The 61,651-nt window shown below is 50.8% G+C and overlaps 4 protein-coding genes across 11 annotated transcripts; 2 read left to right on the top strand and 2 right to left on the bottom strand.

Moving 5' to 3' along the window:
• Positions 1-5,059: 5,059 nt before the first annotated feature.
• Positions 5,060-11,904, top strand: OSER1 (oxidative stress responsive serine rich 1). 8 transcript variants are annotated; one of them, XM_042883697.1, is made up of 5 exons: positions 5,083-5,120; positions 5,658-5,858; positions 8,410-8,524; positions 10,270-10,377; positions 11,089-11,904. In XM_042883697.1, the coding sequence occupies exons 3-5, from the start codon at positions 8,445-8,447 to the stop codon at positions 11,780-11,782; spliced, it is 882 nt and encodes a 293-aa protein (XP_042739631.1). In that variant the 5' UTR covers positions 5,083-5,120; positions 5,658-5,858; positions 8,410-8,444; the 3' UTR covers positions 11,783-11,904. The 8 variants fall into 8 exon arrangements, with proteins under 8 accessions (XP_042739633.1, XP_042739631.1, XP_042739634.1 ...); XM_042883696.1 differs by lacking the exon at positions 5,083-5,120 and adding an exon at positions 5,274-5,386; XM_042883699.1 differs by lacking the exon at positions 5,658-5,858 and having other exon boundaries at positions 5,060-5,120.
• A 2,503-nt stretch (positions 11,905-14,407) lies between these two features.
• JPH2 (junctophilin 2) lies at positions 14,408-39,618 on the top strand. The gene is made up of 6 exons (XM_042883644.1): positions 14,408-15,013; positions 20,988-21,771; positions 30,800-30,918; positions 34,160-34,941; positions 36,123-36,220; positions 37,098-39,618. The coding sequence occupies exons 1-5, from the start codon at positions 14,635-14,637 to the stop codon at positions 36,201-36,203; spliced, it is 2,145 nt and encodes a 714-aa protein (XP_042739578.1). The 5' UTR covers positions 14,408-14,634; the 3' UTR covers positions 36,204-36,220; positions 37,098-39,618.
• Positions 39,619-43,657: 4,039 nt separating this feature from the next.
• Positions 43,658-48,580, bottom strand: LOC122186774 (thyrotropin-releasing hormone receptor-like). The gene is made up of 2 exons (XM_042883693.1): positions 47,792-48,580; positions 43,658-44,050 (listed from the first exon to the last, which is right to left on the bottom strand). Exons 1-2 carry the CDS (start codon positions 48,563-48,565, stop codon positions 43,658-43,660), a joined length of 1,167 nt encoding a protein of 388 aa, XP_042739627.1. The 5' UTR covers positions 48,566-48,580.
• A 5,945-nt stretch (positions 48,581-54,525) lies between these two features.
• Positions 54,526-59,084, bottom strand: LOC122186792 (osteoclast stimulatory transmembrane protein). Its single transcript, XM_042883727.1, has 3 exons — positions 59,009-59,084; positions 56,778-57,807; positions 54,526-55,263 (listed from the first exon to the last, which is right to left on the bottom strand). The coding sequence occupies exons 1-3, from the start codon at positions 59,050-59,052 to the stop codon at positions 54,964-54,966; spliced, it is 1,374 nt and encodes a 457-aa protein (XP_042739661.1). The 5' UTR covers positions 59,053-59,084; the 3' UTR covers positions 54,526-54,963.
• Between the last annotated feature and the right edge of the window lie 2,567 nt (positions 59,085-61,651).

The following is a 61,651-nucleotide window of genomic DNA, read 5'->3' as shown; positions in this document are numbered from 1 at the left end:
GCCCGTTGTACAGGTGGGAATGCTGACTCCGGCCCTGGGCACCTTGGGGCATCACATGCAGCCCAGCATCCTCCTCTTCTGCTCTTCTCTGTGCTCGCTGTGAATGCGCACTCAGAAATCTCACTTCAGGCTTCCGAGTTATTGAGAACACGTGACCTTTGTGACCCAAGTGTGTCACACAGGCAAAAAAAGCCTTGAGGGCTCGTCGGAGAGCCGTGCCTCACAGAAGTGCTGAATGAAGGAGAATTGCATGTTCTTCTCCAGCTGATGGCAGCTAAAAATGCACCTTAACAAACATGGGCATTTCTATGAGTACGTCAGAATTCCAGGGGAATTAGTCATTAATTATTAAATAGCTGACAAAATATTTTTTTTCTTTTAATGTCAAAGATAGAAAAGCCAGGTTCCATCCATGCAGATTGTCCCTCGGAGGGCAGGAGGATGCTGGGAGCAGAGCCCAACAAGGGCTACCGTATCTCCCCTCACTCCCAATCCTTTTCACCACCAGTACCTTGGCGTGGGGTGGCAGGGGCTGAGGACTCCCAGGGTGCCCTGAAGCGGGGTCCTGGGGCTGTCAGCAGCAAGAGAATGAAATCATCCCTGTGGCAGCCCCTGGAGCTCAGGTGGATGGGATAAGCGCCGTGGCCCTGCTGCATCAGGCGCCTGCAGGTCCTTTGTGCGCAGGGCAGATGGGGACATCCCTGCCACTGTGGGGCTCCAGGGGCCTCTTGTTGGGATGGCTTTGTGCTCCCCGGGGCCCCCGGCAGCTCTCTGCCCACCTGACATTGATGGCACGGGAGTGGTAGAAGGCCCGGCAGATGGCCAGCTTTATGGCACTGCTGCCATGCTGCAAAATGAGCATTGGGATTGCTTGGAAAAAGTGATTTGGGGACTGCTTTCTCCTGTGCTTTGCTCAGAGATGGAGGACCTCTGGAGTGGGATTTCCAGGGCCCTGCTGCAATGCTGGGGCAAATTTCTCCCGGCACGGGGCTGTGTTTCCCGGGGTCGCTCCCTGCGCTGGCTGTGCGAGGTCCCCACAGCTGCAGGGTGGTCCCCGGCTCAGCCTTTGTCTGCGCTTTGCTTGCGTTCGGCTGTGAGCGAGCACAAAGCAGAGGCGTCTCCCGCTGCAAACCCCGGGCTGAAAGCAAAAGCAGGGTTTGGCTGGGCCCCCCCTCCCTGGGGAGATGCTGATAAAACACAGGAATACGGGTACAAAAGGGCCAACCGGGTGCGTGCTGCTCCCCTCGCCCACCCTGGGAAACGGCTGCGTGCGGAGCCGTCCTCCCGAGCCAAGGGTATGCCCTGCCCGGAGAGGTGATTCCTCCGGGAAGCCGGCCGAGCTGTTACCTTTTGGGAGCTGAAGGACTGGGTCCAGTGGTACAAAACCAGCCTGTCCTGGGATCTGAGAGCGGGGTCTGTCGGATCCTGATTTTCCTCCCCCTCCTTGGATTTCCCCGCGTCGTTCTCCAGCGCCGAGATGGGCCACCAGCTGCAGTTGGTGGGAGTAACGTTATTGGGAGTCGCCATGACAGCCTGTGAGCGGAGGGGGACGATGGAGGAGCCGCGCTAGCCCAGCATCACATGGGCTCGGCGAGCAGCATCACTCCCGGGGCAGCTCCATCTCGCTGTGCTGGGGCTGGGAAAGGGGAGCGCGGCCTCACGGCTCCTGGCAGGGCTCCCTGGGGAGCGGGCATGCTCGTGGCATCGCTGCCGTAGGAGGATGCTGCTCCCACTGCCTGCCCAGCGATTCAGGGCAGCCCTGGCCTGAGTTATTTTGCAGCAGGCATTCAGGTTTTGTGCTGCTTTTGATATGGTAGATAGGCAGTGAAGAGCTGCATCAAGAGATGCTGGCTTTAAAACGTCCAGCGGGTGCCTTGCTGCCTTATAACGTTGCACGGGAAAAGCAGCAGTGGTTCTTCAGAGACACGCAGTGATCTGGGGAGGGGACGGGTTGGTTCCTGCCTGATGGGTGCTGTGCACTGAGGCTGGAGCCCCGTCCTGTGCCAAAGCAGAATTGACCCTGGGTTATTTTCAGAAGGTCAGGGTGTGGGGACATGTGTCGCACCTGGGGAGCCGTGCTGCCTGCAGCTTTGCCATCTGAGCACTGCAGTGTTCCAGCACAGGTTTGCACACCCCTGCACAGCAGCCGGCACATCTCTGGCTGCACCAGCGTGGAAAAATGTGCTGTGTTCAATGGCCTTGGGGATGCCCACGGGGAAACAGTGATGCTCCAGGGCTGCAAAACCACGCTGGTGGCACTCACTGCTGCAAAGCAGATCGGTGAGTGGGTCAGAGCTGGCTCCAGCGGCAGACAGTGGTTTTTGGGTTCCTTTAGCTGGAAAAGTGCACCTCTGCGTTAGGAGAGAGGAATACTAGCATTGAATCATCAGCAGTGTCCTCCCGTGAATCTGTGTTCAGAAAGCTCCATCTAGCGTCCATCCCGGGACTCGTGATGGGACCGGTGCCATTTAACATCTTTACAGGCAACATGGACAGTGAGATCCTGTGCACGGTCATCACATTTGCAGTCGATACCAAGCTGAGTGAGGCAGCTGACACAAGGACATGGAGCCGTTGAAGCAAGTCTAGAGGAGGCCACAAAGATGATCAGAGGGCTGGAACGGGGTGCCCAGGGAGGTTGTGGATGCCCCGTCCTTGGACGTGTTTAAGGCCAGGTTGGACGGGGTCCTGGGCAACCTGATCTAAATGTGTATGTTTGGTGGCCCTGCTAGGCAGGGGGGTTGGAACTACATGATCCTTGGGGTCCCTTCCAACCCGGGTGATTCTGTGATTCAGTGATTCTGTGATTCTGTGAACAGCTCCCCTAGGACAACGGGGTGAGAGAGCTGGGGCTCTTCAGCCTGGGGAAGAGAAGGCCCTGAGGTGACCTTCTAGCAGCATTCCTGGACTGAAGGGGGTCTACAGGAAAGCTGGGGGGTTCTTGTTATAAAGGCGGGTAGTACCAAGGGGAAATGGCTTTGAACTGGAAGAGTGTAGGCTTAGACCAGCTATTAGGAAGAAATTCCCTGCTGTGAGTCTGGTGAGGCACTGGGACAGGTTGCCCAGTGAAGCTGTGAATGTCCCCACGTGGGAGGCCTTCAGGGCCAGGCTGGATGGGGCTGTGAGCAGCCTGGTGTAGAGGGAGGTGTCCCTTCGTGCCGCAGGGGCTGGGAATGAGATGATCTTAGAGGTCCCTCCCAAAACAAAGCAAACCATTGTGTGACTGTATGAAACTGTATACAGTTTTTCTTTTTATTAGACAACTAAAGTGTGTGATGTTAGAAACTGTTTGATGAAACACAAAACAGTAATCTTATGGCACAAACGTGCTGTGAAATTTGTGATAATGGTTAGCTTTGTGATCGGCACTGAGGTTCACTTAGGAATACATCATTTGTGCCACGGCAGACATTTTCATGGAATATATAAACAGTGTTCCAGGTATCCTGTGACATCTTCCACTGTTACATTATTTACATAGGTGTGAGCCTGCTCAGAGTAAGATGTGGGAGAACCCCAGGAGGCTGTTCAGACAAGGATCTGTTAAGCACGGATAAGGAATGGAAAACATTTTCTTTGGAATGTCTAAATAGTGTTCCAGGTATCCCGTTATGTCTTCAGCAGTCGTGTCATGTACGTAAGTGTGGGCCTCCTCAGAGTAGAGCACAGGGAACGGGAGAAGGCTGTTCCGCACAGGGATCTGCTAGGCATGGATAAGGAAAGGAGATGCAAGGATGATCCTTGAGGTCCCTTCCAACCCGGGTGATTCTGTGATTCTGTGATTCTGTGAACAGATCCCCTAGGACAACGAGGTGAGAGAGCTGGGGCTGGTCAGAAGAGGTGAACTGGTAGGTAAATATGGAATCTGTGCCATTGCTCACAAAGCTCTGTAGCACAGCCAGGGACATCTCATGTAGCTTTTGGTTTGTTTTTCTTTGCTTAGAGAAACGAGACGACTGCTGGTGTAGTTTGTGCCAGGAACGGTGCGAGAGCCTGAAGAAAAACGGGGCTCTCCCAAAGGAGAGATACGTGCGAGCACTCCTGTTTTAAAAGCGCTCCCCCCCGGATCTTTGGTGATTAATAAACTGTCCTTTACTTAAGGTGCTTTGTCTTGGCCACCGCCATTCCATACTGAACTGCAGCGTATGGCATGGATATCAGAGCTGGTGGCAGCACAGCACTGAATATCCAGGTACTCTGCAGCACGCGAGAAGGTGGGAAGGGGAGGGCGCGAAGGTGTGAGACTTGAAGGGAGAAGGTTTGCGGTAGAGGGGCGAGGAAAATGTACTCAGAACCACTTGTGTGAGAACTCTCACTGGCAACAGCGAGCAAGTTTTAAGTGACCGAAAGCAGAATAAACGTGGAGTGCAACTGACGCTGTGCTTTACCCATTCCGTGTTTCCTGGCAGACGGACGGTTGCGGGGCTCCGTCTGCATCTCTTCTCCTCGGCGCCGTGAGAACCGTCCCGTCGCCCGCAGGCTGCGCCGCGATCCATCTGCTAAAAGAGAGAGCGCCGCGTTACAGCCGTGCCTGAGCGCGCGGTGTCAGCATCCCGATTCGGCTCCACGGCTTCAGGTGCCGGGCTGCGACGCTTCCGTGTGCGGCCCCGAGCTCCTCTGCAGTCAGCGGTGAGGGACGGGACCGGGCAGAGCTCTGTCAGAGCGCTCTGTCTCTGCTGACCGCGGTACCGGCAGCCGCGCACCGCCCCGCGCCGCTCACCGCGCCTCGTCCAGCCGCAGCTTCTTGAAGGCCGTCCGCAGGCTCCGCTCGGCCTCGTCGTCGTCCCGCTCCTCCTCCTCGTGCCGCCTCTCCTCCGCGACGCGGCGAGCGGGGCCGGCCGTTAGCGGCGATCGCGCGGCCCGCACCCGGGCGGCCCAGGGCCCGGGGCTTTCCGGCCCCGCACGGCCGGCCCCGCACGACCCCGAGACCCGCGTCGCCCCGCCGGCTGCGCCGCCCGAGGCGCGGGGAGGAGCCGCCCGCAGCCAATGGCCGCCGCGCACGGCGGGAAGCGGGGCCAGCGCCGCGCCGGAGGAGCGCGCGTGCGCGGGGCCGGGCCGGGGCCGCTTCCGGCTGAGGGCCCGCATCCGGGCGGCGCCGGGCCGCGGAGAGGCGGAGAGCGGTGAGCGTGGAGATCCGGAGAGCCGGAGAGCCGTGAGCGTCCGTTGGGCTCCGTTCGCGTCGCCGTCGGCGTTGCTGGGCGCTGCGGGTTCGTTGCGGGGCGCGCGGAGGTCCGCGAGGGGTCGGGCGGGACGGCGCTGCGCCTCGAGGCGCGGCCCGGTGCTGGGGGCGCCGCTCCGTAAGGCGAACCTTGCGGCGCGCTTTGCTAAACGTGCTGCGGGCTGAGAAGCGCTCCTGCCGCCGTTCTCTTAGCGGAGCGAAGGAGAGGTCCGGCTGGGTATCGGCAAGGGGTTCTTCGCTGCGGGGCGGCGGGCGTGGGACGGACTGCCCGGGCGGCGGTGGCGGCGCTGAGCTGCCGGAGTTGGAGGGGCATCGGGACGAGGATGTCAGACGGGGGTCTGAACTGGGGCGTTCTGTGTGCAGCCTGGAGTCGGACTCAACGGGCCTTATTTGTCCCATTCTTATTTTCTGCTCTATGTAATACAGCGTTTGTGTGTTTCAAAGGTAGAGATTACAGATTAATGTCGTATTTGTGTAGAAGCTGCTTCTTAGCCGAGGAAAATGCTTTGTGGAGCTGGAGCTGCATGTGTTACCACAGTCGGGGCTCTTACCACTGTGAGTGTCTGAATAACACCGTGCTTGGATGAGCAGCACACAGTCAGGCTCTGTCCCAGCCTCTTTCTCCGGTGTTTGTTTGCTGTGTGACTCACAGGACAGCGTGTGCCTCAGTGTTTTTGTGGTACGTCATCCTTCTGCATGTGTCATAATGGCTGCCTGCAGTAAGGCCTGTCCAGCTGGAATGTGAGCAGAGCAGGCAGCTGGAACGGCAGCATGGGGAGCTGTCTCCAAATGGAGTTAGAATGTGCAGGAGCAGGAGTTGCCAACTCATATCTGCTTAAGCAACTAAACCATCGAGGTGCTGATTGCTCCTCTGTCCTTCCCTGCACTTCTTATTTTCTGTGCTTCAGAAAAAGTAGAGTATTTCCTGATTTTTCAGGCAGGGCCTTGGTGTTCCTGTTGGTACCCATCACTTCTGGTCGGGCACTTGGTGCTGCTGAGCAGAGCCTGACTGTGATGTTTGTACCCTCTGTTGAGGTACTTGAAGGCATTGATGAGAATCTCCCTGAGCCTCTTCCAGGCTGAGCAGCCCCAGCTCCCTGCCTTTTTTCACATGAGAAGTACTTCACTGACCAAACTTGGTTGCCCTACATTGGACTCTTTCCAGTAGCTCCATGTTTCTCTTATACTGGGAAGCCCAGAATAGGGCTCAGTGTGAACTGGTCAGTGCTGAGCAGAGGGGAACAATCACCTCCCTCCATCTGCTGCCAACACTTTGCCTAATGTAGCCCAGAATATCGTGAGCCTTCTTCACAGCGAGGGCATACTGTGGGCTCATTTTTCCTTTGGTATTCACCAGGAGTCCTTGGGCCTTTTCTGTCACGCTGCTTTACAGCTGGGTGCCTGGAAGTGCTCTCCAGGGACAGGACTTCACAGCTCCCATGGCTGAGCTGCAGTGAGGTTGCTGTCAGACCATTTTTTCCAGCCTGTCAGGGTCTCTCTCAGCAAAACCCTTGGGTGTATCTACCCCTCTTGTCCATAAGATCAGCAAACTGAGGGTGCAGTATAAGCCATGGATCCATAATGACGATGTTAAGCAGGAGTGGACCCACTGTTGACTCCGGGGTACATTACATTACTGGCTTCCAGCCTGACCCTGCACAGCTGTTTGCCTCTTACTGCTTGGCTCATCCAGCCCACGCCTCATCAATTTCTCTGTCAGGGTCTTAATTGGAGGTGGTGCTTATAAACCTTGCTGAAGTCAGAGTTAAAATATCTACTGCTTTCCTCTTGTCTGCCAAGCCAGCTATGTTTTCATAGAAGAAATTGGTCAAGTATGATTTCCTCTTGCAAGTTTAAAATAAATAAATAAACCAAAAGGCCTGAGATTATGATCTGGTCACAATCCCCACAAACCTGTGCAGTGTGGGAACCACCAAACAGCCCTTATTTCCAAAAGTACTCAAGTCAATCACTGGGACTTGTATCCTGCTATAAGGTAGCTTTGCAGAGACCGGGGTAGCAAAACACCTGTGTGCAAAGAATTTAACGTGTGGCAATGGAGGCTACGTTGATGAAAAGGTTTTTTTTGTTTCAAGCGTGAAATGAGACAGCAGTCTTGGCTACCAGGGTGGTTATGAAAGTTTTTTTGGATGGCTTAAGCAAAGTTGGGGTTGGCAGTTGAGATCCTTTCTCAATTTTGACCTGTTTCTGTTACGAGTTTACTGCCTCTGATTTACTTAACTCAGAATTGTGCATCTACATCTTGTAAACGGAAAGCAAAGGCAGGGTGAACCAGAAAATGTGTTGAGTGGGTTGGTCGGGTTTGTTAGTTTGTTAGCTTTGTTGGGGTTTTGTTTTGTTTTTATGTCAAGTACTTAAGTTAAAAAAAAAAAGATCCTGTATAGGCTGAGTGCAGCATGCAGAGCAATCACTTCTGAGTCTTGCTTTCCTGTTTCTTCTTCCAGCAGTTCAGGGTGTATAATCAAAAACAGCTGCAGTTTAACTCTCTTAGAGTGTTCTGGGATAGTATGAATGTAATTGAAGTGAAGTATAGATTGTCTAAATCTGAACAGCTTAAATAAAAAGCTAATGCCTTTTGAAAGCAGTCTGTTCTTTTGTTCTTTTCCTTTAGTCCTCCACGGTGGCAGTAGCTGCAGCAGGTCATAGGGCACATCCAAAACCTGCGGGTCTAACATGAGGCACTGCACTGCTTCCCCCACTTGTAATGGAGGAGGAGAATTTAACCAAACACCTACCAAATGCTTACTTAGCAGTCTTGTCTTCAGAGCAGTCTATTTTTGTGGGTTTTTTAAGTATTACTCTATGTATGTATAATATCAAGCCTCACTGCTGGAAATAGCTGTAGAAAGCTGTGTGTTTCTAATGAGGTTGTTTTCTTCTCACCATTTCTGGAGGTATTCTGGTAGCATCTCTGAGACAAATGGAAGAGTCTGCCTGAACTTTAATAGATGTGCAAGGTGCTGTTGACCAGACTTTACTTTAAATTGCTATTTCACCAATGCAAGTGTACAAGAAGTGACTGTTCCATTCCTGGGTATCATAAAGCTTGTTCTGAATTGACTTTGAAAAACATTCTACTAGAATGACCTCAGCTGTGTGCACTCAGTTTGCTATTTTGAGTTTATTTTCATGTATCATGGTGCTGCTGGGCAACTAATCTTTTTAACATGGCATTTGTTCTCATTTTCATGTTTCTTTTCTGTTTTTAGCAGTATATGGTAAACCAGCAGTTCTGACCACCTTAATGATGAAAACAGAAGCTAAGGATGGAGAGGAGGAAAGCCTGCAAACAGCATTCAAAAAGCTGAGAGTTGATGCAGCTGGGTAAGTAACAGCATGGGGAGGTACAGAGTTAACCTTACAGAGGGACTGAGAGGGGAACACCCCTACTGTTACATCTGAACAAGTGAAGTAATTTCAGAAGGTCAGGCACTGAAAGCCTTCATTGTAGTTCGGTTGAAATAAATTCACCAACTGTAGGCTGTGTTTCTCAAGAAGTCATGATTTGTTAAATCATCCTTAGCTCTCAGCAGCAGACCTAATGATAAGCAGCAGTTGACAGCTTGCTTGATCTGAATTTTGGCAGGATTCTGGCTGTCCCAGGTTGTGCCTGCGGCTCTGGAAGTCAACGTATGATCACTGCTGTACAGGCTGCCTTGAGATGAACTGTTTTTCCCAAAAGAGAGATATTCCTTCCATATCAGTGAAGGAGAGCATTAGATGCAATGCATGATTCCCACACAAACTGTTATCGTTGATGTCACTTTCAGGCTTTCTGTTTATGGCTAAAAATGCTAACTGGAAAAGAATGCTTTTTTGGTCTTGCTTCATGGGAGATCCGATGTGTGGCACTTAACCCTTGCTGTCCTGGGCAGAAGACAAGCAGTTTGTGTCTTCTGTTAGCAAAGCTCTTTTTTTTTTATCAAGAATAAGCAGATAGTTTCTATGTAGTTCTTTTGCTGCTGATGAATGTGTATTGTTACATATGGGGCACTAATTTCAGTGGGCTGCAGGCTGTAATGCAGTTATACTGCTGACCGAAGTACAGCTGTAAGGCAGAATGTAAATATCAAGTTGGTAGTTGGAATTCCCTTAGAAGCTAGGTGGCAAGAAGAGAGACTTCTAATATTATCTTTCATTTAAGTAATTAAGCTTGTTAGAAATCTGTCACCACCCAAGTGCCTTTCATTACTTCAATATCTCTAGTCCAGAAGCCAGGTCAGGCATACTTTAATAGTGGTGGTTTTTGCTCTTGACCTTCAATTTACTACTGTGTTCATGGTTGTAAAATGGAAAACAGCAGGTGCTTGAAGAATAGGTTAGTCTCCTAAATACCAGTTAATGCTGTCCTTCAGTGGCATGTGAGGACTTATTTCCATTTCTTGGGAAGTCAGTCCTGCTTAAAAAACAATTTAATGTAAGATTACTTGATCCTTATCAATGCCAGATCAATATCTGAAGTCGCAGCTTGAAAAATGGCTTGTGCTATTGTCACAGATTGTTGGAAATCTCATTTTGGGGTGGATTTATAGCACTAGAGAAAGGAGTACGTTTTCTGTTTTGTCTGACTTGAATAAAAGTTGAAAATTTGTCACAGTTCTGTTGTTCAAGTGGGTGAACTTTTGGTAATATGAAGAGTTTCAGCTTACATTGTCCTAGACAAAGGCATAAGTGTTCTTCAGATAAACAAAGTCTATTTATGTCCGAAGAACATTTATTTTTAGGAAAGAATGGTTTATTTGTCTCTGAAAAAGAGGCACATCTCTTCAGTGATGTTTTTTCCCCTCTCCTGGGGGAACTGAGGTTCAGCTGTTCTGTGTGCTTCCACACTGAGGAGTGGATTTTGGATGTGCAATCTCACTGCTGTATGGCATCAACTTTGGGGGCAGTTTGTTGTACAATTTTCTGGCATAGAACTGCGTAACGCTGCCTGAAGATCTGTGTTGTCTTTGTGGGCAGCTCTTTTGAGCCATGTCAGAAATGATTTGGGTAATTTTATGGGAAGAAAGGTCACAGGCATTTCCATGCTTGCTAGCTAATCTTTGCTATTAATTGTTCATTTTTCACAGCTCTACTGCTTCTCTTTCTATTGGTGAAGGGACACGAGCACTGGTTAGAGCAGCAGCAGATGAAACCAAACCTAAGAATGCTTGTACTTCTAAGGATACCTGGCATGGGTAAGAGAAGTCTGGGATTGTCAGGCTACTTCAAATGTGATTATGATGAAAATGAATTTTAAATAGCCAGTTCTTTGGGTAACCTGGCCTCTAAGTAAGAGCTTTACATTTATTTTTATTAAAGAGCTTGTTTAAAATACTCTGCAGTACTTTTTTTTCCTTGTCATATGACGGCTGTTCTTATTTACAATTACATGAAGTGAAAGGAAATGCTGGTCAGCTAAACGTTGTAGATGATTTTAATGTAACTGTGGACTACTGTTTTTCAACTACACAGTCATGAATGCGTCTCTTTCACTAGCTGTTAAACTTTGTGGAAGATGTCAGTGTGCTACAGATGCTAAATTAAAAACAATTCTTGATTGTGTATGCAGAACTTCATGCATCTTTGATTGTAACAAAGATGTTCTTGTTGATTTGTGCTATCTTGTGCTCTGTCTTTCTCTCAGAGGTTATCTTACATGCTGTACTCATCTTTTTTAACCCTAAAAGCACACACTTCAGGATTCATTTCTCAGCTGTTCCTTTTGTACATTTTACAGGTGCTTGACTAGAACAGTGTCAAATTCCAAGATAGTAGAATACCCTGAGCAAATACTCCGAGCTTAAAGCTCCTGCATGCAACACTAGATATTTTGCTGATGTTATCCTTAGTCCAACAGTGAGTCATTTAGTGAAACTTCACTCACTTTTTGTATCTTTCTCTGTTAGGTCTGTGAAGAAACCTTCCAGAGGAGCTGTGAGAACTCAGCGTCGCAGGCGTTCCAAGTCCCCAATTCTTCATCCTCCAAAATTTATTCACTGCAGCACAAAATCACAATCCACGTGCAGCCAACTGATGCACAAAGGCCAGATTGATGCCCCAGCTGATGGCAGTGCGTTTGGAATATTAGTCCCAAAGGAAGCTTGTGCACACGAACGATGCAGTATTGCCTCAGACATTGGCCAGAAAAGAGATGGCGTCGGTTGTTCCGGAGCCTCTGTTGCACAGTCCACGTCAGTGAACACACAAGAAAATTCTCCCACTGCCATTTCTTTAGTATCTGAAGCAAGCCTAAAGACTGCAGAGCTCTCTGACTTCCGATCTGTGTCCAAGCTGAACAAGCATAAGCCATGTGCCTGCGTAGATAAAGCCTGTCAGTGTAAACGATGGCAAGAAATGGAGGTGTATAAATTCTCTGGCTTGCAGAACACTTTCACGTTGGCGTCTGATAGAAGAACAGTTGCAGAGGATCACTCTCAGTCTTTGCCATCGAGAACTCCATCGAGTTCCCCACGCTCTTGCTCTGAGCAAGCCAGAGCCTTTGTGGATGATGTGACTATCGAAGACCTTTCAGGATACATGGAATATTACTTGTATATTCCAAAGAAAATGTCTCACATGGCAGAAATGATGTACACCTGAAAACAAGGACTGCTAAAAACAGAAGGGTGGGTGGTTTGTACATGTCCTTAGTCACAGTCATGTGAGATGGAACCTGATCATTGCTCACTGTGCTTGCAATAAAATCCTTTCTTCGCATCTTAGCTGATGTTCATTATTTCAGCTGGACAAATGCTAGCTTCAGCATGATAGTTTAAACTTGGAATAGATAATGAAGTAAATACAGACAATGTGTTTAGAGAGTATCTGTCTATGCTTGAGTCCTAACATGAGAAATTCAACTTAGTTTTCAAAATCCTTCTGTTTGTTGGAAGGGGAGTGTCTAGGTTCTTAGTGGTTAGAGCTGTTGGAGAACTTGGTGTAATTCAGCTTCTTTGAAATTGCTTTGACCCCAGATTGTAATATCTAGGTTTGTATTTCTGGACGTTTCTGCCCCTGGTTTTATTTCATGAAGGATCGTGACCATCTCCTGTCTTCTCCTTGATATAGTTTGTACTCTTGGCAAATCCAGGAGGCAGAATCTGCTTTTCATGGGAGAAGGAATTCTTAGTTCTTTGTGCCTGAAGAGAGGCTTTACTTCTGATCACCTAAACAGGCATTCTCCTTCACCTGTCTGATACTGAGTTAGTCCCTAGGTTAACAAGGGAAGACTGACCGAGTTTATCCTGATCTATGGAGCGTATTTTAGTGGAAAATGTAAAGCAAGGGTAGCTCTTTATTGAATGTCCTGCAGGCCTTGGAGGTTTATCTGCAGCACCAGAAGCACCTACTTTCTTCAGGGGTGTTGCTTCACTTTATTGTTACTCTGTTAAACTGGAGGACACTGGTCAGTGCGTTTTCAGGAAGGCCAAAACAGTGCTTGTTGGCTTCAGTGGTCCTCACTTACACAGTGTTTTTTAGCTTTGTACAACTGCTGTACAGCACCAGATGTAACTACCCAAGCATAAAGACCCATGGAGCAAACAGTTGCCAGCTGCACAGTTGGGGAAGACTTGAGCGCTGTATTTTCTTCCTCCTCCAACCTTTACTCAACTGCTGTCACTTCAGATGCCCTGTCCAAGTCCAAAGTCCTGGTGCTCTTCCTGAAACGTACTTCAGAAATAACAGCTTGCTATACTTAATGAGTCAGTACAGTCTGATACGTCAGTGTGTGTATGGCAGGGAAGTGTCCTATCAGATACTGTTTGGTGAAGGAGAGATGAGCTGCACTGTTTGTCTTTGTTTGCTGCCTGTGAGATCTGGAGAGGAAACAGGCAAACATTTCTTGGGTGTACCTTTGGGTTGTTTGTTGTCATCAGAAGTTCTGACATCTGTCCCTTATGTGTTGTTTGCATTTCCCTTCAATTCCCCCGTGCTCAGCTGTATTTCTGCCACTGGGATTTTGAATTCAAGGCAAAGGATGAAAGGTATTTCCAGTCCAATATTGCTGTTTCCCATTTCTTAGACAATCACTGCAGACTTGCGCTTGCAGGGTTTAGGATTACAATATCAGGTGCTCAATATCACTGTATAAAGTGGATTGAAACCCAGGAGGAGATATAAAGAAGATACAGAGACTTGAACCTGTGCTCACTGGGACAGGAAGCGAGCGCAGCTGTGCCGCTAGAGGTCCTCCGTTCCTCCAGGCTGGATGCAGCTGAATCCTCACCAGCCTTTGCAGGAGAACGCTGATTTTTCTGCCGAGATGAAGAAATCAGGCAAGATCTGGGTGGTGCCTGATCACACACAAGGTTTGAGCGTTGTCTGAAGTTGGATTTAGCGCTCAGTGTAGACTAAATGCCAACGTGTGTGTAAGTTATTTATACAGTGGTCCATCGGTTCACAAGTGTGCTATGCAATTAGGAAGAGTTGCTAAGTAAATAATTACACGCTCCTGAACTTGGCATCTTCTTATGGCAGTTACAACATAGTTAGGCTGGCAAATCCCAGAATACTACAAAATAGAAGGCTGTAGGCAGCTGCAACTGCTGCCTTAACACTTCCAGTGCTGTTACTATGAGTTGTTTTGGTCTACCCAGGAGCCGTAAAGCAAAAATGTGGACATATATTTTGCAGCTTACATGCTGTTTGTATATGTGTAAGTGCAAGAAAAGCCATATGTTTGTTTGTTTGTTTTTTAATGCATCTTCTGAGATGCAAACATGCAGCCTGGTGAGGGCTGGGACAGCTTTGCCCAGAGGCAGCCCATCCCAAAGAGGTGTGCAGAACCTGCGGCAGCACGCTGCCATCCTGTGCTGCAGCTGCGTGGGGCTTTGTGGGCTGTAAGGGGAATGCCGTCTGCTTGTGGTCTTGCTTGGACGCTGTCTCCCAGGTAGGACAGGTGTGACTGGAAGCCCCTGGGCTTTTGTTCCTTGTCCTCCCTCTGCCATCTTCATGGGATGACGTGAGGAACCAGGCGCCCCTTCCCAGCCGCTATTTTCGGCAGGCATTTACTTTCCCAGCCTCCGCTGGCTGCCTGCCCGGAGGTGGGGAGGCTGGAGCGGGGGGGCTGAATCTCCCTCCTCCTTCATAAAAGGGCCCCGAAGCGGGGGCCGGGCCACGGGGTTATTTTTGGGAGCAGCTCCTGGGATCCGATGGCCTTGTTAGGGCAGTGCTGACCTCTCTGCAGGCGGGGAGGAGAGCAGCGGGGCGGGGGCTGTCTTGGGACCCCCCCCCCCCCATCCCTCCCCTTCCTCTGGCCACGCTCGGCTCCCCGGGGCCCTCCACTACCCCTTGCCCTCCCTTCTCCTCTCCCCTCCTTCCAGTTTCTCCTTCCTCCCATCGCAGTCCCCTCGGGCGGGTGAGGAGCACCCAGAGCCTTCTGCCATGGGGCAGCCGTGCCCCCACCTGCTGCTGCTGCCCGGCTGAAGGAGCAGCCTGGGAGCGGGGGAACCATGAGCGGGGGCAGGTTCGATTTCGATGATGGAGGTGCCTACTGTGGCGGATGGGAAGGGGGCAAAGCCCATGGGCACGGCATCTGCACCGGCCCCAAGGGCCAGGGCGAGTACTCGGGCTCCTGGAACTATGGCTTTGAGGTGGTGGGCATCTACACATGGCCCAGCGGCAACACCTACGAGGGCTACTGGTCCCAGGGCAAGCGGCACGGCCTGGGGATCGAGACCAAAGGACGGTGGGTGTACAGGGGTGAGTGGACCCACGGCTTTAAGGGACGGTACGGCGCGCGGCAAAGCATGAACAGTGGAGCCAAGTATGAGGGTACCTGGAACAACGGCCTGCAGGATGGCTACGGCACTGAGACGTACGCAGATGGAGGTGAGGGGCTGTGTGGGGTGAGCGGGCGGCTGTGGCTATGGGGTGAGCTCTGCTGTCCCCATGGGTGAGGGCCGGGCATCGGCTGCCTCTGGCATCCCAGCAGCAGACCTTGCATTGCATGGCCTTTGGCTCCTTTTCCCACTGACTGATCGTTGCTGTTCACAGCTGAACCCCGGCCCCAGCTCCACAGGTTCGCGCCTGCGGCCGGCCTGTCCCCTCCTCATTGGGTGGTGAGCTGGGAATGTTTGTGCATTGGATAGAAGCCACCTCCAGCATCGTAGTGCACTTTGCCTATGTATTAAGTGCTCCTCACACGCCTCCGGCTGGATGCCTGGACATCTGTTTTGCTGAAACGTGGTTATCAAAGCCATTTAAAATACTTAGCTGCATGTCTCTCCCTAAAATAAACCCTTTTGGTTCCTTTGGAACTCTCATTCTCCCATGGTGCGGATGTGTGCTGTGCTCTGTATGGGCTCAGTCTAATTGTGATTTTGCTTTAGTAGTAATTTTGGGGTTAGAAACATCACAAGAATCTCTGTGCAAGTAATTCTGTAGCTCTTCAGTACTATAGCGTTCCACGCTGCCGTATTTAGGATAGCTAAATAGAGAGGGTGATTTGGAAGAAATACGCTGCAAAATATGTATCAGAATTACATCTATATTTATCCAGGACGTACGATGGAGCTACTTTGTAAAGAAAAATAACAGTAATGGTGCAGGTCTTCAGAATGAAGAGCATTGGATTTATAGCCCTTAGGAAAAGAGACCAATTGAGGGCATGGCCGTGGTGGTGCAGATTGCTGCGGGTTACTGTTAGCACCAGTCACTATGGTGTGGTACAGCCGTCAGGTAGCTGTAAGCAGCATGGAACATCCTGTCTCAGCAACTGCACGAAGATCTCGAAGTATCACAGATCCCTCACTGCTCACTTGAAACACATCCTTCCCCGGGGGTGCAGAGCTGCTGAATTTTGAGTTCATGTCACGGAGGGCAATGTAAAGAGGTGCCAGAGGAGTTTGAATGGAATTCAAGCTTTCTGTAGGAGTCTGAATTAGGTCTTGTTCTGAAAGCTTGGGGCAGAAGAAAGGTGAACACGAGGCTGCAGGTGAAGCCAACCTGTTGTTGCCAGCCAGCAAATCTGCTACATGGAGGGGGATGGATGTGACTAGGGGTTGGAGTCACTTCCAGCACAGGGCATTCTATGACTCCATGACCTGCAAGAGCTGCTCCTGTGCGGTCTCCTCACCTATGCACATAGCAGCTATCTGCATGGCCCAGCTGAGGCCATGCTGCTGATGGGAGTCACTCATGTCTGAGCTGAGATTGCCATGGCCAACATCTGGACACCTCTGGTAACTGCCAGCCCTGCAGCTGAGCTTTGTGAGCCCTAGGTGCAGCCATGGAAGGACAGCAGGGCCCTGGGAGTGCTTGTGCACGTGCAGAGCTTGGCAGCTCCTTGGGAGCTTCACAGCTGCGTGAGGGCTGCAGGGCGGTGCAGCTGATGCTGGTGCTTTAGATTGCATGTAAACCTCAAATATATACATTTATAAAATTATGAACTTTATGCTTTAAAGTGCACTTACAGGCTTGTTTGTGATTTGTATCCTGTGGCTGCCTGAGGCTGATGGCTGCATTAAGCCCAAATCTGGAGCAAAGCTTATTGAAATCCCATATTGATTTTTGGTAAGAAACAAGCTCCCGATGTAACTGAGCTCAGAGCTGGCCAGGCTGCTTTCTTCTTCTCTACCAAACACCTGTGGGAGGCTGATGACTTCAAGGGCTCTTCTTCTGTAATTCTGATTGAAGTCAGCCATGTGGTTCAGAGCTGCTAGTGTGTGTGGTCAGACAGAGGATCTCTATGGGACATTTCCTTGAGTGTCCCAGCTCAAAGCATGTGTGTGCTTGCTTCTGTTAGCAGAAAAGAGCTTGGAGTCCTTTGCAGGGACAGGGCAGGACAGATAAGCTGGCAGTGAATTGGGCTGTGCAAGGCAGAGCACGAAGGAACTCATCATTTTGATGGGCTGATGGTTGGACTTAGTGGTCCAACTAAGACTTAGTGATCTTTCCAACCTTAACGATTCTGTGGTTCTATGGTTTTGTAACACAAGTTATGAGCAAACACTTGGCTGTTTGATTTCTGCCTTGAAGTTTTATTCCCCCTGTAAGGAAGCCCTCATTTCGGGGTATGTGCTTTGGCTCTGACTGCTCAACTCTGTCAAAACTTGCTGCAGGAAGTAGCGTCGCTGCTAATGCAGAGTCTTACTGCTAATATAGGGGAGTCCTGCTCAGAGCTCTGCTTTGCTGTACAAATAACTGTTTCAATGTGTATCTATTCGCATATGGCCCACGTGCCCCATGGCAGCAGCACCTCTTCACTGCAGGTCTGCGAACACAACGCTGCATTCCCTCCGTGTGGCCAGGGCTGATAAAGTAGCTCGTCAAAGGTCATGGGGCATCAGAAAGGGAGCGGGGACTCAAGTCCCTGTTTCCAGGTCCAGCACCCTGATTCCTGTTGACTGCTTCTGTTGCAAAATAATTCAGCTTTCAGTATTCATTTGAATACTTTGCTACAGAGCTCGGTGTGACCCACGAGTTAATGCTGTGTCTTTCCATTCCTCTCCGTTTCTCTCTACTTTTCCTTTCCAACCAAAACCATGAGGTAGCAGTGTCAGAGCCCTTCCCCTGCTGATGCTGGCACCCAAGGGAAGCACTCAGTTTTTGCTGCTCTGTCTTGCACGTGGCCCCACGATGCTCCTGGCCTTTTGCACCACGTCTAACACGTCTGTCATCACTGTACCTGGGTAACAGCACATGATTGGAAGGCAGCGACACCATTGGAGCTGTCTGCATTATTTACCTGCCTGTGTGTGTTACTTACATTCACTGCTGGTTATCCCAGCACCTCAGGCAGGCTGGGCAGGCGAGATGCAGTGCTGATGGCAGCAAAGGCTGAAGCTTTCAGCTGGACCAATCCTGCTGCAATGTGTTCTAGGCATCCATAAGGAATGGGTGTGCTTGGGGTGAAGTCCCTGTCAGTGCCGCAGCTCAGTCCTTCCAACCCTGTGAATGCAGGCACGGCTGCTCTCTGCTTCACTCAGACAAAGGCAGTGCTCCTTATACCTGGGCGTTGCAGAGGAAGCAGCATTTTATCATTGCAGCAAGAGAAAATTCAGGCAACAAGGCATAATTGGAGTGCTGTCCCTGTTCTGCTTTCTTTCACACATGCAGTTATTGCATCCCTACCCCACGGGCATCCCACAGCAGCCCACTGCCTGCTCCCCTCTCCAGAGCCAGCGCACACTGAACTGATTGAGCAGGTCCCTGCAGCAGAGAATTACAGCTCTGTTCCATTTATACCTGAAACAGTTTCTATTCCCATTCGCTGCTCTTTTTTTATTTATTATTTTACAGAATCTCAACTCCTTGTAAGCAGCATTGTGGTGCCTGCATGTCCCCCTGTGCCATGGTATGCTGTGGCCATACCACTTTGATAGTCCTTTTGTGATTTCAAAGCAGTCTGCCCTCAGGATGCTTTATGCTATAAAGGAATCCTGGTGATGATGTTTCCTCTGCTGCAGTAGCCCCATGTCTGTGCTGCTGGTGGGAAAAGAGGGTGTTTCTTCCCACAGAGGGAAACTGAGTCAGGAAAACATGAAATGTATTGACCAAGGCTGCTTGTGGTTTAATGGCAACAGTGGAGGGGGGAACCCAGGAATATGAACTCTCCAGGGCAGTGCTTTTCCTCTGTGCTGCCAACTTCATGTTGCTGACGCTCCATTGACTGTGAGTCTGGGCTCAGATGTCATTGGTATGGGCATAGGGAGGGATGGTGGTGCCCAGTACCTCCCCATGCCCATCCCAACCATGTCCCCATTGGCCACAGTACCCACACGAGGAGGCTGTGACCTGTCCCAGCACATCGAGCTGCTCCCAGACCTCCTGGCTGTGCTCCAGGCTGATGGCTGTGCCCAGGCACGAAGCCTCAGTCAGCCACCATAAATCACAGTGCAACATGGACGTGCCAGTGAGCTCCAGCTCCCACCCAGCCAGGAGGTGCTGCTCAGGAGAAAGGATGGAGCTGGGATTGTTGGAGGGCTGAGCCTCCTAAGCCCATGAGACTTCTCTAGAATTCCTCTTCCAGGTGGTTAATTCAGCAGCGATATCAGATGCAGCCTGCTATGTGCAAGGTTGGCCTGTCCTCCAAGGAGGTCTCCAGTGTCAACACTATCGAGTGTCAGCCCCTCTCGCTGCCATGCAGGCAGGGATGGGGTGCTGAGTTCAGGGGCTCCTCATGGGGACAAGAGCAGGGCAGCACGTGGCACCTCCGTGTTAGGAAGATTCATTACCATTTTACAGAGCAAAATGTGGGGTTGGAAGGGACCTTAGAGTCCAACTATTTCCAACCCCCTGCTGTAGGCTGGTTGCCACCCACCAGATCAGGTTGCCCGTGGCTCCACTGAACGTGGCCTTGAGCACCTCCAGGGATGGGGCACCCACAGATTCTCTTGGCAAAGGCGCCTTGCTCTGAAAGGCTGCTTCTGTGGCTGGTGCAGGTGCTTTGCAGTGTGTGAGCCCTCACTTTGGTATGTGGGGAGATGCAGTGCTGCAGCAGCCAGAAATCCTCCATACCTCAGGCAGGGAGCGAGGGTGGCAGCCGGGGGCAGCAGCTGCTGCCTGCCTAGGCACTGCTTGCCTTTCCTGGCCCCCGAAACTGTAAGTTAACACCCCACAGGCGGGTCCAGAGAGGATTTCAACGAAACCTGAAGCTTCGGAGTAGAGATTATGCTGCAGAAGTGGCCTGGGAGAGCGTAAAATATGCACTCCCACCATCACCAAAGAAGGAGCTGCAATTGCTCCCTGGGGACCAGGGTCATCCCTGGTCTCAGTAACAGCATCTGAATGTGGGAATGAATGCCTGCAAGCCAAGTCACCCCTCCTTCTGAGCTGGCAGAAAGGCCTCGCTCCCCAAATGGTGGTGCCTCCTGGCAGCTCTCTGTTGCTGCTTAATGAAAAGCAGACTTTTTGGATACAAACAGTGAACGTGTCCCCTGCCCATGCATGGAACCAGGCCTGGGAGGGCAAAGAGCAGGGGGGGCCTTTTCCAAGGGTGTTTGTGCCCTCCCCAGAGCCCTTCACCCACAGTGTTTTGGGGCCAGATGGCCCCTTCCAGATGCCGGCTGATGGTTGAGAGCAGAGCTGAATACTGCTTTTGTTTTGGGTGGTTTTGCTGGTTTCTGAGGCAACTGTATCTACGGAGTGAGGAGAGCAATGGGGCTGGGAGGGCTTAAGGCTGGGGAGGCTTCTCATGTCCTGTCCTGAATGGTGCCATGGGGCTCACAGCGTGCTTGGCAGGGTGGCTGTGTTGGTGCTGGTTCTCCTGCTCTTCCCAAGAGCTGTTCTGCTAATTTAAGTCTCTTGGCATCCTGGTGAGAAAATCAGAGCTGCTATCTCCAGTTTACCATTCTGGGGCCTGCAAAGATGCAGAGAGGGAAAAGACCAGGTTGGCAGAGAACTGTACTTCTCCCATTCCCCTGAGGTGTTCCGGTCCTGCTAGGTCTCAGTAGAGTCCCAAACCTGAGGTGTAGCCCCAGCTGAGGCAATCACAATCTCCTCTATGTTCCTCACTGTGTGACATGTGCTCTCCTGAGCTGGGTCCAGAGAGGAGAGCAGAGCTGGAGGAGCCCTTCATGGAGATACGGTACTCCCTGCTTTGCTGTTTGTGTGAGTCTGGTCACAGGATCACAGGCAAGCTGTACCGGGGCAAAGCAGATGCTGAGGGAGTTCTGTCCCCTGCCAGCACCACCTCGTGTCTTCTATCCCTGCTCCCTTGTGGCTGCTTTTACAGGTCGGCGAATGCTGCTGGATACTGGACTCAAGGAGGGCAGAGCGAGCGCTCCTGTCCCACGGCAGCCACCAAACCGCGGTGCTTTGCCCTCGTGTGGCTGCTTCACCATCTGCCTCTTCTCTCCCACAGGAACCTACCAGGGCCAGTTCACCAATGGCATGCGGCACGGCTACGGCGTGCGGCAGAGCGTGCCCTACGGCATGGCTTCGGTGGTGCGCTCCCCGCTGCGCACCTCCCTGTCCTCCCTGCGCAGCGAGCACAGCAACGGCACGCTGCCGCAGCAGGACTCCCCCGCCGCCCACCCCGAGAGCCTGCCTGCCTCGCCCACCATCACCCGCGGCGGCTTCGCCCTCAGCCTCTATGCCGACGCCGAGGCCGGCAAGGTGAAGAAGGGGGGGCTGTTCCGCAGGGGCTCCTTGCTGGGGAAGCTGAAGAAGTCCGAGTCCAAGTCGTCGTTGGCCAGCCAGAAGAGCCGCGTCAGCTTCCTCAAGAGCGAGAGCGGGATCAGCTCGGCCGCCAGTGATGCCACCTCCACCGCCAGCCTGGGCGAGGGGGCAGAGGGAGAGGAGTATCCCCCCTTTGAGTCCGACATCGATGCCACCACCACCGAGACCTACATGGGCGAGTGGAAGAACGACAAGCGCTCGGGTTATGGAGTCAGCGAGCGCTCCAGCGGGCTGAAGTATGAGGGTGAGTGGCTGGACAACCTGCGGCACGGCTACGGCTGCACCACGCTGCCCGACGGCAAGAAGGAGGAGGGCAAATACCGCCACAACGTCCTCGTCAAAGGCATGAAGAAACGTGTCATACCTCTGAAGAGCGCCAAGATCCGGCAGAAGGTGGATCGGAGTGTGGAGGGGGCCCAGAGGGCAGCAGCCATCGCCCGGCAGAAGTCAGAGATCGCGGCATCCAGGTGGGTGCGTGGAGTCCTGGGGGTGGTGGTCACTGTCCCATGTGTCCCTCTGGACCGTAGCAATGGGGTCAGTCGTGGCTCTCTGCAATTTCTGTTTGTTTTACTGCCCTTATGGCAGCCCAGTGATGGGTGTTCAGGACCTGCTGGGATGGGGAAGAGCTTCTAGCTTTCTGCTGTCTCCATCCCCTTTTTCAGCCTCTGAAGAGTCCTTGTAGCAAACACCCACACAGTGAAATCAGGCTCCAACCAAACTCTTTCCTTTTTCTCACCCTTCCCAGTCCTGTCCCCTACTCCCCTTGGCTGGGGGAGCTGATGACCAGTGGGGACTGGTGGGGACAAGGAGCTGGTGAGATGGGGGTACGTGGTGAAATGGTGGGAATCTGGTGAGACGGGATCGTCTGGTGCCTCACCAAGCTACCAGAGTGGCCATGGTGATGTTAATGGGGTTGCTGAATGTGGTAACCCCAAGAGGCTCATAAGCAGCAAGCGTCCCAAAGGAACACTGCAGCAAAGTGTGGCTCTGCCCTGGAGCCCATGGTATGGCAGGATGGGCAGTTCCAGACTGCCTCCAAGCTGGCGTGGCATTTCAGCCTCTTGGTCTCTGAACTGGGGCTGTGGAGCCAGGGCAGGTCCGATGGGCAGGAGCAGCATGCATGGTGTGTGCTACAGTTCATGGCCACCCCTCAGTTTTCACTGCACCAGCAGAGATGCTTTGAGACCAGACAGGTGGGCAGTGCTCAGGATTAGCTGTGTTAACAACTAGCTGCAGAGGAAAGTGCTGATAGCCCCTTGTGTCCATGCCAGGATGAGACAGAGCAGCTCTGGGGGTGGCAGGGGAAAGTCCTGTTTGTGTGCCCCATCCCTGCGTGTGTCTAATCAGTGGCACTGTGTCTCTGTGGTTGGGATTGTCATTGCCCAGTGACAAGGACCCCTGGGGCTCATGGCACACAGATGGTGACCCCCTCCTTCTCTGCCACCATGATTCTGGGGGGCACACTGTGGCTGTGGGGAGATGACTGTTGCTGCAGTGCTGTGCTGCTTTGTGCCTTTTTAGGGTTTAGTTATCAAATTTGCTTTATTACCACGCAGTCATAGGAAATAATTGCCCTGGGGAAGGCTCTTTATTTTCAAACCCTGTCTCTGCCCGCCTTCACAGCCCGGAGACGCCTCTGTGTTCCTGGCTCCAAAGTTTTGCAGGGAATATGATTGTTTTTTCTCCAAGCCCTGTTGCCTGAACAACCAGCAGAGAGAAACCATCCAGATTTTAGAAGTCATGCAGGGACAGCAGTGTCACAGACCCTGTCCTGCTGGGGAGGCTCCACCAACGCTGACCCCACCGTGCCCAGCAGCAGAGCATGGCAGCAGCACTTGTACCCTGAAATAAGGAGGCTGGAGCTGCAAAAGCCGCTCCGTGAGAAGGCAGTCAGTTTATATAAGCCTCTTTTTATTATACACTATTTACACATTGGATCAAAAGCGGCTGTGCAGCACTTTCCATCAGGGGCTGGAATGCAGCTGCTGCCCTCGCAGGGGACCGCATCCCTCCCGGCATGGCTGGGAGATAATTTCCTATTAAGGAAACCTCAGAGCTGGAGGAAATCAGAGGTTGCACTGCACTGCACTGCACTGCTGGGACGTCCTCCCTTCTTAGGGCTCATGGAAGCGCAGTGCTGTGCAGGGCTGCTTTCCCTTGCAGTCCCAGTGGTCTTCAACCCACCTCAAAGCCAACACTTGTCTTCTCCTGGCTGCGGGCTGCAGCTCACCCTTTCTATCCGCCTTCACTCCTGGGGTGTGCTGCTCTGGCTCTACTGCTGTCTTGTAAACAGCTGCCTCATGCTGTGCTCCTTCTCCCTCCTGTTCCACTCAGCCCTGGGATCAAGTATAAATATAAATAATTTTGCCTAGAAAGGTCCTAGGAAGAAATCCCAGCTCTGTCACCAACTTTCTTTTGGCTTTGAACTTTGCCTCAGTTTCTACACCCACAGCAGAGAATATTTGCATGCAGGCTGTGAAAATAAATTATTGCAGCTTATAAAGGGCTGTGCTATTGTTAATGTCTCCCCAGCCCATAACTACAAAGTGGAGTTTCCTAGATTGAGTATTTATATTACTCCTTGCAGGGCACCATGTGCCTTACATGAGAAATGTCTCTGAAGCCACATGAATTGCTGTTTGGGGGGGACACGATGTCTCCATGCAATTACTGCTAGGAACTAATTGCTGGGACTGAGCAGCTGGGCTGTACCATACCTGGCTGCCTCCATGTGCCCCTGTCATTGTGTGTGGTATTTGGGTTCCATTTGCTTCTGGCACTTGAGGGAGCCCCTCACGGAGCTGAGCTAACATGCAATCCAGCTGCTGGGGAATGTAGAGGAGAATTCACTCTTTTACACCATAAAAGGCTCTTTAAGACTTAGAAATTCAGAGGAAAACAAGCCCAAGTGCTGAGGCTGCCTCTGTTGGTTGTGCCGTAGGAATCTCAGGCACGTGGCCACGCTGGGATGCACAGGCAGGCAGTACTTGTCCTGAGCAGAGCCAGGGAACGAGCTGTGCTGGTGTGTGAGTGCAGCGGGAGGGCTGCAGGCAGCTCTGGTCCCAGTGCCTACTGGGCTCGAGCACTCTGGGTGGCTCCTGCCCACTCCAGTGCTGTCTTACCCTGCCTGGGTCCCTCTGAACCATCTGCTTTCCACCTGTGTGAGGAGCTGAGGATGGAAATGGCATTGATTTGATGGCTGTAATGGAATGGGATAGGGTAGAATAGAATGCAAGAGGAGGGGCAGGGCTGGCTGCATTTTGAAGTTTGATTTCTGAAGCTGTGCACTCAGTAGCTGCACAGCTCACAGGAGCACGTATTTCCTTCTTGGTGGGGCTTCTGAGGGACAAAATCAGTGTCTCTGTCCCAGCGTAGCAGTGCCTGGTGTGATCTCCGCTGCATGCCATTGTGCTTCCCACTGACTTGGACTAAATTCAACAAAGGGACTTTGCCATGTGTCCTGCATGGCGTGGGCCTGGCCAGGCTCTAGCTACTTTGACGGGTACGTGTCCTGCTAACAGCACTAAAATATGTCTGTCGGAAGTTGTAGGGCCAATGGGAAAGTGAGGTATAAGGGACAAAGGATGCTGGTGTGCTTCGCCTGTTATCTATAAATGCTGGCCCTGAAGTCTGAGCAGCTGGATGTTCTGTGACTGGAGGATATAACTAGGAATTATCACATTCTGAAAATTTTTTGAATGTACAGCTGCCCTGCAATCCTGCCACTTGGATATATAAGCCCTCAACTCACATCCATGGCTCCGTATCTCTTCCCAAAGCTGCCCTGCCAGCCGTCCCACTGCTCCCAGCCTTCCCAAGCCTCAGCACTCGGGCTCGTGGAAGGTGCAAATGACGTCCGGGAATCGCTGCAGTCAGCACAGCGTCCTGACTAAATAAGGGAGTGCATAGCAGAGGTTTATCAGCGCTGCCGGGCGCGACAGCTGGGAGCCATGGCCAGCAGCAGCCCCAGCTCAGCCGCATGTTGCACCGTGAGGTGCTCTGCTGGGCACTGCTTGTGTGGGAGAGCAGCAGAGCATTCCAAATTGCTGCACCTTCACCCTTCCTTCATCCCTCCCTGCAGCGGCCTCCCCTCCAGCCAGCCTGGCTGCAGCCATGAGCTCTGACAGACACATTTTTGGCCAGGACTGGCTATTGGGCTGAAATATGCTTTGACTTCAGCGCAGGGTGTGTATGGCTTTGTCTTGCTCCCCTCCACCTCACATGGATTTTCTGAGGCTCGTTCATGCTCTGGTAAGGTAACAGAGGCCATGCACTTCCAACAGCTCTAAGGAGAACGCAGCTGTTGGTGGCGGAGTGCTTTCTTGGGTTTTCCAGGGCCTTTGGGACTTACTGGGATCTCATGAGAGAGTAGGGTTGGACATCAGTGGGTATGGCCTAGCCAGTGGGATTCATGTCTGACCCAGTGGGAAATCCTTATCTCAACAGCTTGCAAACACTCAGAGGGAAAAATGAAGTGAGACTTCAATCTGGAAAATGGCTGGAAAATGGCAGCTTCATGCTGAGTCCCCTCTAAAAGGTTGGGAGCTGGGCTTGAAAATGGTTGGCTGCAGCCAGGCTTTGCTCAAGGTTTATCGTCACTTCTGTGGTACGTGATAGAGACTGATATTGAACAATAAAAAATATAGGAGTAAAATGTCTGATTCAAATACAGAGCCTGGGATACAGAATCCCTCTCTCCTCGTGGCGCATTTGGTTAGCTTAAGCTGGTGCCCAGCGAGAGCCCTTCAGTTGTCTGGGTTCCAGTTTTTGTAGCTTTGCTCCTTTGGGACCTGCGGAGATGTCCCCATCCCCTCATGTGCCCCACAGCTCTGGTGCAGGCGTGCAGGAGCTATCCTAGCTCACAGCCTCGTCTCTTTGTTCCTCTGGGTTCAGATCTGTGAATATCAACTTGAGAGACAAAGAGGCTGGTAGAAAAATGCTCCTGCCTTAGACTGATGAATCACTGGACTTCTGACCAAATACAATATTTTAAGAAATACGCCTGCTTTCATTTCCTTACAAAAAATAAATAAATAAATAAATACAAAATTCCTGTTATTCCTTTCTTGACTGGGAAAAAGAAACACCAAAACGTAGCCTGTGTTTTCTCACTCTCTGGATTTAGATTACTAAAACCTGAAAAGAGAACTTGAATTAGAAGTTGTTCAGACTTCCAATTGAAGAAGCCAGTAGTGCCACAGAGAGAATGCCCACCTCCTGACCCGATCCATGCCCTGCTCTGCCCAGGCAGAATGGCCCTAAACATCTGCGGGGTTGGTCAGCAGCAGCAAATCTGCTTTTTCCCCCCCCAGACATCCCTGCAGGTGCTCTTGCTGCAGGACCAGGGTCTGTAGGTCGTCGTCTTGCAGACAGCTGCATGTCTGTCTGCTGTGAGATTATTGTCACTTTAACTGTTCTGAGGGGAAGTATCCCTTGGTGAAAGGTGCAAGTAGCTTTGAGCTATTTAGAGCTAAGGATAACATTTCGGTATTTTAAAAATTTACCATGTAATCATAAAGGCTAATGCTTGCTGAAATCGTTAGGTTGCAGCAAGCTCTGCCAGGTGCTCCTGAAGCAAAGCACAGTGAAGGATGCTTCTCTCCAGACAGAATGGACTGTTTGTGCTCCTTATGCAGGAAGCGGTGAGGAGAGGTTCAAAAAGTTCACAAAGCAAAGTTCACAGTGCCACTACTTCAGTATAAGTGCTGGTGCAGCCAGTAAGAATTCCAGGGTACCTCATGAGCTGGCTGTCAGGATTGTTCTGCAGGCCAGGGTGGTTCCTCTTTGGGGATTTCCTTTACAGTGATGTAGATGTTTCCCATAAGAGGCAGTTCGTGTTGCTTTATGCACAGATCACACCCTGCAGGCACAGAGACCATGATATAAACCAGCACAGTCTGGGAGTGTCAGAGTCTAAACTGAGTAGGTATGTGCACACAAGTGATAGAATAAGAAGAGCAATAGGACAACAAAATGTATGCCTGGCTGCTGGAGCAGGATGCCCCTGGGTGGGTCCACAGATGGGTGACACTGGGACACGGAATGTAGCACAAGAGATGAAACAAAAAGGGGGTTCCAGTCCCATGGGCTGGATACAGGCAAGTGGGGATAGTGAGTAACAGAAGTGTGTTGGCATCTGTGTGTGTGTGGAGGCAGAGATAGAGACACAAAGGAGATGGAATGGGGGTAAGCAGGAAGAAAAGGATGGCCTCAGTGCCAAAGGTGGTGTGGAAAATGAAGAAGCCAGAAAGCATCTGTCCTGCTGTGCTTTGTTTGTCCTCTTCCCTCGCAATGTGAACACAGAAGCATGGAAGGGACCACACTGCCATCAGCAAAAGCACTTCTGCGGCTTTCCCTCTATCTCTTGAGTGCTGCTGGCATCCCTGCCAAGACAAACTGTTATCTGAAGGTTCTTCAGAAGGACAAAATGCCACCAGCATGACCATGGAAGCGTGCTGAACTTCCCTATGCTCTGTACGGCCGTGCTGACAGCATGGCATTTAGCCTAATTTGCACACTTGTCCCCGCAGGACCTGAATCCAGCACAGGGCAATTTGCTGTACTGATGGGACAAGGAGTCCTTGGAGAGGGAAGGACAGTGCTGGATAGGTTTGTGTTTCTCTGAGTACATGGATGTACAGCAGCTGGGGCATAGGGCTCAGGTCTCCCCCTCCTCCTGGCCGCAAGGTCATTGCCGCACCTGCAGGTACCCCAGCCCTCCTGGTATTTGCAGCATTCTCTGCTAATTCCAGCTTCATTTACAGGCTAAGCCAATGTGGATGTGCAAAACCACATAAACTGTCTGAAGAGACGGCCCTGCTGGCACGGCTCTGGGCCTCACCTGTTAGCACAGCACTCAGCTGCGGCTCGTGTGTCCGCAGGGGATTTCAGCAGCAGTCAGGAATGAAGCAGGCAGTGCTGCTGGGACAGGGCCAGGGAGGATGGGAGTGGAGCTCTGTCTGCACACTAATACAAAAACCATTAGAGCATTAGAGCCGTGCCAGGGGAGAAGTGAAGCATTTAACTCCCTGCTCCCAGCGCCCTGCAGCAGTCACTGCAATCCCTGAGATTGCTCTGGTTGGGAATAGGGAGCGCTTGTCCCCACCCCGTGCATCCTTTCTTGGGTTGGGGAACACCAGCACTGGTTTCTGAGGGCTCCTCTTTGTGTTCTTGGCCCCCGGTTGGGTACATGCTCACAGCTTATTTGCCAGCACTGCTTCGAAGACGGGCTTATGAATGCTGCTGCTGGTTGTGCCCTGGGCTCTCCCTGGGTGCCTGCTATTTGTCTGCTGCTCTGCCACTGTGGCCACGTTTTATTCTGCATTGACCTCCCCTCCCCGACACTGCCAGGATAAATAATGCATTCAGAAATACTCTCTGAGACTTGATGTTATTGTTATGGCTGGGCCATTCCCTACAAGCTGTGCATTGTCACAGTGCTCCAACAGAGCTCTGTACTGCGGAGCTGTGCTGTCACCTCTAGCACCATGCGTTGTCACCAGGCATGCCAGGATCCATCTGCATCCCTTCGGTTCCACGTCAGCACAAGTGCAGCTCTGCTTCTACTAGCAGAGGGAGAAGACTCTGCATCCAGTCCACTGCCAGGCTACTTCTTTGGAAGTTATCTCTAGGAACCCTCTGCTTCCAGGTGCTGCCCATTTCCTGCAGGGTCTGAAAAGTGGCCAGGAGAGCCTCTGCTCACCAAGTGGCTGAAAAGGAAGGTTTTATCCTTGTGTGGTGAATCCCATCCCAGAGCAACAGGACGAAGGCAGGGGCTGGAACACATCCTTTGGGGTGAAGAGCTGATCTCCCTGTTTGGCGAGCTTGTCTGTGGGCTGGTATCATGCAGGCTTGTGCTTCCTGGGATTTGCTGAGCCCACTCTGATCCCTGGGCATGGAGAACATAGAGCCACCCCCTCAGCCCCTGCCAGACCTCAGTGGAATTAATCACACTAATTACATGCTACCAAAAAAGGAGGTGATTCCACTGTTCCGAGCTGCTTCAGACCCCCTGCTTGTGAGCAGTGGCTTAAAACTGCCATCTTCTCCCTCATCACATAGCCTCTTTGGGTTTAAGAATTTTGGATAAAAAGACCAAGAATGACAGCAATCCCAGGCAGCTCAGCCTGCAGAGAAAGCAGGAGATAAGGTGTGGGTGCAGGCAGGGGTGAGCCACGTCTGCAGCAGTGGGATGACGTCCCAGAGAGACGCCGTCCCGGGCACAGCAGCTCCACATCCTCTGCTCTATCTCAGGGCACTGAGCAGCATTTTCGGCTCCCTGTCAAGTCACACCGGTGCCTGTATCAGTTGGGATTAGTGCCCTGCCTTTAATTCTTTCCCTACAGCTATCCAAAATAACTTGTGTGCGTATGCACGTATATATAATCTTCTACTCATCAGGGGTATCAGAACAGCATTTCTATCACCTTTTCATTGCAGCTGTCAAGTTTTCAGAGTAAAGTTAGTTTTGTCTGCATGCTGCATCTGAGTTTAATGGGAAAGGACCAATGAAATTCCAACCTGAGTTTGAAAAGTCTGGGTATCATTTAAATAGCTCGACAGACATTGTATGACCTCATTAAACTTGTAATAAAGTGGTGTTGAAGGGCTGCTAACTGCACATCTGCTCAAAAATAAGTGGTTTTGCACTGGTGCTGCCAGTGCATACTCTGCTGCATGCAGCACGGGAGACAGAGGGAGCCCTGGGAAGCATTAAGGCATGGGGAAAGCCTCCATGAGCCACAGGTGGAGCAGAGCAACTGAGCATATGGTGCTTCACCCTCCCTAGTTTTTAAGGTGTGATCCTACTGTTTGAAGTTAGTTCTCTCCCAGACTGTGAGCAGCTGGGCTGCAAAGCTTGCCCTACTTTTAGCATAAAGATCATAGGCCCTTGAGTGTGAGGTATGTGAGGAATACAACAGCCGGCGGGCAGAATAGCTGTGATGGCCCTAGAGAGCAAGCAGGAGGCCAGAGAGAGCTCACAAAGTGAGGCTGTGAGGGAAGCAAAGGCTCTGCCTTTCCAAGCATTTGTGCCTGCTGTGAGCAGCCCCTGGACTGCTGCAAGCAGAGAATTCCCTTGGACAAGCCAGAGTTTGTTGCTGAAGAGCTCCAGTAGTGTAATTTGGGGTGAAATGTGTCAGCAGTACTGACAAGAGGCATGCTGCTGCTGGTGAGGTGCAGCAGCTCACTCAGGGGTGGTGACAATGCAGTGGTGCCCAGCCATCACCTTGCTGTCCCTCTGTGCTCCTGTGAAGTCTGCAAAGATACTTCAGACATTCCTCAGAGTGGGCATCTTCATGAATTGCAGCATGGCAGCAAGTCCATTTTGCACCATCTGCTGCCTCCCTGCAACATGTAAACATGCTCATGTTTGCAAATATATCTGCTCCATTTGCTGGTCACACCTCAGCCTTAAACACTTCGTGCCCCTTGCTGGAATTCTGCACTGATGTCAGCTCAGATAGCACTCACTCTTGTCCCCTCTTCTCTCTGCAGGACTACTCATGCCAAAGCCAAGGCTGAAGGCTCTGAGCAGGCAGCTCAGGCAGCTAACAACGAGTCGGGCATAGCCAGGATGATGGCCAGGGAACTTTCCCCAGACTTCTACCAGCCAGGTAAGACGAGGCTTCTTCTAAAGGATTTCACAGTTTCCTTGGGGAATCCGTTCCAATGCTTCTCCCACTTTATAACTCAGAAAGCTGCCTTTCTATCTAAATCGGATCCACCTTTGCCCAAGTTCAGCCAGCCCCCTGCACATGGGAGATTTGCTGATCTTACACTGCTGTTTTACCTGTTACAAGGTGTTACTATAGCCTAGAGGAATTCTGCAGCCCTCCAAGCTCCCTGCCTCTTTCCCCCCATTATGAGGCCCTCCCAGTGTCTTCCAGGGCCAGCAGAGAGCTGGGAGCCGTCTGCAGCACTCCTGTGAATGCACTCCTTGAGCTGCAGCGGCTTTTTCTTGGAACAGCTTTGCACATTGACTCATAGCTCATATCCTGTGAGGACACAAACTGCACCAAGGGTGCAGTCAGGTTCAGCTAATTAGGAGCTGTAATATCCTGTACGAAAGTTGATAATGCAAAATATTATTTCCTTAATCTCCTATATATTTGTTCGCATCACCGTTTATTACATGGCTGAGAAAACACTGGAGAGGTTCCTTCTCTAAAAGCAAGCACTGGAGATTAGTAGATAGGAAGTGTAGTGTTAGAAGCAGCACTGTCAGTGCCGTTACCTTTCCCTAGAATAGACTAGATAGACCTGTGTTTGGGAAGTTTGGGAAGGGAGGTAATAGCAGAGCAAAAAAAACAGATCCAAACGCCTGTATTTCATAACCTATCTTCCTTATGATGTGATTTTGTTACCTGGATCAAATGTCCAGCATCTGTCACAGCATCAAAACTGGGGATAGAAGCCAAACGCTGCCTGCTACTCAGCAGAACCTGCTGCTCTGATTGCAGTGCCTCCACGCTGTGGCAGTACCTCAGCTCAGGACAGGCAGCAGGAACAGCACACACCTGGTGCTCAGCCAGACAGACACATTGACATATTTGCTGAAATTCCCTGCGTGTCCAACTAGTCCTGCACCTACTGGCTAGGGAGACAGAGCAGTGGAGTGGTTCCCCTTCCTCCTGCTGCACTGCAGGGCCTCAGAGCTGCCTTTGGGCTGGGAACCACCACAGTGGCTGGGCACAGGCATGAGCCAGCATGTGACACTTCATTTAACAATAGCTAAACATCACTTGATCCTGGCATAAGCCTCTCAGCTGCCACTCACAGCTCCACATCCACCCTTTGCACACTGGGGTATTTATAGCGCAGAAGTAACAGAAACTGAAATTCCTGCTGGAAGGTTTTTGACATCTAGCTGGAGCACTTCTTCCACCTGTAGCGACTGAATGAGACAAATGAAATGGTCTCTGCACAATGGGTCTCCTGGCCATGCGTGAGGCTGGTGTGTGTTTTTCTTCTACAATTCTTTTCAATCTCTACATTCACTAAGTGATCAGAATATAACAAGGAGGGGAAGGCTGCACCTTCCAAGAACAAAAATGCGGAACTCCAAAAACGCACATCTTTAATAAGTATTTAGCTCTGGGTTTCCTTTAGGATGTTAACCCTAAAGACCTGGAGGGGAGTGAGGAAAGCCAAAGTTCTTGCTAAAATGTTCTGGGAGGTGAAGGAAGTGAGGCGGATGCTGGGGAAGGGAGGAGGATTGGGCTGTGCCGTCCCCTCCAGGCAGCTGGGAGTTTTGGTGTTATTTAGGAGAAGAGAGCACCAAGAGATAGCAAGGAGCCCAGAGCTGCAGGCAGCCTATTTTGAGGAGTCTGAACAACTGTTGAAAAGGCTTCCAAACAATCCATTTGCAGCCAGAAATAAATGGCCCTGAATGGGTTGCCTGCTGATTGACAGGAGCGTGTAGGCAAGACAGAGCAGCTAAAATCAGTGCCCTCTCTCCCTACCACCCCCTCGGAGCAGAGACATGGCCCTGAGTGGGCAGGAGTTAGCAGCGTGCAAATCACACCCATGATTTATTAGAGGGAATGAAGCACCAATCTCCAATTTCCAGAGTAGGGTCAAGTCTGCGTTAGTCCTTGGGGTGGAGGAGAGGAGGGGAGGAACCATGAAGCAGCTGGGGACAGTGTGGCTCCACGGTCTGTGCTGTTCAAGAGCGCGTGCCAAGCCCTGTATGTCTGCACTTCTCAAAATTACTAGGATTCAGCAGAATGAGACCAACACCATTTCCAAAAGCAGGTGCTTTCTTTTGGACTTGCTGATTTGCAACCCCACGATGCCTATAAGGAGCACGCTCATGTTCTCTTTGCTACAGGCACTGCAGGGACATGCAAGGGCCCCTGCAAGGTCCCATTATGCAGAGCACTGTTGTTTTTCAGGCTTTTCTGGTCATTCCCTGGTAGATTTTGCTCTGCTAGCACCACAGAATGAAGGACTGCCCTCAGTGTCAGGCTGTGCATGAATTCCTCAGTGATTTGCTTTGCAGACCTGGCCCAGGGTTAACAAGAAGTAAAGATTTAATGATAACTGAAGTGACAGCAACGTTGCTAAGAGCTGACAAGTCAGCATTGGAGATGTGGCCAGAATGAAACCCGAAGCCCCGAGTCACCTTGTGTGATGGTGCCAGCTGATTTTGCTGGTGTCTGTGTCAGTGCAGAGAGGAGGGCTGGCCCTCACTGCCAGCCCCAATCTGTGCATAAGAAACATGTTTTTCCCATATAACACAACAGAAGATGGATCACCTGGGGATACCTCCCTTTCTTGAGGAGGCAGGGCGCCTCCCCATGTAATTGTTTGTTTCCACTCTGTTAGACACCAAAGAAGCCACAGTGAAGAGTTTTCCAGCCAGGAAAAAAATGAAAAAATAAAAAGAAAAAGCTTGGATGAGAGCTTGATCCCTTTAGGCTCAGGATAATCCTTCTGTGTCACTCCAAACCACAGAAAGCTGGGGTGCAGATTTTTACTTCTTCTGAGTTTCATGTGGAGCTCCGGGCTTGCTCCTCCCTGCAGGGCAGTGCGAGGCAGGGATTTGCATCTGAAGGAAATCCCTTCTGGAAACAGGCTCTGCTTTGGGGCAGGCAGTGGAAAATGCAGCCTCATTCCGTTCTCTGGGGAGCTTGTTCTAGCCCCAAAGGGGAGAAGCACAGGGTGAGTTTGAAGCTAAAAAAACACGTCCTGAGACAGCCAGGGTTGTTTCTCAGGGGAAGGTGACAGCAAGGTGCTGCGAGCCCTGGGTTTGGGCTGGTGTGCTTTGTTCTCTGATGGGGTGCTGGCACGTGGAGCAGGGAGCCAGGCCCTGCTGCCTCCCCCAGCCCTCTCCCACCGCCCCTCTCTCTGCAGGCCCCGAGTATCAGAAGCGGAGGCTGCTGCAGGAGATCATGGAGAACGCAGAGCACGCCGTCAACATGGAGGAAGCGACACCCCCTCAGCCCAAGGGTGCCCCGCCACCCCCAACTCCCCCTGAGAGCCCCCAGCTGCACGAGCAGGACGAGGCTCCCCGCCGCCGCAGCCCGGCTCCGAGTCCTGCCGCCACCCCTCCGGAGGCCAAGCGGGCCAAAGCACAGCAGGACGGAGCCCCGCGGCCTGGCAGCTGGGCCGGGCCGGGCGGCAGCGGGGCCTCCGATGGCGAAGGCCGTCCGGCCTCACGTGGAGCAGCAGCACGGCCTGCGGAGCAGATGGAGATCAGGCCGCTGCAGCGCATGGCGCACGAGCCCGACGTTGAGCACTACAAGGGCTACCACAGCTACGCCGTCAGGACACCCCCGGTCTCCCCCGCTGCGGACTATGAGGAGGAGCCTCTCTCTGAGCGTGAGCCGCCATCCCCGGAGCCCCAGGGAGAGCCTCGGAGGCGCGGGGGCACCCCGGTGCAGACGCAGGAGCCCGCAGAGAGGCACGCGCCCCAGGCGGAGGCCAAGGCGGAGCAGCCGCAGCCCAAGGAGCTCAAGCAGCCCAGGCGGCGGCCCAGCCCTGAGCGCAAGGCAGTGAGCAGGAGCGAGCCCGCTGCCGACAGAAAGACTGAGGGCCGGGCGCCGGGCCGGACGGAGCACAAGGCGGGGGCCAAGCGGAGCCCAGCCCCGGTGGCGGTGGTGGCAGCAGCGCAGGATGCGGAGGAGGGTGACGAGGTGAGGTGTGGTGGTGCATTGGGACCAGCGGGACGTGGAGGGGCGGCTCTTGGGACAGCTTTGCAGCAGCAGCTTTGTTCCTTTTCCGTTGTAGGAACTGCTTTTTTTTCAGCCTTGTTTTTCCCCTGTTGATTCTCTCCCCAAAGGGCCTGGAGTCTCAGGGCTGCAGTCGGCACAGACAGGCATCTAGGGGCTCTTTTTGGGCCCCCACAGCCTTTTGGAGGAGACTCTCCGTTTTCACCTGCCGGATTTGTCTCAGTATGGGCTCTAAACATGATTTGGGACCAGCTTCATGCAGACCAAAATGCTGGGGGTCAGCCCTGGGCCTGGGCGACCTCACAAATACCTTTGGAAACTTTTCCCACACTGCTCAGTCCAGAGGGCCCCTTGAGATCTGTGGGGGCGCAGAAGGTCATTTCCTCCTGTCCTTTCCATGTCCCCGGCCATGAGGGCTTCCATGGTTGGTCCAGTGAAGTAAGCCTGGAATTTCAAAATTTGAGGGAAACAGACATTTTGTGATTTTTTTTTTTCCCTACATTCTTCCTGATTTCCCACCCTTTTGCATGAATTTGGAAAGTTTGGAGGAACATGAAGGATGTGTTATTTTATCCATTACTTCCACTCCATAGGTGCACCTCACGAGCTGATCCATGTTATCAAATCACTGATTTCTTGGATTTAAAGAGTATTCCCTGATATTCATTTTGCTGTGAGCAAATGCAGCTGTAATGCCTTGCATTTTGTTAGCCTGCTTCTTCTCACAGTCCTTTTGACACAGACAATTCCATTGTGACTTTAGAAAAAGCACCGCTTGGAAATATTTTAGTCTGAGATAAGAGCACACAGATGGATTTGTTCATCCTGAAAGTGGCAGCTTTACAAACACAGATTATGTGTTTGTAAGGAGAAAGGAGTTCAGAGGAATAAGTTGAAATGGGCTTAGCTTTTTCTCTGCACATGGCCAGGGTCTCCCTTAAGACATTTGCAGGGGAGAAATAGGAGTAGAGTAGTGATAGGTAGGCAGTGGTAGATATTCAATTAGTTTGAAATTCAGGCCAGATGCATGTTCATTGGGAATGGGTGATTTTCATATATTTGAGCAGCAGAATCAAGGCAGCTCTATCAGGTCTCCTCACTTAAAACTATGCTGTATAATACTCCGTCATTACTTTTTCTTTCAGGGACCTAACACAATTGTGATCTGCATGGTCATCTTACTGAACATTGGTCTAGCCATCCTATTTGTACATTTTTTGACATGAGGTCCCCCTCAGACAAGGTAAGAAAGTCGGTGAGATTTTGTCCTCAATTTGTAGACCTCGCTGTGGACATTTTATAGTTGACGAACTTTACTGCCAACACAAGCTGTTCATTGACAAGTGCACTGGTGATAGAAATATATGAGCACTTATTCTATAGGTGTTGAGATTCTCAGTTATCTCTTGTTTATTCCAAAAGTGATCTGTGCAGTAATTTCAGTGGGTATTTATTGATTTCCTCAAAATTGAGCTATTTTTATTGAATGCAGTCCTGCAGTGTAGTTTTGCCTTCCCTGTTGGAAGGATGTGGTTCAAAGAATGAGAATTCCAGTGTGAGAATGCACTCAGCCCAGCAAGAGGCAGAAGCACAAAGAAAATGTGAAACTGGAGTTTTCAGATCTATTTGCACCAGTACCAGTACCAGCACTGTTGTTACGTACTTGAATCACTAAAGATCAGTGTGAGCTGCAGCGTGTATCTGACTAAAGTTAAGCTGGAGCTTGCTCAAGTCTTCCACCTGAGTTAGGATGTGGGCTTGCATTTGAATTTTGCGGCAGTAAAATCTTGTGAGGTTTCTTGTGGCTGTGGGGTTTCTAGACGCAGGAATGTATTGTAAGTTTGCACAAGATTTTTGTCACCTTGGGCTTAACTATTCCTAAATCAATCTATCAGGGCTGAGCCTGACCCTTGGGCCTCACAGGAACAAAATGCAAGGTGCTCCTCCCACACTTCAGTGTAGGCTTTTGTCTTCAGGGCTGAAACTGCAGGGCACTGCTTTCATTGGTGCTAACTGCCACTCAGCCTGCAGAGATGAAAGCTATGCAAACAGCAATGGTTCTGTGTTGATTGCATGTTTTGCTCCCCCTTAACTCTCCCATTCATCTGTGTCTGGGACAGGCATTGCTGCTCACTGAGACCATGGACCTTGGTGGGGATTAAATCTCAGTCACCTGGAAACACCTATGAGGAGGACTTGAGATCCCAAGGTTGCACTGCAAACATGAACCTTAAGTAAAAGTACCTGAAGATCCTCCGTTCAGTCTCCCTGCTCCCAGGCTGTGGCTGGCCTCTGCAATCTACCAAGAAAAAGTCAGCATTTCTACAACTTAACCTCCTTCTCTTCTTTGTATAAAGTAGCAGTTGCCTTAAATTATTCTCACCAAAGCCATCAACTGCCCTGTCGTGCCAGGGATGAGGAATTTATCTTTAGCTGTAGGAAAATGAGTGAGAAGGTCTCATCCACACACTGTGATGTGTTTTGTAATTCTCTTGGTTGACTTGATGTCGGAGATTTCCCAGAGAATATCATCCATGGCCTGAAAATGCAACAATGTGCAACAACCAAAATGACACCTGAGAGCCGTGCCACGGCTGGGGCTGGACAGCGTCTGCCTCCATGCTTGTGTGTCATCCAAAGGGACAAGCAGAAAGCCTTTCCTTTCCCCATTATCTGGAGGCGTTTTCCATGTGTGGAGGACTGAGGGGGGAGCATGTTGACATTGGGCTTGGTGAAGTGTGACCTGCCCATGCCTGCCGATGAGCCGCGGTTGGGGCTGCGGGGTGGGGTGTGAGGGGCTGGCTGGGGCGAGGCTGCCGGTGTGCCCAGAGGTGCTGCGGGTGCAGACGGTGCTCGTTTCTGGACTGGGCACCATCCGAGCTCTCTCCTGCCACCAGCAATGCTCTGTGTGAAAGCGTCTTGCAGCGGGTGACTTCCCACTGTAACGGGAAAGGAAATCAACGTGCAGAATTTGCCCCTTTACCCTTTTTTTTTTTTTTGTTCCCCTATGAAACTGGTGCGAGTTACAATTAAAAGGAGGTACTTACTGAACAATACCCCTGTATAACCACAGGTTCCTCGTAGCGCTGAGCTGTGAGGGGGCTCCAGTGCTGCTTTTTTGACCGGAATAGAGCAGGCAGCCTTTCCTAGCAGAGCGTGCAGGTTGGCTGTCATGGGAGAGGTGAAGTTATTCCTGAAAGGAGAAAGGTGCAGAGATCCGAGTGACTCCAGTGTGTTTGGGTATTGGGCTCAAAACTACGCAGCAGCCAGCCTTTCAGCAATAGTAGAGCACAGAGGGGCAATAGAGCAGTTGTTCTTGCGTGCCAGGCTTTGAGGCCCAGACAGTTTGCACCAGTTCTTCCCAAAGCTGCGATAGAGAGTGACCTTTGGAAGGAGATGTTGCCACTGTGATCTGCTCTGATCCTTAGCAGTGCGAGCTTAGAAAGTCGGCACAGATGAAGTTACAGTTTGGTGTGAGGCTGAGTGCTTGGACATGTTTCTTCCTTCTTTTAAGAGCAATATGTATTTTGTATCTATTTTTAAGTTAATCAGAAATGTTATTTATAGTCGGTTGTGCACCTCTGTGTATTCTGAAGTCTCACAGCACAGGACTGGGTGGGAAAACCTGAGGGACTGGGAAGAACGTGGAAATGAGGGTTGAGGGAAAAAAACAGATGGCCAGTCTGCTCCAAAGGTCACTCTGAAAGGATTTCAGAGGCAAATGGCAGACAGGCAGGAGTTTACACTGACTGGAGACACAGGGCAAAACCCGCCTAATTTATGTACTCTAATTATGATATAAGAGAGTGAGAATAATTCAGTACTTTTCTTTGTGAACCAAGTTTATTTTTTAACCTTATTCAGCTCAGGAACGTTGCCACAGTAGCAAGTATATGGTGTTCACTGTGGGAGAAGTGAATGTGATCCCTTCCTAAAAGCTATGTGGCTGTACCAGTCCTGAGAAAGCTGTGCAGCACCATCAACACTTCCACAGAGCATAGTTTAGTAGCAATTTGCTTCTTTCTTTCTTTCTTTTTCTTTTCTGAAATATAAATGTATTGCAAACCCCAGGCTCTTCTGCCTTTGGCATTTTCTCCCTGTTCATCCTCTCAATACGTCAGCTGCTTTTATTAGCTACAAAGACAATTTCCGTTGAGAGACCTGAGGGGCTTTTATTTATCACTAAGCACAAAGGGTCCTTTTTCAACAGTGTTAAGATTACCCCCTCTCTCCCTCCCCAATTTTTTATGCATGTGATGTGCACACGGTAATGTGCTTTCCTCCTATTAACATTCTGAGAACAGTAGGTAGATTTGCTTTATGTGACGTACAGATATATCCGTATTGCACTGATATGGATATAGATATACACATAGATATGTAGCCCCTTAGGGATTTCGTTTTCTTAGATGCAAAATAACAGATTTACCTCAATTTGCGTGCTTTCAAAACCAAATAGGATATTGTGTTATGCTTTTCAGGTCTTACGAAGATGCAGATATGTTTCACTCCTCACACAAAAATACCTTCATCACAGATTTTGCAAGCTGTGTACTACAATCCGTGTACTGCTGTCCAGAGTTTTCTGTCGGTTGTTCTGCTGGATTATGTGCAATAATAAACAGTTATCTGCTCACTGTATCGATGTTTATCTTTGTGAGTGCCTTGCACTGGATGACAGGCACATGCTGATTCAGACCTCATCTTGTAAATAACCTGTTGGCTGTGTTTTCTCTAGAGGATGGCTCAGCTCAGCGGGGAAGGCTGATCCGTCAGAGCCCAGACGTGGAGGAGGAGGTGAGCCAGGCTCCAGCCTGGGATGCCTCGCTCTGTTGGTGACCGCAGGATCTGGGCTCTCTGGGAACGCAGGGCTGCCCTGGCCTTTGCAGCAAGCACACAGTGCTGGTGGTGCTGAGGCCCCCCAGGACTACCAGCAAGGGGAGAAAACATCACCAACGGGAACCTGGTTTGCAGAGTCTGTGTGCTGCTGTGGGGTCTCCCTTCTGTACGGTGTTTCTTCCAGGTCCTGGCTTCAGAAAATACTGAAATGGGACACTGCAGCACTAAAGGTGCTTTCTTCCCTGTTTTTCCCACAAATAAAATGCCACAGTCTGGTACAAGGTCTCATTGTGGTCCAAGAGGAGGGCAGCCCCATCTGTCTTTTCCTCCCCCAAACCTCCCCAGCCATTCAGCTCACATTTCTTCTCTTGAACTGTGCAGGAAACCATTTGCAGACAGTGCTGTTGTGCTGCCATTAAAGCCTCGTCCCAAACGCAAGGATGCTCTAGGAGCCATGTGTCAGCACCAAGCCACCTGGGCTGTGTCCATGCAGCAGTCAGGGCTCCATTGCTATGCCCTCTACAGGTCGCTGTGCTGCCTTCCATCCCCCGGGGCTGCTGCCAAATGTCTTCCAGACCGTGCATTGCTGCCTGCTCCCCCTGCGCCTGTACTTGGAGACGGGTAATTCTTTCTTGCTAACCTGCCGCCCTCAGTTCCCCTCCACTGATTTAAAGGCTTGTGGATCTTGTCAGGACACAAATGGGGGAAAGGAGCAATGTTGCACTGTGGCTGAGTGCACAGAGAGGAGGCAGTCACAGGAGGGCTCCAGGACCCTGTGCAGCATCAGCCCCATAAGCCCATAAATGGATGGATGCCAATGTCTGTCAGCAATCTGCCCTGCTGGTGTGAAAACTCCTAGTAAGTCTGAAGTCATGGCTTCCTACATCCACACTTGTCCCCAAAATTTTGTAGTGAATGGACAAATGGGAAAGCCAGACATGAGGGACAGCGAGGGGAAGTGTGATTTAGGGGGAGGATGGGAGAACAGAACCCAGTGCCAGGCAGAGCCACCAGGGCTGGAGGAATGCAGAATAGCTAAAACCTTCAATCCCTTTTCTATTTCTGGAGTGTCTCACATGAGCAAAGCTGTGCAGAGGGGCTGGTGAGACGCAGGCTCAGCCTCTGCAGGCAACAGGGTCTCCCTCTTGCTTCTTTGCGGTGCAAGGGGTCTCATGATGAAGGATCTTTGCTCTGATAAGGATTTAGGGAAATGAGTTTGGTGGAATGAGGGCTTTGCTCTCCTCAGGGCTTTCTTTGCTTCTGATATCAGAGGAGCCAGCAGCAACTTATTCACCCAGCCATGGGGAGAAGGGAGGGGGCAGCAGGGTAACCAGAGCCCTTTGCACCTCATAAATCTCAGGCTGATGAATGGGGCAGATCTTTGGCCGTGTGTGGAGGAATCAGGGAGGTGGGTCTCCTGCTGGAGCGATGATGTATTGCTTCAAAAATATTAGTAGTAGCAAAAGGATGAGCATGCCCCTTTCCCAGGATGGAGGGAACAGTGCTTGGGGCTTTGCCTCAGGGGCTGCTGCTTTTGGGGTAACGTCCCCTGCACTGCTCCCAGCTGAGTGAGAGGAGAGAGGAGCCCAACATGTGAGAACAGGGAGAGGCACTGATCCTGTGACAGAAGGGCAGCACTGGTGGGAGGTGAAAGGTGCAATCTGAGCCCCACTGTCCTTTGAGAGTGACCTGTCCAGCCTGGGGGCAGCACAGTCGTACTCCACCATCTGTCTGTGCAGGGAGCAGGAGCATCTCCTCCTGGCCTTCAGCCCTGTATGAGGAGGGCCGGGATGAAGCTTCAGCCTCCATCCAGCCGAAGCCCCTCCTGGGAGCCATCAGCTGGAGCCTCCAGCATCACAGGTATTTATTGTCATTCCTTCCCACTGATGATTTATTTCCCGGCACAGTTCAGCTACCCGTCCTCTCCAGCAGCATCTTCTTGACAAGCCAAATGCTGTTTTTCACCTAAATTTGAACACTGTTCCACCTAAAACACTCTCAAGCTGTCCCACTGTGTCAGTGTATGTGCAAGAGAAGGATCAGGAGCTCTTAGCTCATCTGCAGCTTAACGCTCTGGTGCATTTACTAGATGTCTCGTGGTGCCAGGGGAATTTATCTGCCAATTACTTCTCAAGAAATAGCAAAGGGTCATGCAGTCCATGGGCAGATAAGGGCAGAAGGGGGAAAAGAGAAATGGGTTTTACTTAAACCTCGTCTGCTGAACAAAAATTTCAGAGCCTGGAAGTGTGATGGGGAGATAGAAATGAGTCTGTGTAGATGTTTCAGTGCAGGGCTGTGCTGGCAGAGGTCCGGGCTGCCAACACCCCATGCCGAGCAGCGCCTGGCTCAGCTCACAGGAGGGCTCTGCAGCTCGGGCACTGAATTCTTGCCCCGTGGCTGCAGGACAAGGCTGGCTTTCCTGCTTCTCTGCACAGAGCACACAACCCCAGCTCACTTCTCCTCTCTGACCCCACGGTGCTTGCAGGCTTGCAGGTAGCAATTTACAGCACTAAAGGAAAAGACATCACTGCAATAGAAAAGACCATTAGCAGCAAATTGCTCACTTCTCATTCCTTGTGCTAAGGGTCGTGCTCCTCTTGCACTACAACAAAGGGATTTCCCTTCTCTTCATGAAGCAGCTCTGAAATTTCTGTGCTGGGCTTCCTTATGAATAATGAGGAACTTCACTCCGGGAGATCCAATACTCAGAAATAAACCAAAATCCCTTTCCATGTAAACACTGTTTCCGAAATATCTGCAAAACCAGTGCTCTCTTTCCTCATCCTACAGCTATTTTGGACCAAAATAGATGATCTAATAATTCACAATATAATAATCACACATGCAAAGCCACCCCACACAGAAACAAAATAGACCCTGAGCCCTTCCCTGCATGAAGTGAGGTCTGTTTGCCCATGGTAGTTATTTTCCATAGACACAAAAAGGTTTTTTTTTAAATTGTGGCCTCTTCGAAATGTCACACAGACGTTTTGCAAAGCAGAGGTAAGGATCTGATTAAATGCTCTGGTTTGCTGTGAAGCAATGGTGGATGCTGAGGCTGAACGGGCTGCTCGAAGAATGGTGTGCAGTCACTTCAGGGTTACTGGTGGCTGCCTCTTGTTTTACTTGGCAGGAGCCTCGGCATCTGCCTTGTGTGTAATCTCTTACATTTACTCCCAGTCCAGAGAGTTGCTTGTGAGTCTGGGGCAAGTGTCCTCGGGCTGGTTGGCACAGCAATGTTTCCAGCAGCACAGGGTGAGGTTCATGGCACCCAGCTTCAGCCATGTGTAATGCATGAGTCTCCATCCGAGACGCAGACTGGTCCCTTTGGTGTTGGTGGAAGGAAATAACACACGAGAGGAGTGTGTTCATCTCTTCCTGGAATGAGAGGAGAAAGTGCCATGTTGTCCCACTAACTCCAATAGACCCCTGGAGGAGCAGCTCATATTGGATGCTTCCTGCATTTGGGTAGGGGAAGCTCACCCTCTAGGAAACCTGCTCTGGCAGCGGATTTTCCTTGACTGCCCTTCTCTTCCTGCATTTCCTTCCCATGCTCTGGCCTGACTCAACAAGCAGCTGCACTTGCACATAGCTAGGAATGGTGTTGCAGTGCTATATTTAACTACAGATTCTTTGGAGATGCTGAACATCGATCTGCGCCTAACAGCACAAAAATAAATCAGCATTAAGGAAAAGCAAATTAATTTGTCTCTAAGAATCCGTTCCATTAAATGCCCTGGAGAGTTATTAAGTTAAGCTTGCCGCAATGCCCAAGCAATTTCTGTTGGCACTTTCCCAGCATGATGCACACAGTCGTACAGCTCCCGCTGCCTGCATTATGTCAGGGTCCTGGTGTCTGTGTGGCAGCCCTGCTTCTCCTCGCGGGTGCAGGGGGACAGTTCAGGTCATCCAGGTGAGTGCCATGCTCGAAGCTGCCCTGAGAGCCGTCGTTCGCTCTGCTATAGAGCACCGGGATGCTGTGTGGTGTGGGCACCTCTGTGCTCTTCCATCTGCACCTGCAGAGCTTCCTGAAGGCAGCTCTGAATCTCTGCGACATCAGGCTGTAGATGATGGGGTTGATGGCACTGTTCAGGTAGATGCACATCCGGCAGAAGAGGAGGAACCAGATGTTGAGGTACGGGGGGTCCACAAAGGAGTTCACCACCACCAGCGTGCGGTACGGCAGCCACAGAAGGGCAAAGAGGACCACCACGACAGCCAGCATCTTGGTTACCTGGTGAGTGGGGAGATGGAGAGGAGAAAGAGCCAGGTGAAACTAAAGCTCCAGCAGAGCCTTCCTGCAGACAGGTAATTACATCACTCCTATCAGTTGCAGACAGAATCACAAACCATGAGACTCTCTACTCCTCTCTAAATCTGTTTTGTTCGTGATGCAGTCTTGCATAAGGAAAACCTTTAACTGATAGATTTTCACCCACCACTCACGGCCTTCCATCCAAGGCACTGGTACAGCTGCCCAGGGAGGCAGGGGAATTGCTGTCCCTGGACATGCTCAAGAAACGTGGAGATGTGACACTGAGGGACGTGGTTAGTGAGCATGGTGGGGTAGGCTGGGGTTGGGCTTGGTGACTTTAGTGGTCTTTCCAACCTTAATGGTTCTGTGGTTCCTCAGGACCAGCAGCCATCAGTCCGGAAATCAGTTAGAAATAATCAAGGGAATTTCTGTGGCAGGGAAGGAAAAAAAAAAAAGAAAAAGAAAATAGCAACAGATCAGTGAGGAACTGAAGCTGTGCAAAAGTGTGATGCTGAGTTTTGGGGGTGCCAAGGTAAATCTCACCTGCCTGGTGCATACTGGTTTGCTGCTCCCTCCCAGGGACAGGGCTCCTGGTACAGGTGAGACTGCCTGGAGTCCTGCATGAATTCCTGACTTGGCTGATATGGGAGTTGCTCAGCTCATCAGTGTGGGTAAATTTAATTTACAGTGCAGTGGAGGAGCACTCCATCTGTATATTAGGAACAAGAAGATATTGAGAATTCAGAATGGAGCAGTAATCACCCTCAGCTTGACTCAAATTGCTGAAGAAAATGTTTTGTTTTTTCCTCTACTGAAACTCCAATGATCTTAATAACTTCAACAGCTCTTTTTGGTAGGTGGCAATCATCCTCCAGCAAGCAGTCACAGATTACGTGCGTCCCCGAGGAGGAAAGTATGAGTAAACATCAATGCTGCACGCATATTGAGGCAGTGGTGTTTCAAATGTCAGAAAGGCGTTGTGCAATGACTCCAGCCCTCTGTAAGGAAATGAGCACTTGGATCACACTCAGTCTTTCTGCTTTTCTTGGAGTGTTCTGTTGTTTGTTTTTTTTCACTTAGTTACAAACAGCGTTGCCTTCCTGTAATGCTTTGAGTAGAAACTGTGCATGGTGGTAACAGAACTTTCCCTACAAGAAAAGAGCAATTGTCAAGCTGAGGCCAATAGAGGTGTTTTGCTGCATGTGGTTTAATGGGGATGTGAGGATGCTTCCCAGAGTGAGATCTCACAGCAATACCATGAGTGCTTGGGCTGTTGCTTACACTGCAGCGTGCTCTCTGCCTCTGGGGAAGATAGGGGTTGGTACAAGATGTGCCAGAATCTGGCCTCAGAGCTTATGGGGTGGTTGGTCATATATCTGTCTGAGGTTTATATCCAGAGAGTGAAGTTAATTTGAACAAAAATGTGATAACAGCTGAACTCTACAGCGAAATGCAAGCAGCTCCTCTGGTTAGGTGACTCTAAGAGCAATTTGTTTAGGACATAATCCCCCTGCACCAAGCAGCTCAGTGCTCCTCCTGGGAGACCCGGCAGGCTCTGCGCTTTGCCCATCCCGTGGAGACAGAGCTCCTTTTGAGGCTGAGGCAGCTCTGACTTTTTGGCTGCTGTCTCTCTCCTTGCTCAGGAACACGAGAGAAGTGCGAAGCGTGAGCTGAGCTCTGCGCAGCCGTGACAGAGCCGGAGGGTGCACACAGCACATCCCCGGGTTGAGAGGCGTGTTGGTTGCAGTCCTTTCTGAGACTGAACACGGTGAAGCGTTGTACAGAACCGGTCATTCGTTTGCTTTTCAGCCGCAGTGCCTAAGTACCTGCAGAGTACCTGCAGAGGTCGTTAGGAATCCCTCCAGCGGACCGGAGCACGGAGGCTGCAGCTCGGCCCACGCTTTGCTCCAGCAGGGGATGGACACCGACCCTCCGCCCCCGCCCCGGCCGGCACATCCTCCTTCACACCCTCACGTTTGGAGCCTTTCCTATTAGAGCCGTTTCCGACGCTGTGTCCTCACTTCGGATGCTCAGGACGGGACCCTTCAGCTCCTGGTGACATTTTCAAGGGCTGTCAGCACTTCCCCGCAGTGTGACAGACAGGTGCCATCACCCGGCACGCCGCCTCTTTCCTCCCACCACGGCCGCGGGTAATTAACGAGCCAAGAAAACCAGTTAGGAGCTGCTCATCATAACAGCCCTGCCGCACTCGGGCAGGGTTTGCTGCTCCTGCCTCAGACCGAATCCCCGCCATCGGAATTTTGCCCCGTCCTGCTCTGCCTCTCCGGCCCCCTGTGCCTTCCCACCGCAGTTTCTCTTGGAAGTGTCACTGACCCTGCGGGGCTCTCGGACTTCAGGGCGTTGTTTTTCTCCCCGCAGACAGATGCAGAATCACGACTCACCGCAGCTCCTGCACCACCACCCATCGCACTGTGAGCTGCCAATCTCAGGCAGAGCCAAGGAAGATGCTCTGCAGGACACGGCTTTGCACTGCTGCTCATCCTGCCCCAAACCCTTATCGATGTACCTGTGTGGGGCACAGATAACTTGTTTCTCCTGTAAACCAGTCCCTCAGCAATGAATCAATTCATAGACTCACAGAATCACTGAGGGTGGAAAAGAGCTCTGCAGTCATCTAGTCCAATCTCCAGCCCATCACTATCATGCTCACTAACTGGTTCAAGCTGGGTCCTCATTTTGCAATTAGGAATTCAACACCTCTCCAAATCTTCCAAAATCCAGTGAGTCAGAAGCAAATCGCTCCCAAATAGTATGATAGTTACAGTGAAACACATGGACAGCCCTTATCTCCGTCTGCAAGGCAGGACTGGGGAATCAAACAGATTTACAGTGTGGTTGTGACAGAGCTTTCCCTCCTGGATGAGCAGCTGACTCGCAACAGCTTCTCAGAGGCTTCAGCTGAGCTTTTGTTTGGGCTATTTGTTGGTAATGGTACAAATCATCACATAGCTCCCTATACAGTGAGAATATTGATTATGATATCATTAAACACAATGGCATCTTTACTCCTGTGACCCCAGCTCTGAGATATAAGCCAGCCAGGGGAGGTTTTGTCTGCTGAGATACTGCAGAAGGTAATGGAGATCTCAAGAAAACTGCCAGAGAAAAGAGCACAGAATGCTTCCAGGGATTGGAATGCCAGCAACCAGCCCGTAAGTTCTTAAAGAAATATGCACTCCTGAGATGCTCATTCAGCTTCTGTGACTCTGAATCATTTCTCCTGGTCAGTAGAAGACCCTGTGCAAGTCAAGCAAGAAGTTGGGGAAATAAGAACTTTGAGGGGCTGAAACCTACTGCAAGCTGGCTGGAAATAACATCTTGCTTGCTCAAAGGCAAGAGGAGTGGGGATTTCAAAGTCTTCAGCTAGTTTCCAAGCTTCAGCCCTTAACTTTGATACATACCATGTCTCAGAGCTTGAAATATGAATGGGACAGCCTTCATGCAAAGACCCGTGCACAGATACTGACTCATCCCAGGACCTAGCAGGCAAAGAGTATTAATTATCCACCCAAACCCCTGCACTTCAGCCACTCCCAGTGAACGCAGGCAGCTCTGCAGAGCTCAGTCAAGGCAGAGGGAGCCCATTTTCCAGCAAAGTGACCCTCCTGGCTCCTCCAGGTGCAAGCTATTGGAGCATTCCCCCCACCCAAAGCACCAATCCCCTGTGCACAGAGCCTGCAGCCCACAGGGGTTCCGTACCTGCTTGCGGGAGCTCAGGATCCCCCTGCTGCCCAGGCAGGATTGCTGGAGGGAGCCACCTCGGTGTGCTGAGCCCAGGGCATGCTGCGGGGCGGCGGGCAGCGGGCTCATGTATAGAATGCGGGCAATGAGGCCGTAGAGGACGGCTGCAAGTCCCAACGGTATGACGTAGAAGACAGCAAAATCCAAGAAATAAATCGGCATGTAAAGGCTTCTGGAGACACGGTAGCCACAGCTGACCTGATCTCCATCTGAAAACGTGACCTGGGACGTGTCCACTAAGAAGAACCACATGAGGCAATAGAGGGAGGTGAAGATCCACAGCGAGAAGATGATGCGCTTGGCACGGGCCACGGTGCACAGGAGCTGTGCCTTGATGGCATGGCAGATTGCGATGTAGCGCTCCACTGTAAAGGCGGTGATGGACCAGGCGGAGATGTTGATGCCCAGGTACTGCAGGTAGGTGATGCAGAGGCAGCCGACGTAGCCGTACACCCAGGAAGACACCACTTCAGAGATGTTGGGCAGCCCAGCCACAAGCAGTACCAGCAGGTCGGCCACAGCCAGGCTCACCAGGTAGCAGTTGGTGGGGGTCACCATGTGCTTGGTGCGCAGCACCACCAGCACCACCATGGCATTGCCTGCTATGCCCACCCCGCAGACGAGCAGCACCAGCAGGATGGTGACCACCTGGAGCTCCAGGGGCTGTCGGGGCATCCTGCCCAAGGTTTGGTTGCCCAGCACGGCTCCTGAGCTGGCTGAACCGTTCTCCATGGATGCTGCACCGATTCTGCAAGCACTGATGAGCTCCCCTCCTTCCCAACCATTTCCCCCTCCCCTTTCTTCTCCACCCACCTCTCCTGCAAATCCCCTCCATCCTCCTACCCCCCTCCACCCCCTCCCCCCCCGCTGAACCACTGCTAGGAGGAGCGGGGAACATTCAGAAAACCCCAACCCCTGCAACCTCCTTCCCACCCCTGAGGACTCTCAGAATCCCTCCGCACCCCCTCATGCACCTGCTCCCCACTTACACTTGTTGGGTCCTGGTGCACTGCTGAGCCAAGGAGAGGAGGAGGAGGCACAGGAGGAGGTAGAGGAAGGAGCCCAGCTGGGGTCCTGTCTTCCTTCCTCATCTCAGGAGGATGGGACCAGTGTGATGCCTTCCCCATTTCCTTTGGGCTGGGGCAGAGCAGTGCTTTCCCTGGGGGTCTTAAACCTCCTCCCATCAGCTGTCCCATGGTCACCCCATCTCAAAGGAACAGTGGTGTCACTCCACTGGGGAAAGTCTTACCCACCTTGTGCTGGGAGCTCTGGACGGGTTGGGCTGTCTGTATCTATCCCAGGCTGTGAGATGTGTTTCCCACCAGTCAGGTTAATGCAGCAGCAGCCTGACTCTGCTGTCAGCTCTTGCTCGCTCCTGATGTCTCTGCAGAAAATGTATTTTCAGATGGAAAGAGCAACTGTGATTGCTAAGATAGAGTGCTCATCATACCCAACCTGTGGAGTGGAGGAAAGGGCGAGGAGAAAAGCTCACTTTTCAATTAGATTACATTGCAATTAGAAGCAGAGCCACACCATTAATCCCAGGCACAGACACCCATCTCCAAAATGTGAAGGATTTCCAATGCTGAGAGATTCCAGTCTAGGGCTTCAAAGGCACATTTCCAAGTGTGGGTGCTACAATCCCAGTGTGGATAAAAAAAACTCCTGCTCAGCCCCATGCTCTTCTGCATAAACAGCATTCTGTCCCCAAGCTCTGCCTTGCAGTGACAAATAAGGCTTTTCCCCTTTTCTCTGGGTATGCCCCCAGTTGGCTTTACAGGGTGCAGTCACTGCAGTTTTTCACTCCCTTTTGTGACGTTTTGTTCAGCTTGGGCTCAGTTGTGAAGGACAAATACCCTCTTCTTCCCTTTCCTTTTCTTCCCTTTGGACTCACTGCCTCCTGCCCCAGGACTTTGCTCTCTGGATCAGCCCTGGGCTGGGGATGCAGTGACAGGTCCTTGCCATGCTCATCTCTCCTCAGGATGCACTTTGTTCTTTCCTCACTTTTTTAATAGATTCATATTTCATGGTACTTACATGGTGTTTCATGACAGTGTTTATGCTGCATTCTCCTACTGAGCTGGTATGAGGTGTACAGAAAGGCAGGATGCAGCTGATGCAGCTGCCCTTCACCCACAGATAGCACTCGCTGCTGCAGCCAATCTGATGGTGTCCATTACACACCTTCCTGTGATGCTGGGGAGCTGACAGACAGAAGGTACTGCCATCTCATCAGTCAACATTGTTGTCCTCTGTCAGGAACACCGCCTGGCTGCTCTGACTGCAGCATCCTGGTTGCTCTGTGCGCTGCTTTTAGCAGAGCTGCCATACATTATCCCTCTCTGAAGTTGCTCCCTGACCCCACTGTGGCTTTCACCTACCTTGGCCTTTCTACAATTTCCTTTGGCTGCTGTGGGCTCATCTGGTCCAACACACAGAGAGACCTTTGAGATTTAGCATATTTTGTAGACACTGCTGGGATAAAAATGATCCTCTCACCCACCTTTGTGGAAAACACCTCTCCATTCTCTGGTGCTTCACAATCTGTACATATTACACCCATAAAACTGGGCCACTGAGGCTGTACCAGCACTCAGTGATGGTGAAAGTAGAAAAGATGCAGCATAAAAAGGTCACAAATGGGAGGGTTTGGGGCTGGACTATGGAATTTTAGGCTGCAGAGGTCTTCAAAGCTCAACCCATGGCCCCAAACCCAACCCATGGCCAGAACCCAATTCATGTCCATAAAGCCAAACCATTGCAGCAGTGTCACCAAGTACAACCCTGACCCCAACTCTGTGGCATTGTGGTCACATGGCAGCAGTGTTTCCCTAGATGACAACAGGGAAGTTAGTTTTACTCCCAGCCCCATTTTGTGGACACCTTGCCACCCATTCCAATTAGGGGGAGTAATTGAAGATTGGAGCAGCCTGTAACTAGTTAACATATGCAGATGTGATACTTCTTCCACACTCCATTTGCACACTGAAATAATCTCTGGCAGTGACTTAATTTCCTCTGTTGATTATCTGCAAAGAAACCTACAAAGAGTGTGAGCAGCCCCTGGTCCATCCTGGCTGTGAGCATTTGTCTGGAGTGACTGCCACTGCTTTTTCCTCCTTTCTTTCTGTTTCTGTGGGCTGAAGGCTTGGTATGAAGCACAAATACGGAAATTCACAGTTGCGAAATACGAAGCATTGAGTCAGAGTGAAACGTCACACAATCTTCAGATAGAAAGAACCAAAATGAGGAAAACTGTGGTGCACTGCAAATCACTTGTGGAATCTCTGCAGCTGTCTCATGTCTTCAGCTCATTGCAGTACGTTTTGGTTCCTCCTCGGGGGCGGGGAGGGGGAATCTTTAATGGCTCTTGCCCAAAAGAATGGCTTTCTGACAGTTCCCAATTCACTGTGCATCTGACTGTTACTCATAGACAGCAGCTGGGATCACTGCAGGAGCAACAGATGCTGTGCCTGGTCGTTGGCCACTGGTCCTGGTAGTCAAGGACCACTCTGTGCAGGGTGGGAAAGGGAGCAGAGCCAGAACACAAGGCTTTCCATGGCTGTCCAGCCATGTACCATAGCATGGAATAGATTTCATTTATGTTTATTCATATTCCCTTTTCTAAATCTTGGGGTATATAGCCATTACTTTTCCATTTCATTTACTGTGCAAATGCTGTAGATAGGATAACATAAAAATATAACATAAAAACAGCTTGGTTAAAAATCAGGAAGTATTTCTGGAGAGAGGTGGTTGAGTGATTCTCTGCTCTGGTGGATGTAGATTGGTGGCTCTGAGTGAAATCTTTCCCAGTGTATTGCCTCAGCTGGACAGTTTTTACATTTGCTCCTCAGCATATTAAGGCCATTCATCCCCTGGACAGCCAGCCATAAGCAGAAATTTAGCATGTATTTTACTGACAATTGCACTTGTACAGGGTGAAAAATCCACAAAAATTCACCACAAAAACCCAAGGATAACCAGGGGCTTCAGGGCACACCCTGTCCCATGGCCGAGGACCTCCCACCCCCTGCTGCAACTGAGCTGGTGAAGGAAAGAGCAATCAATGGGCCTTTCTATGTGTAATTAACACTTTAATTTAGGTTAGAAAGAAATTCCAAACCTCCACAAGTGCAAGGGAGAAAACAAACACATCCTAGTCTGGCATCAGCAAGGATTTGAGTTGGTGTTGGTGCTAATGAGTGATGGGGGAGTTGAAAATGCCTGACCCTTCCTCTAGGTAGCTAAGGCTGTCCTCCACCTGCAGCAGTGAATGATAGGTGACAGGTATCATCATGACTTTCCTTCCTACATTCAATAAAAACCCTTTTGACACCAATGCGATGACAATTCATGATTCTCCATGGTGTAACATGTCACCTTTATTGCTTCCTCCGTCATGAACCAACCCCAGCATTGCCACGACAGAACTCGCTGATCTCCTATGCTCCAATGTTTCTACAAAGCCCAAACTCTTCCCTTTCTCTCATCACTGAAACCACAGAAACTGGTGTCGTGTGTGCAAAAAATTCATACAAATCTCTTTTTCATCCCTGAAGACCCACCTGCAAAATGGCAATGGCAGCACAATGCTTCAGGCACAGGTTTATGACAGCTGTGATGCTGGAGGCATAAGCAGAGTGGCAGTACCTGACACTGATCATTACCCTTTCAAGCTGATGCAATTACCCTAATCAAGGTTTCTTCGATGCTGAACTTTGGTGTTTAAAAGTACAAACTTTCCATAATCAATCTTTAGTAGTTAAAATTTAGGAGGAGCTGAAGGAAACTGGAAAAGAGAACCACTCTGGACTGAGGTTAGCTTGTCCTAGCAAAGAGGAATTTTCGGGTTGAGAATGGATATTTCAGAAGCTCCTCCCACACTGCTCAAATGCCCTGGGAGTGGGGCACTGCCAGCGTGAAGGATGCAGTGGGAACCTGTGGGTGGGACTCAGTCCTCTTAGTCCAGATCTGTGGTCTTCTCTGCTCCAATTCCTCTGAACCTGGGGGACCCATCTCTGAGCAAAGCCATTGGGATGACCCAACACTGCCCTGACTTTTCCAGCCTCATCTGCCCCCGTACCCCATATCTCCCCGTATCAACTTCTGCATGCCCCAGCAGGGCTCCTCGCTGCTCCATGGGCTGACAGCTGGGACAGGCCCTGGACACTGGATTCCCAAAATGCTACTGGCCAACACTTTAACAATTTCTTACAGGGCATTAAAAGATTGCTACACATCTCTTGCCAAACAGATGAGTCTTTCCAAGGAAAGCTGTATTTGATGTGCTCATTGGAAGGCACTGTGCTTCTGGAATGGTTTGTGGCTGTAGGGTTTCCCTGCTCTCCTTACAGCTCCTTAACTCCTGACCCCAGGTAATTTTGGCTACTCAATTGGCAAATGGGAATCTTTTTGCTTTCCCCAGACAGAACATCACAGAGTATTAGCTGCAGAAACCACATATGGCACAACTGCCCAGGGAGGTGGTGAGGTCACCATCCCTGGAGGTGTTCAAGAACTGTGGGGATGTGGCACTGTGCTCAGTGGACATGGCGGGATGGGTTGGAGTTGGACTTGGTGACCTTAGAGGTCTTTCCAACCTCAACAATTCTATAATTCTCTGGCAAAGCAGCCTAGCTGCTGCAGAGGGAGAAAGATACTTGTATTAATCACCTTAACAGCAGGGAATTAAGAAACCTGGGGAGATAAATATACCGGGGTTTTGTTAGATTGATGCTCAAAAAATTATCCAGATCTACTTTGTTTCAAGCTTCTCAGAAGCTGATAGATCTTTGTGCATCTGCAGCTGCCACTTCACTTCTGTAATTTAATCTCTTTGAGGTGCATTATACCAAATAATTATCTTAATGAAGACTCTAATGGGAAAAGAGAGGGAAATAATAGATGTGCTTTGAAGAAATGAAGCTGCAAAGTTGCTTTGTTTTGAAGCTGGCACTGGTTTAGCTCCCTCTCCTCCTGGCTCTTGTCCTTATCCAGGTTCTGATGTGCCTCTTTCAAAAGATATGCTTCAATGATGGATTTTTACATATTAGTTACAATATCACCATTTCTGAGTTTGAAGCAACCCAACACATAAAACTAGCTATTGCTTTAGCAAAGCCCAGCCTTCCACGTCCTGCCCCATCCTGCTCCCTGCAGAGCTCTGGCTCCAATGTCAGGTTTCACTCCACCACTTCTATATCCTCCTGGATATTGGCCTGAGCTGACCTTTTTTTGGCTGCCTTCCTCCTCTTCTGTAGTCCTCCAGCTGCCCTATCTGCTATTCTGGAGAGCCCTGGTGAAGAGATTTCAGCAAGTCCTCACGCACTGATTCCTACTCTCTCCCATGCCCAAGAGGTGCTTCTCGGTGTCACACAGTCTTCAATTTATTTCAGCAGGTTAAAACAACACTTTATATCATAAATGATAAGCATTCTAAATAATAAGTAAATAATAATAAATTAATTAATGCTCCTGGAGATTTTTAAGAGAAGTGTAGATGTGTTACTGAGTGACATGGTCTAGGGCAGTCAGAGGCATGGGCTGATGGTTGGACTGCATGGTTGTTGTGGTCTTTCCAACCTTAATGACTCTGTGATTCTACAATTCATTTTTAATCAACTCTCAAAACTCAAAACTCTGTTTTGTTTTTTTTTGCTTGCTTCCTGTAGGGATCACTTCAGGGAGAAAGGAAGCAGTTGGGTGAGATGATCTCATAGCTCTTTCCAACCTAAAGATTGTATGAATCGATGAAGGGTGCACTTCCTCCAGCAGTGACATGGGAAGGTGAAGGAGCACTTCCTCCACCCATCTCCCACGCACACTTAGCCTTGCATAATGCTGCCAACACCCTCACAGTCATAGGAATTATCTTGGGTTCCTTTTTCCAACATTCCTGGATGAGTTCTAGATTGAATCAAGAAAAGAAAGTGAATGTAGCTCATTTTTTCTCAGATTAATCAAAATATCACTTCTGGCCTTTTTCTCTCTTAAATTGGCAAATACTGCTCCCAGGCTCCTACCACTTCTCTGACTCTGGAGAGTGAATTTTGTGATCCCTTTGCGTATCCAGTTATTGCCACAAGCTCTCTGTCATTCCCTGCATGTCCAAAATTGTCCTTCATTTCTCAGCTGTGTTGTTTCCTGTGCTGCCGGGACAGCTTGCCATAGAGGTAACGTGCCCGCTCATCCTCCCGGCTCTCAAAGAAGGAAGCAGAAATTTTCCTGCACAGGCGGCGTGCGTAGGTCTCCAGAAACACGGTGGCGTAGATAATGCAGAAGAGCAGTCCCACAACCAGCAGCACGGAGGGGTTGGGAGGTATTGGGGGGCTGATCCTGCAGCCGGCAGAGCTGAAGGTCAGGGAGTGGTGGTAGCTCCTATCAACGTCCTTCACGGGAAGTGAGATTTTCAAGAAGTCTATTTCAGCCTGAAATAAAGAGAGTAAGAGGTTCAATGAGGTATGAGCCTGGAGGTGTGTGGTTGCTGGTATAGCTTGTTTGAGTGTGTTGAGATGAGGGTACTGAAGCAGAAATATACTTCAGGCAGGAGTTGTGGGTGCTGAGCCCCTGGTGTGGTGGGATCCAGTCCTGGCATCGTCATCTGCTGCTGCAGGATTCACACTGAGCCAGAGCACAGAGAGCAGCAGGGGCTGCATGTTTTAACAGAAAGGTTTGTTTCTAAGCCCTTATTGCTTCGCTATAAGCAGTTATCTGAGCTAGGAAGTGCACAGGCTGGGGCAGGAGGAGGATGGCAAGATAAATAGGGAATTAAAAAGCATAGTGAGAATTAGAATCACAGAATCATAGAAACATCAGTGTTGGAAAAGGCCTCTAAGATCATCCAGTTCTACCGTCCACCTACCATAAAAATTGCCCACTAAACAACATCCATCAGTGCCATATACTTGTGGTTTTGAACAGCCCAGGCATGGTGACCCCACCACTTTCCTGGGCAGTCTGTGCCACTGCATCACCTCTCTTTCTGAGAATCAATTCTTCCTTATTTCCAACCTGAATCTCTCCTTGCACAACTTAAAGCCACTGCCTCCCGTTCTATCTGGGGAGCAGAGGCCGACCCCCACCTCACACAACCTCCTTCAGGGAGCTGCAGACAGCAGTAAGGTCTCCCCTGAGCCTCCTTTTCTCCAGACTGAACCATCCCAGTTCCCTCAGCCGCTCCCCACAAGTCCCCACTGTGCTCAGACCCCTCACAGCCCCGCTGCCCCTCTCTGGACGCGCTCCAGGCCCCGATGTCTGTGTGGCAGTGAGGGCCCACAGCTGAGCACAGCACTCGAGGTGCGGCCCCACCAGAGCTGAGCACAGCGATGATCACCTCCCTGTCCTGCTGGCTGCGCTCTTTCTGATGCACACCGGGATGCTGTTGGTCTTCTTGGCCACCCTGGCACACTGCTGGCTCACGTTCAGCCGAGCGTCGACCAACACCCCCAGCTCCATTTCTTCCACACGGTTTTCCAGCCACCCTGCCCCAAGCCTGTAGCAACGTGTGGGGTTGTTGTGAGCAAAGCGCAGGACCCAACGCTTGGTCTTGTTGAACTTCATCCCATTGCCTCAGCCCAGTGAGCAGCCTGCCCAGGTCCCTCTGTGGGGCCTTCAGGTGGATCAACACTTCCCCCTCTCAGTGCCATCTGCACCTCTTTACTGAAGGTACACTCAATTCTCTCACCCAGATTATCAATAAAGATATTAAACAGGGCTCCAGTACCAGCCCCTGGGGAACCCCACTCATGACTGGTTGTCAGCTGGATCTAAGAGGATATTAAAATAGATTGAAACTGGGGAGTTTTGTGAAACAGGATACTGGGTGACAGAAAGGCAGTGGGCAGGGCTGTCCCCAAGGATCTCCTGCACACTGAGCAGCGTCACAGCCCAGTGCAGCGCATTAGAGAAGCCAACCCATCTGTGTGCCCCAAGCAGCACTCACCTGGTATTTGATGCTGAGCGTGATGGGCACTGCGGACAGCTGAGCCATCCTCCTCACTGCCACGTCCGCTACGCCAAAGACGAGGTGCTCCAAGGCCACCACCACCAGCACCAGCAGCAGGGCCACCGAGAGGCGCAGCGCCTGCGCCAGGCACAGCATCAGCTCCTCACGGGACAGCCTGAGGCCCGTGGGGCGGATGAGGCGTTGGGCTGAGCCCACCAGCAAGTGGGAAGCTCCTCCATCCTCAGCCAAACGCTGCAGCTTCTTGGTGATGTAAATGTTGTCGAAGCGGAGGTTGGTGAGGTAATTCTTCAAGTACCAGATGGACTCAAAGCAGAGGTAGAGCACGGAGAAGGCAGCGACCAGTTTGTTGCCTGCTCGCACACAATCTTTGACCAGCACCTCGACAGCCAAAAAATCCTTCCTGGCTTTCTCACCAGCGAGGTGCACCTGGTTAATCCAGGAGTTGTTCTTCACCAGTGAAAACTGAAAATGTCCATCCATGGGCTTCAGAATAGCGTAATTTTTTATTTCATCCCCCAGCTTCCAGGAAGCGTTCTCCAGCAGATCAGTGGAGTTCAGAAGGCTCTCAGAGGAATTCTTGGAGATGCACAGGATGACCTGCAGTAAGGTCTTGATGTTGCTGATGATGTTGGGGGTGATGTTAACCACTGCTATCATGATGCAGGCTGACAAGAGGAGCTTCCGGCCCTGCTTGGTGCCCAGTGTTGGCATGGTGATGCTGAAGGCACAGCGCACAGGGTGCAGCAAGAACAGGGCAAGGAGGAGGAGCAGGCTGAAGGTGATGGCCATCGCGATGGAGATGTGCTGGGGGTACTCCAGGGATGCGAAGAGCCAGTTGTAGAAGAGGCCTCCAAGCAGCACGGTGATGCAGGAGCACTGCAGAAATAGGGCCCACAGCTCCCGGCTGTCTGCTGGGACTGGTTTGGAGTATATGGACCATTGCTCTGTCATGATCCTCTGCAACTTTGGGAACAGGGAGTCTTCATAATAGGCGTTGTCATGCAATCTGTGCAAAGAATAAGCATGCACTAATTTGGGGAATTTGTAACATCCCTCTCTGGTCTCGCTCTTTGCCACTCTGATACCTTAGTTGCTGGCACTGGGGTCTTCCCTGCAACCATGCAGGCCAGGACAGTTCATAGCATTTGTTGAAATCGCTGTCTACAACTCCCTGAAAGGAGGTTGTGGCCAGGTGGGGGTCAGCCTCTGCTCCCCAGTAATAGCAACAGGATGAGAGGCGGTGGCTTTAAGTTGCATGAGAGGAGGTTCAGATTCAATATCAGGAAACATTTATTCTCTGAAAGAGTGCTGATGCAGTGGCACAGCTGCGCAGGCAGGTGGTGGGGTCGCTGTCCCTGGAGGTGTTCAAGAAATGTGGAGATGTGGCACTGAAGGACATAGCTAATGGGCATGGTGGGGTGGGCTGGGGTTGGTCTTGGGGATCTGAGGTCTTTTCCAACCTCAGTGATTCCATGATTCTATGAAAGATCCGATACCAGTTATAAGCAACTCCTCCTCCTCTAATATCATTAGAGAAAAACATTGTATTACTCTATAAAAAAGAAGTCATTCAGAGTAGGCTGAACTCTTCAGCTGTGTTTAAGAGCAGGTTTGGTGGTTTCTTAGAAGAGAGAGAAGGGAAGAAAGGACTCCCAGCTGCTCTGGAAATTGTTAGTTAGCTCAATAATAAAGGTGCTTCATGGAACAGAGGAGCTGGAGCAGGAGCTTTTGCCTCCCTGCTTCTTAATAGGAGATGAAAATCCAAATAGGAGACTCAGCAAATCTATGGGTGACAAATACAGAACTGATCAGAGAAAACATTGTTTCACACAGATGCCTTAGTGACAGAGGAAATCTCCAAGGTTAAGAATTTGGCTACTGTAGGCAGGATGAAAAGTCCCAGGGAGCTATTTAAATGCCTAATGGAAACAAATGTTTGGGAAGAAGTACTATTTCTCAGGCCTCTGATGTAGAATGACTCTCCAGAGAGCAGAAAACCTGGTGGGGAGAAGGATTATCCCACTGCAGCTTTCAGTCCTGTCCCAAGGACGAGACCAGCCAGGAGAGCCCATCTGTCCTAGCCTGGCAGCAGCAGCAGTAACCCCAGAGTGGGAATTGTGCCCGGCTAATCCATTTACCAGACGTTTGCCAGTGGATAGGCAGTTCAAAGCTATTGGGACAAAAAGACTGAAGCAGGTATTACATACCTGGATGGCGAGATGTGTCCCTGTCCTGTTTGTAGGCTCCCCATGTTCTGATGCCCTGTTACTCCCACTGTGGATGCTGGAGGCAGCTGCTGGGACATCCACAGGAAGACACCAAAGCTGTCAGCACCAGGCAGCCAGGACTCAAAAAATGGGCTTCATAAGGCAATTTGAGTCAACAGATGCTGTAGATTCCTGTTGTGAGTGGACAAAGCTGGTATGTGGAGCCCAGGAGCAACCCTGCTGTCAGACTCCCTTGGATCTTGCTGAAGTGCAGAGGCTTGGTGAGATGACACGCTGCTGAGAGAAATGAGTCAGCTCCATATGGAATGAGTCAGTACTATATGGAAAGACTGGGGGGAACAAGGATCACATGGGAGATGGGGTGTCACTGTCCTGAATTGGGAAATCAGCTGTCTCATCCCAGCAGTATGTTGAGCACTTAGAGAAAAGGGGGCTTTCCTCTGGCAGGCATCAGTCATGGCCCAAAGGCACTTCTGGGCATGGAAGGCTCCAACAAATGCTCTGGTCACTGTTGATCAGTTCTGGCAGGCTGCACTTCTCTGCTGAAACTGTGATCTCATGTGCTGGGCTCACAGTGCTTAAAGGGCAACTCCTCAACAACTCTCACTTCTGTACCCCTTCCTTGGTGGAATCTGGCTGCTTCATTCTACCTAACTCAAAGAAGTTTGCATTTAGGAAGCTTGACTCGAGCTTTTTGCTGAGACCAGCAGCCTTGTGGGAGCTGTAGATGAGCATCTTTTGGGGCCACGGCCATTGGCCATGCACAACTGGATCTGGGTATCTTGTGGTTCTTGCAAAGGAAGCCCTGCTCATTTCCCAATTCCCTGTGGCCAACAAATCCACCATAAAGAATCCTGCAGCAGGCTGGGATTCCTGAAGTTCCACCCTCCAAACCTCAGGGAAGGACCAGCCATGATGGCTGCTCCAAGACATGAAGGGGAAGATGTGTCTCCCTCCTCCTGCCAGAAAAACAAAGATACTGTCTACAAGAACTGTGCACAAATCCTGCCTTCCTCCACTCACAGAGCACAGGGAAGATCACCAAACCTGTGCTGGGGCCTCCCCAAGTGATGCTGCTGCCTCCAGCCCTCCTGCCGGTGGGAACATGGGGCTCCCAGCCAGTTCCCATGCTCCCTACAGCGAGAGAGGGTGAAGGGCTGGGGCTCAGCTGGGACACAGCTCCCTCCCCAGGGATGTAGCCGGTCCCCACAGTGGTGCAGCCATTGAAGGATGAGCAAAGCTGAGCGTGAGCCTATCTCTGTCTGCTCCCTCATCCCTTCCTGCATGGCACAGCTGAGGTGTTCTTGGAGTGCCCAGGGACCTGTGCAGAGAGCTGAGTGAGGTACTCTGAGTAGCTGCAGCCTTCAAGAGGAGCATAGAATGGTTTGAACTGGAAAGGACCCTCAAAGGCCATCTGGTCAACCCCCCCTGCAATAAACAGGGACACTCACAGCTCCGTCAGGAGCTCAGAGCCCTATCCAACATGACCTTGGATGTCTTCACGGCATCCACCACCTCTCTGGGCAACCTGTACCAGTGCCTCACTGCTCTTATTGTGAAGAGCTTTTTCTTATACCCAATCTAAATCTCTCCTCCTGTAGTTTGAAACCAGCTCCCCTTGTCTTATCAAGAGGCAGGCACCAGGAAAAGTGCTTTAGTTTGGAGCATCAACAGCACTTGCTTGCCCTGGCCATGACTTAGGTGGTGATACCACTTCGCAGTTTATAAAGGAATGTGCCAAAAGGCAAAACTCATCAGGCTCATAGTGGCTGTCTCAAGACTCATTTTTCTCACTGTACCCCAGAGCTAGCTGATAATAGCTCTTGAGACCCCTTTCAGAGTGAGCAGGTAGCTTTCTGAGGTGGGAAGAAATAATCAATAGACCATTAAGAACCGAGAAAGAAATCACAGACCATTAAGAAAACAAATAAATATACGAATGATTAACAAACACAAGGAGCAGAGCAGCATGTTCTCTGAGTCTGCTGCAGAGGGGAGCTGGAGTCTGTGGGGATGCTGCATTTGAGCGGTGATTCTGAGCAGCGCCGAGTAGTCGTAAGTACGGCCAAACCTGGCTGGAATGTTTCCCAAGGCTCCACAGCGTTCCCTATATGCTGGACCATATGGGTGGGGGTGAAAGGATACACCGCCTGTGCTGATAGTTTGCCAGTGAGCCATTTTCACTGCCTGATGTTTCCCAGGACACAGTGAACAGGCTCCTTTTGTGTAGAAACAAAATTCAAAACCAAGCGAACAAACAAATAAAATAAAGATGTATGCAAGTGAGGGAGTATGTGCGTTTACCTACAGGCTGGGCGCAGGACGAGGCAGGATCCGGCATCTTTGCGAAGCAACTGTGACACCTGGCGGTCACACTGCTCCGGCGCTTCTGTCTGCGTGCGTCTGGGCTCATAACGATGGATGTCTGCGGTTGGGTGACTTTTTATGGAAAGCAGAGGAAGTGGAGGAGAAATGGGATGTTGTCAGTCGTGAAAATCGTGCTTCACGTTGGAATTTCTTCTCTAAAAGAATGGTGATGCATTGGCACAGGCTGCCCGGGGAGTGGGGGTCACCATCCCTGGGGTGTTAAGGAAAAGGAGGTGTAGCACGAGGCATGCAGTC

This window comes from Lagopus leucura, unplaced genomic scaffold (assembly GCF_019238085.1).
Source record: "Lagopus leucura isolate 7727_CA_CO unplaced genomic scaffold, USGS_WTPT01 Super-Scaffold_100039, whole genome shotgun sequence".
NCBI classification, from domain to species: domain Eukaryota; kingdom Metazoa; phylum Chordata; class Aves; order Galliformes; family Phasianidae; genus Lagopus; species Lagopus leucura.
Note: the sequence above shows the minus strand (reverse complement) of the source record. Positions and strands in the feature narration are given on the sequence as shown.

Bases quoted from the DNA above. Each gene is read 5' to 3' on its own strand.
- OSER1 (XM_042883699.1), top strand. From the start codon at position 8,445: ATGATGAAAACAGAAGCTAAGGATGGAGAGGAGGAAAGCCTGCAAACA. The intron at 8,525-10,269 runs GTAAGTAACAGC...CATTTTTCACAG, and splicing joins CTGAGAGTTGATGCAGCTGG to CTCTACTGCTTCTCTTTCTA. The intron at 10,378-11,088 runs GTAAGAGAAGTC...TTTCTCTGTTAG, and splicing joins TCTAAGGATACCTGGCATGG to GTCTGTGAAGAAACCTTCCA.
- LOC122186774 (XM_042883693.1), bottom strand. From the start codon at position 48,565: ATGGAGAACGGTTCAGCCAGCTCAGGAGCCGTGCTGGGCAACCAAACC. The intron at 44,051-47,791 runs GTACGGAACCCC...CCCACTCACCAG, and splicing joins TCCTGAGCTCCCGCAAGCAG to GTAACCAAGATGCTGGCTGT.
- JPH2 (XM_042883644.1), top strand. From the start codon at position 14,635: ATGAGCGGGGGCAGGTTCGATTTCGATGATGGAGGTGCCTACTGTGGC. The intron at 21,772-30,799 runs GTGGGTGCGTGG...TTCTCTCTGCAG, and splicing joins TCAGAGATCGCGGCATCCAG to GACTACTCATGCCAAAGCCA. The intron at 30,919-34,159 runs GTAAGACGAGGC...CTCTCTCTGCAG, and splicing joins CCCAGACTTCTACCAGCCAG to GCCCCGAGTATCAGAAGCGG.
- LOC122186792 (XM_042883727.1), bottom strand. From the start codon at position 59,052: ATGGGGAGCCTACAAACAGGACAGGGACACATCTCGCCATCCAG. The intron at 57,808-59,008 runs GTATGTAATACC...TTCTTTGCACAG, and splicing joins GGACACATCTCGCCATCCAG to ATTGCATGACAACGCCTATT. The intron at 55,264-56,777 runs GTGAGTGCTGCT...TCTTTATTTCAG, and splicing joins CGCTCAGCATCAAATACCAG to GCTGAAATAGACTTCTTGAA.